The 72089-nt window shown below is 37.2% G+C and overlaps 1 protein-coding gene across 9 annotated transcripts; it reads left to right on the forward strand.

The window, feature by feature from the left end:
- Positions 1 to 32122: 32122 nt before the first annotated feature.
- Positions 32123 to 39004, forward strand: LOC113310089. Of its 9 annotated transcripts, XM_026558652.1 has the most exons (9): positions 32123 to 32305; positions 32500 to 32573; positions 32702 to 33153; positions 33689 to 33727; positions 33996 to 34088; positions 34376 to 34440; positions 35079 to 35232; positions 35308 to 35508; positions 36369 to 39004. In XM_026558652.1, the coding sequence occupies exon 9, from the start codon at positions 36412 to 36414 to the stop codon at positions 38467 to 38469; it is 2058 nt and encodes a 685-aa protein (XP_026414437.1). In that variant the 5' UTR covers positions 32123 to 32305; positions 32500 to 32573; positions 32702 to 33153; positions 33689 to 33727; positions 33996 to 34088; positions 34376 to 34440; positions 35079 to 35232; positions 35308 to 35508; positions 36369 to 36411; the 3' UTR covers positions 38470 to 39004. The 9 variants fall into 9 exon arrangements, with proteins under 9 accessions (XP_026414437.1, XP_026414438.1, XP_026414432.1 ...); XM_026558653.1 differs by having other exon boundaries at positions 33996 to 34440; positions 35079 to 35173; positions 35296 to 35508; XM_026558647.1 differs by having other exon boundaries at positions 34178 to 35232.
- Positions 39005 to 72089: the final 33085 nt, after the last annotated feature.

The raw sequence follows: 72089 nt of genomic DNA on the forward strand, positions 1-72089 counted from the left end.
CAAAGAGAGATAACTTGGACGGTACCAAAGACCAATGTCCAAGGATCAATCAATATCAATCAACAACCAAAGGTTGGATTTCCAATTGATGATCACGAACGCACAACCTGTATTATTTATATTATATAAAATATAATGCGGAAAAGAAATAACACAGACACCAGAAATTTTGTTAACGAGGAAACCGCAAATGCAGAAAAACCCCGGGACCTAGTCCAGATTGAATACATACTGTATTAAGCCGCTACAGGCACTAGCCTACTGCAAACTAACTTCGGACTGATCTATAGTTGAACCCCTGCCAATCTCCCACTGATATAAGGTACAGTTGTACTCCTACGCCTCTGATCCCAGCAGGACACTGCGTACTTGATTCCCTTAGCTGATCTCACCCACAACTAAGAGTTGCTGCAACCCAAAATCACAGACTTGATAATAAACGAATCTGTCTCACATAGAAAAGTCTATCGAAAGGATAAATCTGTCTCCCACAGAAAAACCCTAGGTTTTGTTCCGTCTTTAGATATAAAATCAAGGTAACTGGAACCAATTGATAATCCGGACTTATATTCCCGAAGAACAGCCTAGATTAATCAATCACCTCTCTACAATCCTTCCTGACTACATAAGCGGATTGTCGAGGAATCACAAACAGTGAGATGAAGATGTTTGTGACTTCTTTATCTTGCCTATCGGAGAACTCTCACGATCTCAAGTCAATCAATCGATTGTACTCGTACGATAGAAGATGCAAGATCAAATCACACAACTACGATAAAAGTAGTATCGGTCTGGCTTCACAATCCCAATGAAGTCTTTAAGTCGTTAACTCGAGTTTAGAGAAGAAACTCAAGAGTTAATGGAGATCAACTCTAGCGAGCGCACTAGTAGCACACAGACGTGTGGGGATTAGGTTTGCTCAATGCTAGATGTCTCCTATATATAGCCTTTCAAATCAGGGTTTTGCCTTAGGTACAAAGCAAACTCTATCCACTGTTAAATGAAAACCTGATTTAGATTCAAGCCAATATCTCTCAACCGTTAGATCAAAAGACATAGCTTGTCACACACACTTGGTTACACGTTTACTGGGTTTGAGAAAAACCATGCCCAAACGAGTACACGTATGTTGGTTCAACATGATAACCCAAAAGGTCACCAATATGAGCATCTCATATTAATCATGTTCTTCTTCACCATAACTAGTTCAATTGACTCAAATGAACTAGTTAAGAGTTGTTCAATTGCTATGAGATCTTATGTAACTACACAAAACACAATTGAAACAAAGATGATTCGATTCGATTAGAATCGTCTCATGAACATTATAGCCACGGTTTGCATAAAGCATTCCTTAATAATTAATGTTTCATGTTCAGATCACATCTTTAGATCATAACCTCTTAAGTTCACAAACAAGTTCGCGGACTTAAGTTAATCGGTTGAGTTTTCCAAACTCAGCAGAAATTCTCGGGTCGAGAACTTCCGCCAGTTCGCGGACTTAGCACACAAACGAGTTTTGGAAATCCCAGCAGAAGTTCTCGGTCGATAACTTCCGTCAGTTCGCGGACTGAGTCTGCGGACTGAGTTCGCGGACTTGGCAAGCCAATTCCACAATTCTTACCGATTTCTCTTGATCAACAAAGTTCGAAAACTTTGGTTCAAGGAATACATGGTTATATAATCTAAACTCTTATTTCAATCATTGAAACATTCTCAGAGGGCGATATTCAGTCATAAAGAACAACAGACCTTTCTCGTCAGAGCAATTTCCAAAGTGATTGAAACTTTCATGACTTTCGTCACTAGATGAAGATAAACCTGATCAAAGCGAAACGCTTTACCAACACATGATTTCAAGTAAAAGATAAGCAATGAATACTCAGCTCTAAATATCAAGTGTATAAGATCTAGTCTATATAGCATACGACTTTTGTCTCATAAGAAGTAGGAGAAGAATAGATAGACTTTCGAGTGATAGATAAGTTCAAGTCTTCACATACCTTTTTGTTGATGAAGTTCCACGGTACCTTGGTGTAGATCTTCGTCGTTGTCATTGAATCACCATGAAGTCCTTGAGTTTAACTACACTTTTCCTATTCTAGTCTGAGACTTAGCTAATAGGCTAGAAATCAAGACTTTATAGTTTTGATCACTAACATTGACAAACATGCTTGATATAGCAACGCATGCGAGGTTGACCGAGCTATTCTCTAACAAAATGATTAATGACACATAAAAGATTTTCAGGCCGGGCATCATAATTAATTGCAAATCCCGAGACCGCCCAATAAATTAATCCAGGCCAGGCTGTTATGGCCCATGACGGGCCATAACAGGCTTTGGGCTAGTTCGGGTACAGGCGGGCTCGGGCAGGTACATGCAGGCCGAGTATTTTCGGGTATTATTTACACCCCTAGTTCCATCATACAGACCGAAGGTCGGAGAAGTATAACCTTTCGGAAGAGGGATCCTTTGCGTAGCGGCGGGATATGGAGGCTGGTGACGATGGACATGTGATGTCTTATTCTTTCCACGGTTCTCCAAAAGGCGCTCCAAATCTTCCCGAGTAATGAAATTTGATGATTCCTTTACTGATGGATCGTCTGCAGCTTTGCGGACTTCGTCGTCATCCACTATATGAATAGGAACTACCTCAGGATCAGCATATGAGGATTTCTCCTTTTCCTTTCCCTTTCCTTGAGTTTTCTCTGACATCTTGTCAATGAGAGTCTTCAGGTAATCAAACACCTCCTTCCGTGTAGTAGCCATATCGGTTTGATTCTTTGCAAGAGTCTCTTGCACTTTGATGAGATCAGCAATGGTAGGATGTGGGTTTCCTCTGACTTCCTCAGGATGTCGGGCGAACAGAGGATGACCTTCCGTGTTAGCATGAGGAGGAGTAACATCATCACCGCCAGTGTTAGAGGCCGGAATTGTTTCCGGGATATCCTCGTTGTTGTTGTTTCTAGTGCTAGCATCGTTTGTGTTGGAACTTATAACTAACCCAGACCTAAGACCAGCCATCTTGTGAAATTGTGAGATTGCAATCGAGAGATTAATCTCCCACTGTGGTCGCCAATCTGTAGATGGGGAAAAACGATTCGCTGGTTTTTATGGAATTGAGGAGACGTCCGTGTGGAAACTCCTTGAACCGAGCGAAATGTTGAACCCCACACAGATGCACTGCAAGAAGGGAGTGCTTTAAGTTCGAGAGATCAATCTGTAAGACTCTGGCCTAAACCAAGAACAATGGCTGTTCCAGAGTCAATTAGGTCACAAGAGAGGATGGGTTGATCTGTAGGAGGGAAGCTGAGAAATGTGTGAGATCAATGGTGATCTGAGATTGCATATGTGTTGTGAATTCAGCGTGAGAACGCTCTGAATGATTGAATTTTGCTCAATTGAGAGTGATTGCTCATATGATGAGTTCGTGTAGACGAAAGATTGTCTGTATGAACTTGCCAAGAAATTCCTTGTTTAGACAAATGTTCCAGTATCCGAATCTTGTCCTTTTAATCATGATTCAGAGGTCTTTTTATATTACTAAATTAAAAACACCATGATCCCATGAAGTGTGACAGTTGCTGGAATCAGAGAGTGGGGAAGTGGGAAATCGTGTTAAAACCAGTTGCTCATCGTGCGGAGACTTGGTTAGTTTTCCACCCACTACTTTGCTGACTCTTCCAACTGATTGCACTACTTGCTCATATTCTCGTCGTGGGTGAACACACGTACCGTAGACCGCCAGACCAAAACCCTAGTTAATATCCCCCCATGTGACACGATTGATATCTCGTGATTGTGGAGTCAGTTGCTGACTTTATGGGACGATGAGTCCATGTATTGCTGAGTTGAACATGATTTGCAAATGTTTTGAAACTCGTGAATTAAATATGTCTGCTGAGACGAGGTATTATTATGTTGATTACCTAAGACGAGCAAATTGTGTTGCTGAATTGTTGAATATTGATAGTTGAACCAATATTCTTGAATCTGAGCAAATATTGCTAGTTCGAGTAAATATTGCTAATTCGAGCAAATATTGTCGGTTTGAGCGAATATTGCTCATTTGATGAATTGTTGGTAGCAGGACCAAACAAAATATTAATTTAAGATACTGACTGCTGGGTCGAGTATAATAAATAAAAATGTTGATCATGGAATCAACATAAAATTATCAGTTTTTTAATCTGCTCAGAATCATGTTTTTGCAGAGCCCTGGATTCAAAAACCCTAATTTTAATGAAATGATGATTTATTCAAAATCAATCGCCGAGTGAAGCAGGGACCGGCTACATGGGATGATGACTCCACCATGTAACACCCAGATGCTCGAATGAGCAAAATACCAAAGTCTCTTGAGGACCCTTTGGTGAAAGAATGATTAAATGTTGTTTAATCATTTATTAAAATAATGCTCGTGTGAGCGACAGATAATAAAACCTAGCCATGAAAAGATGAGGGACCGACCAAGATGTCATGGGACCGGATCTTGGTGGCCGTGGGACCAATTGATGGTCGTTTGAGCAAACCCTTAATTGTTTGAAAAGAGTTTGAACCTAATATGAGCAATTGAGCAAATTAGGTTAAAATAGTTAAAACATGTGGGATCGGCCACTTGCAAGCCTCAGGGCCACCCTTGGTCGGTCAAGGGGATGCGCCCGTGTCACCATGGTGTTCGTGTCTCAGTCCTGAGAGTTTTGATATTTTCCGGTGCGCGTTTGAGCAACATTTTGAGAAAATATGCAGAATCCAGGGTTTTGCTGAAACTAGGAAAAATTCATGAGATGATGAAAAATAATAAATAAAACAGGGGATTGCAAGGTGTGGGACCGGCCACGGCTAGGGCATGGCCGGCCGGCTAGCAATCTCGGTCCCACAACACTTTTCCCAGTTTTAAATAATTTTATGTATTTTCTCTGAATTGAGGGAAATTCCATGAAACTGAAGAGTTTTATTAAATTAGTGAACTTCCGTGGGATCAGAGAGATAAAATAATAATAAAATAGAGAATGATGGAGTGTGGGACCGGCAATGGCCAGGGCATGGCCGGCCGGCCAACGGGCACGGTCCCAGGACACTCTTCCCAATTTTATGTAATTTTCATGATTTTAGAGAATTGTCATAAAATCAAAGAGGTTTGTTGAAACCAAGGTATTTTGTTGAAATCATGGAGTTTTCATGGAATGAGGAAAACAAAACAAATAATAATAATAAAATAATAGACGTGTGGGACCAGCTAGGGAATGACCGGTCCCACAAGTTTTCTTAATTTTATAATATTTTTCATGGGTTTAGGGAAAATTCATGAAATCAGGGAATTTTCATGGTTTTAGGGAAAATTCATGAAATTAGGGAATTTTCATGGATTGAGAGAAATAATAAAATAATGAGGACGTGAGGTGTGGGACTAGCCACGGCTAGCGCATGGCCGGCCGGCTGGTGCTCGGTCCCGTGACAGCTTTCCCTAATTTTATTATTTTCTTGACATAAAGAAATATCATGAGATTAGAGAATTTCCTTGAATCGAAGGAGATTTGCTCGAACGAGAGAATTTTCATGAGATCAGGAAAAAATAGTAAAATATGATAAAATGTAAAATTGGGCGTGGGGCTGGTCACGGCATGACCGTCCGGCTAGTGAGCCCAGTCCCTGGCGCCTTTGCTAATATTTTATTATTATTATTATTTTTCCTTCCTATTTTGCATAGGTTCATCGTTCATTCGTATTTTTGAAATGCTTGTTTGCGCATTCAAATGCTGGTCTGTGCATTATTGCTAAGTACACTTGCACCATTTTAATCAGGGCTTATTCGATGCTCAGATGCCTGCACATTTAATGTTTATTACTAACCCATGGAATTCTGTTGGGAAAACCATAAATTGAAGTAACGAAACATTCAAAGAATCGTAGAATATAGTTGAATATTCGGCTACGATTAGAGATAATTAATTGAGGGTTCTATACTAGCAGGGTTCCTATCTAGGAGCATTAATTATCTGAGAGTTGAGCAATATGAACTTGCTGGAGTGTCATATTCCTCCTGTATAGTCAGGGAAAACCTGGTTGCATCACGAAGACGTTGTTATTCTATACTAGCCGGCATACTGTCTAGGAGCCGCCCAATCTTTCGATTCTATACAGAAATAATTACTGAAATTGCTCAGTATTCATGAGATGTGTCGTGGCCTCAGCTGGGAGACTACACATCTACATATACTCTGAGAGACAGCCTTCTCAGTCAGAGGTTTTATGGCACGAGCTTTCACGCTTTAAGTCCCCTGCTTAGTGAGGGACAGTCATGTTCCTTAGTCAGCACTGAATGGTGATTTTCCTGTTACAGACAAAATAAGTAATTGAACTTAATCATAAGATAAGACGTTACCGGATTTCGACTGAATGAGCAAATCATGGTTCGAGCGAAAACCCCAGTGGCATAATAGAGCATCGTCTAAATTGGTGTAGAACCGTTGATTCGATGACGGAACCTTGGTTGATTTAGGATTCACGAGTCCGGGCCCATGAAAAGAAATCCTTGTTTTAGGAATAGACGCTCTTTCGTTCGTTAGTTTAAGGAACAAACAAAATGGACCTGAGTCTAATGATATAAAATTTATCTATGAGCTTTCATGAAAAACAAATTTTTATTTTTTAAATACGTGAGATTTCACAAAGTGGAATAAACTCTCGTTTCAAAGACAGATGCTCGCGCGAGGGAGCAAAAAATATATAGATATATTTTTCAATTTACGTGATTTTCACGTTAAATATATATATTTTGTAAAATCAATGTTTTGATTTTGAACAGCTATTGAAAGTAGACAATCATACATGGTGAAATAATGTCTGTATGTGAGTTTTCACAATTGTAGAATGGACGTCTGTCCAATTTTGAAAACCAATGAATGTTCACATAGTAAAAATTTACGTGGGTTGTTCACGGTTTTATGAAAATCAAGTCATGATTTTGAATAATGAATTTTGTTCGTCTTTGTAGGTTTAAAGGAGCGAACGAATTGTCGAGATTGTAATCACTACAGCTAGTGAAATTGTAAATAGGTAAGAGTTGGATGGTTACCATTTTTGTAGACTTTATTGTGAGCACATTTATTCCATGATTCATTGTTCTGTCGAAGCCTGCGGTTTGTATGAACGATGCGCTGAAGTAGCCACTTTGCGATAATGACTGACTCCCATGATGATACTTCCAAAGATGGTGTTTCCAGAGATAACATCTCTACGGACGAAACTTTAAGAAATTGTACTTCTGGAACCTCTGGGTGATGGTGAGAGATCCTTCATATTTCATTAGCTTTACCATAGGATGATCGTGTAGTGAGATCCTGGATCAATGTAGACTCCACGGAAATGGAAGAAAGTCTACGGGAGCGGAGAACCCAGAAGTAAGGACTACAGGATGTTAGCAAATGACGTGTAGTCCCCAGCCGTTTCTTTGGTGAGTTGTTAGCGCTCCTTGTGTCATGACTTTGCCAGTGCAATTAGGATCATGAGACCAAGGTTTGTTATTTCTTTTCAGACTTTTGCTCCATCGATTGACGGTCATCAACTTGTTCCCGGGCAAACAATTCATGAATCCAGCACTGATGAAAAAGTCGATGTAAGTATCCTTTTTCGTGCAGGTGATCGTGGCATCTCCTTGAATGAAATAATAATAATTGTTGTTGATGAATCCAGGAAGAAATCATTATAGATAAGCATCATGTTGATGAACCGTGCTCTTCTTTGGGATATGGGAATATGGAGAATACCCGAAATCTCGAACCGCATTGAGATAGCGGCGTTGCCAATGGAGATTCCGGCATTGCCGAGCCTTCAAATGATTTAGAGACTCCCCTAGTAAGTATATCTCCTGCAATATCTTCATAGAAGTATGAAATTGCTGATTTGTGAATGAATGAATGAGAATCCATGTGAGTATACGAGTAATTTTGCTGAAATGCGTCACCAGAAAATTTCAGACTTCAGCATTTTAGCAAAAACACCGTAAAATCTTCGTTCAAAGTCGGATTTTCGCGATCTACATATGTATCTTCAAGCCCAGAAAATTTCCAAGCTTCAGTGAAGAATATTTTTGAGTTTTGAGCATGTTTATGGCCTGAAAAAGGCGAAACATTAAACTTCCAGGAGACTTTCGGAACTTTTTCAGATTGTATGTTGTCCAATGTTTCGGCCACATATCCTTGCTCGTTTCTTCAATTGCTTTGAATTTAGGATATATTGTAGAGGACAATCATACGAAGAGAAAGGTATATGACCCATCCCTATATTCGTCACCAATTTCTCCCAGCTCGTCGGTTTGTACAGGATAGTGTAAAATCATCTCAGACGAGCTTGCTGTAAAACACTCATGTTGTGGTTTTAGACCATTTGCTTGTGTCTTAAACGGTTGTTGAAGTATTTAATGTCATTGATTCATTCGAGATCAGGACCCTTTGATTGATACATGAGCATGGTGCTTGCAGTGTCATCTTGTTTCTGTCAGTCGTAGAAACATCACTTCTGAAACCCTAGTCACGGGACCATAACTGAGGTTGCTCTCAAGAGAGGATGATGTAATGACCATGGTGGCATATCCCGGTGGTAGCATTCCTTTTGCAATGATTGACTAGCACTGGAGAGCCCGACACTGCGAGTGTTGGATTGTGAAATTGATCGTCATGATCAGTGGACCCGTCAGTCCCCAGTATTTTGTTGAATCTCTCTCTCTTTCGTTTTCCCTTCTTCTGGCAGGACCTAAATAGAGGATCCGGGTAGAAAAATTGATGTAAAGACCCAGATGGTCGAAGTTGTAGGTACCTTGATGAAGGACTTAGCGAAAAGACCTGGTGAACACCGATCGACTGTGGAAGTTTTGAATCCTGTTTAAGAATTGCTGCTTGCATGTTGTATGCTCAGGAAGCTGTAGGAACCTCATGCGACGTCGAAATCTGATGCTTGAACCCCAACTTTTGAAGCTAAGAGACTGAGTTGTCACATGAGAAAATAATCACTCAATTAGGAGTTGTAGAGGTCAGCCAACGAAGCGTGCACATTTGTGATTTGTAATCCCGTACAGAATTTTCAGATTTCATAAACCTGGCTGTAAAGGCCATATCTTTCAGCTCGTATGTCCGATTAATGCGCCCTTTTGGCATGTTGTAGAAGAGACATAGACGAACATCTTTTGTTGAGGAAGCATTGTCCCATTCCTCAGACATTGTTACGTTTTTTCAAACCCATGGCCTGAAGTGTGTTGTATCTCATTTGTAGAGGTGATGAGAACATCTTGTAGAAGACTTTGGATTATTCTCACCAGTCGTGCCAGCTTTGGGAAGACTTTCATGTGAGCATGTTATTAGGTCTACACATCTTGATATTAATCATTGGTTCTTAGAGAAGTCCGCTTCATGTGTAACACTTCAGAGAATGATTAGTTGACGAAGCCCTGAGGATGTTGCTCCTGAGACCGTTGTTGGTGCTGAAACCATGAATGATTACGCTCCAGAGATCCTTGTCGATGCTGAGATCATGGATGGTGTTCCTCTAGAGATTATTGTTGATGCTGATACCATGGTTGAAGTTGCTCCAAAGACCGAAAAGGATAGAACCATGATTATAGATATAATTTTTGCTCCTTCATCAGTGAGCCTTTTACATTCACGAACTAGTTGATGAGTTGAGCGTCCGTAAGATGAAGGTGTACTGAGAGTTCAACCTGAATGCTCCTGAAAGCATAACTTTACCATGATCTGGCTTTGTCAGTGAGTCGACATTGTTGCGGTAGATAACATCAGCAGTTTTCATATTAGATGTGATTGGTGAAGACAGAAAGTTCCTCAATCATGCAGGGGCTTGTGATGTAAAGAAATCCCGTTGATGAAGTTTCACGGAATCACCTCAGGTTGCCCAGTGTATATTGAAGGAGTTAGCGCCATCCATGTATGAATGATGTTGCATATGTGTTAGAGCATAGCTCGGTCAACCTCGCATGCGTTGCTATCTCAAGCATGTTTGTCAATGTTAGTGATCAAAACTATGAGTCTTGATTTCTAGCCTACATATCTAAGTCTCGGACTAGGATAGGAAAAGTGTAGCTGAGCTCAAGGACTTCATGGCGATTCATCATACAACGACGAAGATCTATACAAGGAACCGTGGAACTTCATCAACAAAAAGGTATGTGGAGACTTGAACTTATCTACCACTCAAAAGTATATCTATTCTATCTCCTACTTCTTATGAGACAAAAGTCGTATGCTATATAGACTAGATCATACATACATGATATTTCGAGCTGAGCATTCATTGCTTATATTTTATCTCAAAATTTTGTGTTGGTAAAGCGTTTCGCTTTGATCAGGTTTATCTTCATCTAGTGACGAAAGTCATGAAAGTTTCAATCACTTTGAGAATTGCTCTGACGTGAATCGGTCTATGAATAACGGCTACATAGCGTCGTATGAAAATGTCTCAATGATTGAAATGAGAGTTTAGATTACATAACCATGTATTCCTTGAACCGAAGTTTTTGAACTTTGTTGATCAAGAGAAATCGGGAGGATTGTGGAATTCGCTTGCCAAGTCCGCGAACCCAGTCCGCGAACTGTCGGAAGTTCTCGACCGAGAATTTCTGCTGGATTTTCCAAAACTCGTTTGTGTGCTAAGTCCGCGAACTCAGTCCGCGAACCCAGTTCGCGAACTGGCGGAAGTTCTCTTTCCGAAAATTTCTGTTGAGTATGGAAAACTTAACCGATTAATATAAGTCCGCGAACTTGTTTGTGAACTTAAGAGGTTATGATCTAAAGATGTGCTATGAACAAGAAACATTAAATTACTAAGGAATGCTTTATGCAAACCATGGATATAATGTTCATGAGCCGATTCAATCGAATCGAATCATCTTTGTTTCAATTGTGTCTTGTGTAGTTACATAAGATCTCATAGCAATTGAACAACTCTTTAACTAGTTCATTTGAGTCAATTGAACTAGTTATGGTGAAGAAGAACAAGGTTAATATGAAATGCTCATATGGTTGACCTTTTGGGTTACTATGTTGAACCAACATGAACGTACACGTTTGGGCATGGTTTTCACGAACCCAGTAAACGTTTACCCAAGTGTGTGGGACAAGCTAAGTTTTCGATCTAACGGTTGAGAAATATTAGCTTGAATCTAAATCAGGTTTTCATCTAACGGTGAATAAGGATTGCTTTACTAAGGCAAAACCCTGATTTGAAGGTTATATAAAGGAGACATCTAGCATTGAGCAAACCTAATCCCCACACGTATGTGTGCTACTAGTGCGCTCGCTAGAATCGATCTCCATTAACCTTTGATTTTCTTCTCTAAAATCAGGTTCACGACTTAAAGACTTCATTGGGATTGTGAAGCCAGACATATACTACTTTATCGTGGTTGTGTGATCTGATCTTGCATCTTCTATCGTACGAGTACAATCGATTGATTGGCTTGAGATCGTGAGAGTTCTCCGATAGGCAAGATAAAGAAGTCACAAACATCTTCGTCTCACTGTTTGTGATTCCTCGACAATTCGCTTGTGTAGTCAGGAAGGATTGTAGAGAGGTGATTGATTAATCTAGGCTGTTCTTCGGGAATATAAGACCGGATTATCAATTGGTTCATGTTCACCTTGATTTATATCTTAAGACGGAACAAAACCTAGGGCTTATCTGTGGGAGACAGATTTATCCTTTGATAGACTTTTCTGTGCGAGACAGATCTGTTTATTATCAAGTCTGTGATTTTGAGTTACAACAACTCTTGGTTGTGGGTGAGATCAGCTAAGGGAATTAAATGCGCAGTATCCTGCTGGGATCAGAGGCGTAGGAGTACAACTGTACCTTGTATCAGTGGGAGATTGATAGGGCTTCAACTATAGTCCAGTCCGAAGTTAGCTTGGAGTAGGCTAGTGTCTGTAGCGGCTTAATACAGTGTGTATTCAATTTGGACTAGGTCCCGGGGTTTTTCTGCATTTGCGGTTTCCTCGTTAACAAAATTTCTGGTGTCTTTATTATTTCTTTTCCGCATTATATTTGTTATATAATTAAAATAATACAGGTTGTGCGTTCGTGATCATCAATTGGAAATCCAACCTTTGGTTGTTGATTGATATTGATTGATCCTTGGACATTGGTCTTTGGTACCGTCCAAGTTATTCCTTGTATTTGATAAAGACTCGCTATTGTTTTTAGCTTGAGTAAAAATCAAATCAAGAGAGAGATATTAACTTCTTGAGATACTTTTATCTAGATTGAGTCTGACTGTCTAGTTGATTCTCTAGCAAAGTATTTCGGAGTTAGTCCATATGAAGGACTTACCGAAAATACCCGGTGAACACCGATTTACTGTGGAAGTTATGAATCCCGTCTAAGAATTGCTGCTTGCATGTTGTATGTTCAGGAAGCTGTAGGAACCTCATGCGACGTCGGAATCTGATGCTGGACCCCAACTTTTGAAGCTAAGAAAATGAGTTGTCACATGAGAAAAGAATCACTCAATTCGGAGTTGTAGAGGTCAGCCAACGAAGCGTGCACATTTGTGATTTGTAATCCCGTACATAATTTTTAGATTTCATAAACCTGGCTGTAAAGGCCATATCTTTAAGATCGTATGTCCGATTAATGCGCCCTTTTGGTATGTTGTAGAAGAGACATATGCGAACATCTTCCGTTGAGGAAGCATTGTCCCATTCCTCACGCATTGGTACGTTTTTGCAAACCCATGGCCTGAAGTGTGTTGTATCTCAGAGGTGATGAGAACATCTTATAGAAGACTTTGGATTATGCCCACCAGTCGTGCCAGCTTTGGTAAGACTTTCATGTGAGCATGTTATTAGGTCTACACATCTTTATATGAATCATTGGTTCTTAGAGAAGTCCGCTTCATGTGTAACACTTCAGAGAATGATTAGTTGATGAAGCCCTGAGGATATTGCTCCTGAGACCGTTGTTGGTGCTGAAACCATGAATGATTACGCTCCATAGATCCTTGTCGATGCTGAGATCATGGATGGTGTTCCTCTAGATATTATTGTTGATGCTGATACCATGGTTGAAGTTGCTCCAAAAACTGAAAAGGCTAGAACCATGATTATAGATATAATTTTTGCTCCTTCATCAGTGAGCCTTTTACATTCACGAACTAGTTGATGAGTTGAGCGTCCGTAAGATGAAGGTGTACTGAGAGTTTAACCTGAATGCTCCTGAAAGCATAACTTTACCATGAACTGGCTTTCTCAGTGAGTCGACATTGTTGTGGTAGATAGCATCAACAGTTTTCATACTGGATGTGATTGGTGAAAAGAGAAAGTTCCTCAATCATGCAGGGGCTTGTGATGTAGAGAAATCCCGTTGATGAAGTTTCACGGAATCACCTCAGGTTGCCCAGTGTATATTGAAGGAGTTAGTGCCATCCATGTATGAATGATGTTGCATATGCTTCAGAAGTCTTATCATGGGATAATGAAGACTTATCGATTGTAGTTTAGTTACACTTTGATCGTGCTGGTGTTGAATCAATGTGTCATCGTCGAGATATTTGTGCTGAAGTTGTACTCTTTGATTGGGAGTACAATTTGATGGCTTTTTAGATGCTTGAGCGTTGAAGCGTATATTCCTTAAGCATCGAATGTCTTAGGGTTTGATCATCTCGGCCCTGGAGTATCTTCTGTTGATTCAGCATCCCTTTCGTTGCAATAGTGAGATTCGACACTTGTGCGGACATCAAGGCTTTCTGATTTTGTGGTACGCAAGGACACTTGTACAAGGCTATGGAGAAACGCCTAAATTTTTCTTTTCTGTGCTTGAACACCATCTCAGTAATGTACGTCTCAGTGAGATGCTCGATTCGTAGAAATGTCAGATTCAACCACTTGGGAAAATATTGTTGAAGTGAGATTACCCACTTATAGTGTCTTGCAATAGCAGAGATGCTAGAATAATTGACTCCCCATGCTAGAATATCATATGAGGAAATAAATGACATAGACATGGGAGGAATGAGACTTGCCTGAGTGCAGGACTTTTGGATGAATGTATATGCACCTTTTGCAGGTTCTTGTTTCAACCTCGCCAAAGTTCGAAATTCCTCCAAGTGCTCTGATGATGGAACGTCCTCCAAATCTTCTGGAACAGAACTTTCTTCTTTGGAGAGATGTGTAACCAAAGGCGCTTTGTAAGTACCCATCTTTTCAGCGTGGATCCACACTCGTCTGAAGGACATGTCATATCCTGGATTTTCCTGACTATGTGAAACTTGGCTTCTGTCCAGGTTGAACTTATGTTCACTTTGAGAGTGATGTAGCCATAAGTATTTCCGAGCGTTCCTTCAAGGTATCTGATTAAGATGAGAGCATGAGTATCTCCTTGTCGAGTGATGCCTGTGGATCCGATGGTTTTCAGTGGAACGTTGTTGCTGGCGGTGCCAGCATCGATCAACGTTCTTCCAAATTCGTTTATTCTGAGATTGACCGTGGTAAGCAGTCCCCAGTCGTACATCTCTTGGTCTGTGGATAGAGGCTCAATAAGTATTTCCGGAATGGACTTCTTGACACGATGTAGTTCAGTGTTGTGAACATGTCTCTCCTTTGTGCCTTCAACAATAGAGCAATCCACGTTCGACCAAGGATTGAACTGCCTCTTTGATAGGTTGTTCAGAAAGTGTAAAGGTTATGATTGGGAGAGCATTCTTGTGTACTCCTTCAGTCCCCAGTTGAAGCTATTGTGGATCAACCGTTTTTTCAAAATGTTGCAGTCACCTGTTAGATGATAAATGAACTTATGAAGGCAACAATACCTGGGATTCTTCATTTCTTCTTCAGTCAGATGCCTCCTGATGAATGTCAGTTTTCTTGCGTTGTGACTTGGCTTTCCGTTTGCTCCCTTATGCAACAAAATTTGTGGAAGCTTGGAGGCTGTATTGCTTGTTAATCAAATGCCTGCTACCTTGAGTATCTCGCGGCTCTTCAGCCTTTGTAGCTTTTGTTCTTTCCAGTAAAGCGGGTGCAGTAGTTGCCGATCTCTTTGCCGCTTCATGAAGCTCTGAGAAGGTATGGAAACAAAGATTTTCCAATAAAGCTCTGTAGACCGGGATCATGTCGTTGATACACAAGTCTACCAGTTGTTGCTCTGTGACGTTTGAATCATGATAGTCCAGGGCCTGGACTCCGAATCTTTTCACGTAGTCATTGGGATGTTCATTGCTCCTCTGAAACATTCTTCCAAGATCGGAGAGAGTAACTTGCTTTGACACAAAGAAGTACTTTATGTATAAGGCGTTAATCATTTCTCCCCAATTGTTGATGGTCCCCGATGCGATGTTGTTGTACCAGGTGTATGCCCTGCCTTTCAAAGATTTTGAGAATTCCTTGAGGCGAACAACATGGTTGTGTTCATGTTCTCCCAAGGCTTCCAGGAAACAAGAGATGTTCTCGAGCATTGCCAGTTCCATCATACAAAGTGAAGGTCGGGGAAGTATAACCTTTCGGAAGAGGGATCCTTTGCGTAGCAGCAGGATATGGAGGCTGGTGACGATGGACATGTGATGTCATATACTTTTCACGGTTCTCCAAAAGGCGCTCCAAATCTTCCCGAGTAATGAAATTTGATGATTCATTTGCTGATGGACCGTCTGCAGCTTTGCGGACTTCGTCTTCATCCACTATATGAATAAGAACTACCTCAGGATCAGCATATGAGGATTTCTCCTTTTCCTTTCCCTTTCCTTGAGTTTTCTCTGACATCTTGTCAATGAGAGTCTTCAGGTAATCAAACAGCTCCTTCTGTGTAGTAGTCATATCGGTTTGATTCTTTGCAAGAGTCTCTTGCACTTTGATGAGGTCAACAATGGTAGGTTGTGGGTTTCCTCTGACTTTCTCAAGGTGTCGGCCGAACAGAGGATGACCTTCCGTGTTAGCATGAGGAGGAGTAACATCATCACCTCCAGTGTTAGAGGCCGGAATTTTTTCCGGGATATCCTCATTGTTGTTGTTGCTAGTGCTAGCGTCGTTTGTGTTGGAACGTGTAACTAACCCAGACCTAAGACCAGCCATCTTGTGAAATTGTGAGATTGCAACCGAGAGATTAATCTCCCACTGTGGTCTCCAAATTGGGGAAAAACGATTCGCTGGTTTTTATGGAATTGAGGAGAAGTCCGTGTGGAGACTCCTTGAACCGAGCGAAATGTTGAACCCCACACAGATGCATTGCAAGAAGGGAGTGCTTTAAGTTCGAGAGATCAATCTGTAAGACTCCGGCCTAAACCAAGAACAATGGTCGTTCCATAGTCAATTCGGTCACAAGAGGGGATCGGTTGATCTGTAGGAGGGAAGATGAGAAATGTGTGAGATCAATGGTGATCTGAGATTGTAGGTGTGTTGTGAATTCAGTGTAAGAATGCTCTGAATGACTGAATTTTGCTCAATTGAGAGTGATTGCTCAGACGATGAGTTCGTGTAGACGAAAGATTGTCTGTATGAACTTGCCGAGAAATTCTTGATTAGACAAATGTTCGAGTATTCGAATCTTGTCCTTTTAATCATAATTCAGAGGTCTTTGTATATTACTAAATTAAAAACACCATGATCCCATGAAGTGTGATAGTTGCTGGAATCAGAGAGTGGGGAAGTGGGAAATTGTGTTAAAAACAGTTGCTCATCGTGCGGAGACTTGGTTAATTTTCCACCTACTACTTTGCTGACTCTTCCAACTGATTGCACAACTTGCTCACATTCTCGTCGTGGGTGAACACACGTGCCGTAGACCGCCAGACCAAAAACCCTAGTTAATATCCCCCCATGTGACGCGATTGATATCTCGTGATTGTGGAGTCAGTTGCTGACTTTATGGGACGATGATTCCATGTATTGTTGAGTTGAACATGATTTGGAAATGTTCTGAAACTCATGAATTAAATATGTCTGCTGAGACGAGGTATTATTATGTTGATTATCTAAGACGAGCAAACTGTGTTGCTGAATTGTTGAATATTCATAGTTGAACCAATATTCTTGAATCTGAGCAAATATTGCTAGTTCGAGCAAATATTGCTCATTCGAGAAATATTGCCGGTTTGAGCGAATATTGCTCATTTGATGAATTGTTGGTAGCAGGACCAAATAAAATATTAATTTAAGATACTGACTGCTGGGTCGAGTATGATAAATAAAAATGTTGATCATGGAATCAACATAAAATTATCAGTTTTTTAATCTGCTCAGAATCATGTTTTTGCAAAGCCCTGGATTCAAAAACCCTAATTTTAATGAAATGATGATTTATTCAAAATCAACCGCCGAGTGAAGCAGGGACCAACTACATGGGATGATGACTCCACCATGTAACGCCCAGATGCTCGAATGAGCAAAATACCAAAGTCTCTTGAGGACCCTTTGGTGAAAGAATGATTAAATGTTGTTTAATCATTTATTAAAATAATGCTCGTGTGAGCGACAGATAATAAAACCTAGCCATGAAAAGATGAGGGACCGACCAAGATGTCATGGGACCGGATCTTGGTGGCCGTGGGACCAATTGATGGTCGTTTGAGCAAACCCTTAATTTTTTGAAAAGAGTTTGAACCTAATATGAGCAATTGAGCAAATTAGGTTAAAATAGTTAAAACATGTGGGACCGGCCACTTGCAAACCTCAGGGCCACCCTTGGTAGGTCAAGGGGATGCGCCCATGTCACCATGGTGTTCGTGTCTCAGTCCTGAGAGTTTTGATATTTTCCGGTGCGCGTTTGAGCAACATTTTGAGAAAATATGCAGAATCCAGGGTTTTGCTGAAACTAGGAAAAATTCATGAGATGATGAAAAATAATAAATAAAACAGGGGATTGCAAGGTGTGGGACCGGCCACGGCTAGGGCATGGCCTGCCGGCTTGCAAGCTCGGTCCCACAACACTTTTCCCAGTTTTAAATAATTTTATGTATTTTCTCTGAATTGAGGGAAATTCCATGAAACTGAAGAGTTTTATTAAATTAGTGAACTTCCGTGGGATCAGAGAGATAAAATAATAATAAAATAGATATGATGGAGTGTGGGACCGGCAATGGCCAGGGCATGGCCGGCCGGCCAACGGGCACGGTCCCAGGACACTCTTCCCAATTTTATGTAATTTTCATGATTTTAGAGAATTGTCATAAAATCAAAGAGGTTTGTTGAAATCAAGGTATTTTGTTGAAATCAGGGAGTTTCATGGAATGAGGAAAACAAAACAAACAATAATAATAAAATAATAGGCGTGTGGGACCGCTAGGGCATGATTGGCCGGCTAGGACCCGGTCCCACAAGTTTTCTTTATTTTATAATATTTTTCATGGATTTAGGAAAAATTCATGAAATTAGGGAATTTTCATGGTTTTAGGGAAAATTCATGAAATCAGGGAATTTTCATGGATTGAGAGAAATAATAAAATAATGAGGACGTGAGGGGTGGGACCGTCCACGGCTAGGGCATGGCCATCCGGCTAGTGCTCGGTCCCGTGACACCTTTCCCTAATTTTATTATTTTCTTAACATAAAGAAATATCATGAGATTAGAGAATTTCCTTGAATCGAAGGAGATTTGCTCGAACGAGAGAATTTTCATGAGATCGGGGAAAAATAGTAAAATATGATAAAATATAAAATTGGGCGTGGGACTGGGACTGGTCACGGCATGACCGGTCGGATGGTTACCCAGTCCCTGGCGCCTTTGCTAATATTTTTTTATTATTATTTTTCCTTTCTATTTTGCATAGGTTGATCATTCATTTGTATTTTTGAAATGCTCGTTTGCGCATTCAAATGCTGGTCTGTGCATTATTTCTAAGTACACTTGCACCATTTTAGTCCGGGATTATTCGACGCTCAGATGCCTGCACGTTGAATGTTTATTACTAACCCATGGAATTCTGATGGGAAAACCATAAATTGAAGTAATGAAACATTCGAAAAATCGTAGAGTATAGTTGAATATTCGGCTACGATTAGAGATAATTAATTGAGGGCTCTATATTAGCAGGGTTCCTATCTAGGAGCATTAATTATCTGAGAGTTGAGCAATATGAACTTGTTGGAGTGTCATATTCCTCCCGCATAGTCAGGGAAAACCTGGTTGCATTCTGAAGACGTTGTTGCTCTATACTAGCAGGCATGCTGTCTAGGAGCCGCCCAATCTTTCGATTCTATACAGAAATAATTACTGAAATTGCTCAGTATTCATGAGATGTGTCGTGGCCTCAGCTGGGAGACTGCACATCTACATATACTCTGAGAGACAGCCTTCTCAGTCAGAGGTTTTATGGCATGAGCTTTCACGCTTTATTGAGAGACATGAGTCTCAATACTCGTCTAGTTGCCGGATCAGGAGTATGTATAATTATGGTCTTCCGATTTTACCCTTGTCGAAAATCCACCAGCTACAACCTCGTATTGTATTCCTTAATACTATGTCTATCTAGCGTTCAAATAAGCTGCGCAGTTATGTTTTCAATATGCATGACTTGAAAGATACATTAGGGAATGAAACAGTTCAAGTCAAATATCACTAACCTCGAGTGGGAAGGATGATTGTTGTTGTTGTAGCTCCTTACTTCTTCACATCTTCAAGTCTTCGCAATACTTGTAATGTCTCATATCCTAATGCTTTCAAGCTAACCTATACGAAGTTGACTCTAGTACATAATCAAGCGACTCTTAACTTGAGTTTCGATTCACTAAAATATGACAACCAAACTTGACATACCAACGCTTGGTGGGTTCAACCGAGCAATGTTCTAACATCTTCATGACCATTATGAGCTGTCAAAGGGATCTCTACTTCAACCAGATTGTCGTTCCCCACACCATTATCCTGATCTTCGACTATCATTACATATCCTTCCACAACAATGATCCAAGACCCTGCAAATCCCACAAATCCTCCATGGCATAACATTGTAATTAATTAAAATCCATGCTTCATCCTCTTGAGACTTATCAAGCACTCTCCTAGGAAGAGAACCCGTAACATTAATCTTGATCAGCATCTTCACTGTTTTGTGATCAGGAGAAAGACACATCAGTTCAGCAAAACCACACAGTTCCCCAGTAGCTGCTGCCATTGCTCTGTAAGTTGCAGTAGTGACAAACTTATTGGGAATTCTACATAGGAAAACTATGAACAACTCATAATCCATATTTACTGCTGCACCAAACGAGAAACTTTGACTCGGAATTTCTATAAGAACTACCAAATAACCATCCAAAACCCATGGACCATCATCTTTAATTCTCATAATATCAATTTGGGATCCAAATCTATAGAGATGAACATTAACCCTTGCACCAAATTTCTTGATTGAAACTTCTTTAAACATCGGCCAAAAGTCTCTCACCAAATTCCTGACTCTGCTAGTAGATATAGTTACATGACAACATATCCTACCTAGCATACAAAAAGTGAAATCTTTTTTTTCTTTCTCTAATACCATATGTTTATCTAGATACACAACCGGTTCGATTTCACTTTCAATATTTGAATTTTTTTTCATATCAACAGCTAGATTGTTAACAATATCAGTGGATATAACAGAGTTGTTGATAGAGGTGTTTGAGGAAGTAGCCATAAGAAAATAAGTTCCCCTTGTAATTTGATTTCCTTTGAATCTAAATTTATACTTGAAAAACTTTCTACTTCTGTCAATTAGGATACCAACTAATTTCAGAGTCACCCATTGACATATGATCAGGATTAGGTGAAGTATGGTGATATATCTCAAATCTAAACAAGTAAGGTAAGGCATGAAGGAGATCAAAAAGATCAGAGAAGGGAATAAAAAGAGTAAAGATGAAAAAGATGTTGAAAAGAAACGAATCTAGTTAAGAGGGAACTAGAAAGAACATAGAGAGAACACAAAAGCAAGAAAATTGATTGAAGAACAATCAAACAGGTTAAGGAACCAATAAGAAAGAACAACCCAAATGGCGATTCAATGAAGAATTAGAGCAAAACCTGTAGAACACCCAACCAACAACTCTACCAAACCAGTAAGGTGAAATAAAATTAGAAAGCTCAGATTTTAGATCATTTACCTGACCGAGATGATGACTTCTACCAATCAACAACCACGCAGGAACACACCAAAATCTAAGAAATACTCAATAATCTCACGGATAAAAGCTGGAATCTCTAAAGAAGAACACAGAAACTGAACATACCTTTTCTCTTTCTTCTCAATCACTAAATAAAAAAACAACCATGAAAAAGCTAAGAAGAGAACTACAATGATTATGCCTCCTCAAATCATTTTTTAGTCGTTAGGAGAAAAATGACTGAGATCATTAAAATTATGCATGACTTTCTAATTTGTGTAGCCATGAAAGTCTGGATGATTAAGACTGTTCTGAACAGTCATAGAATGGGAAACTAGGGTTATTTAACTCGTACTCTAGCAGTGTTCCTAATAGTCTTAATTAGTACGATTACATTTTCTATTTTTAGACTTACGATTTTGTATAAATGTCTTTAATCAATAATTTTCAATTAATCCATGCTATGACATATTTTGCAAGATTTTCAATAATGTAATCTTGCATAACAAAGACTTAAAGATTAATTGTCGATTAACTCGTTTATGTGCCATAAATCATTAGTACAAAACAAAGCTAGGACAAGTTAGTATGTGTTAGTGGTGGTCAGGATTTGTCCAGACAAAGATAAATCAAGGGTTGTGGTTCTCCTGACCACCCCCTACAACTCGCACGCATGACATTAATTCCAATATTATGAATGAAAAATGAATACTCAAGTCAAGATATGGATTTTCGAAAATTATAACGGGGAGGTTCGAACTCATGACCTATTGTGTCATAAGAGTGGCCTCTAACCAGTGTTCCACCTTGGTTGGAATTAATAGAAAAAATAAATCAACGATGGTGGTTTGTTCAACTTAAATATCATAATTATTTTATTAATTAGTGTTTAACTAATTGCACATAATAAATAATCTATTCATTATAAAGTGTTTTATTAATATGTGTTTCACTAATTGCTCATAATAATTGACTAATCATTTTTAATTATAAATATTTTCTTAATTAATTATAATATGTATTTCTATTAATAAGTAATTTTGATAAATAATATCAATAGACATTTTGGCGACAATGAGTAGTAGAAGAGGTGGAGACTGAAAGATTAGTGGTGGTTAAGGGCGGCGCCAAGCACAATTATATTTATTTTTGTTCTTTTATCATAAAATGGGATACGAAGTCCATTTTTCACATGTATCCAACTTGCCAAGAGTTTTTTCTCTCTCTTTCCTCAAAATCCTGGATTCGCCCCTAGTTTGTGGTGGAAGAAGTAGTGACGGTGAGTGCTGGTGAGTAGTGATGGACAATATTAATTTTATGTTGTCGTTACAACATCGATAACATCGTAGTGTGGAAGATGTGGTTGGTTGTTTTTAAGACTTTTGATAAAGGAAGGTACCATATATTTCCGGGATGATATCATACAAGATAATATTTTCGTGATCGTAGTTAGATCACCTAAATGGTACCCCTGTTATTTTCGGTACTATATCGTATAAATCATGATTTTTTAATGTTAAAATAAAATTGATTATGTTAAAATAAAATTGATTATAATACAAAAAAGAATATATACACGAAAAAAAATAATGAAACCGATCAATTGACGACATTTTGTTCAATCTAAACCTCATACATGGCATTTGTGATTGAAAATTAGAATTGCGTCCAACAACCTACATGGGGTGGACGGCAGTGATGGTAGCAGTGGTGGAGTCAAAAATTGACATTGAGGAGGCCTACTTTTAAAAAAAAAAATTATGTAAACTTTGGTGGACTAAACCATAAATATATATGGACAAAATACTATTTATAAATAAACTAAAAAATTCATGTAGTTATTAAAAATTTAAGGGGTTAGAGCCAGGTTGGTCAACCCTTGGCTCTGCCACTAGGTGGTGGTGGATAAAAAAAATGGATTCATATGGTTTTATGGTGGTGGCGGGTATTGGTGAACAAAAACATATTATGCTAATTTTGTAATGCCACAAAATATGTAACGTTATATTATAAAGTATAAAACGTGGTTGATCATTCTAATGTTAAAATAAACTCGATAAAACACATGTCCGTTTTAAAAAATTGGTGCAATCAATTGCCATGTTATGTAATAATTAAACGAACGACACGAATCAAGATCAGAACATATGATATTATTTATTATCGATTTGTCTATGTAAAGAGTGGTCAGGATTTGTCCTTGAAAAAGATAAATTTATCATTGGGGTTTGTTTAACTTAACCATTTTTAAATATTTTATTAATTAGTGTCTCATTGATTTTTCATAATGATTAATTAAATTTCTATTATAAATGTCCCTTTAATAATCTAACATAAATACATAATTTTATTAATAAAATAATTATACTAAAAGCTATATTAATTCTAATGGTGGTAGTGGAAGTAGGGTTAGTATAAACAGTGGCGGGTGTTTGTGAATGGTGGAGGCGGTAACATTACTATTGGTGGAAGAAATAGTGGCAGTGGATGGTTTTTATGGTGGTGGGTGTTGGTAATAGTAGTGGATAATAATAGTTTTTTTGCAGTATAATCATTGGGAAAAGCAAAAGAGGCAAGGAAGAGAAGGATTTCTGTTGATTAAAGATCTTAGGTTACATGGATATATTACATGTATATACATGGAGATGGGAAAACCAAAAGACATCTGTTTTGGGACGCACACCTATGGTCTCTAAGCTCTACAACACTCCCCCTTGTGCGGTCCAATAAAACTCGGATACAGTGCTTCATATAAAGTGCTTCGAATATAGTTCTTCAAATGTTTTCCTCTCCTTGATGACTTGTGCTGAAATAAATCGCCTCATTAAGACTTTGACAAGGAAAAAACCCAGTGGGATAAAACCTTGGTAAAACTCTTTACATGTAGTACTTCACATGTTATCTCGTACTTTACATGTAGTTCATCACATGCAATACGATCTTCAAAGACCGACAAGTCTAAGTTAATGGCCTCGTTAAAACTTCGTCAGGAAAAACCCAGAGGGACAGAACCTGAACTAAAGAAAAAGAGTACAATATAAAGTAAACTTATAACATAATTGGATGTGTATACGTTGCCTCATTAAAACCTTGACAAGGAAAACCTAGTGGGACAAAACCTTTGACGAAGGGAAAAGAGTGAAACGTGACAGATGCAAGTAAAGGTGATCTGTTGCAGATGATCATTTTGCTCCGTTGAAGTCGACTAGTTGCTTCACAACTCCCAAGGCAGAAAATCCTCGTGGGAAAGATAATAGCCTTAGCTAGAAAATCACATTCCCGGTGTTTGTTGTTGTCTCATTAAAAACGTTGTTGAGTAACAAAACCCTGAAGGAAAAAGCAACCTCGGTGAAGGAAAATAGTTCAACACACTATTAGATGCTCCCCCTGATGTCCGAAAATTTTCATTAGTCTAATGCAGTGAGAAGAAGTTTATCACACTTTACTTTGGTGACTTGAATGTTTAGACCTTGTTGTTGATTCTGGAAGTTACGTCGCTTAACAGACTATCGCGTTTCATTTCTTTGATTCAGATATTTCAGTAATATCAACGCGATCTTTATGTCTTCAACGTTCAAAATAGTTGATGCTTTTAGTGTTGTCTCGCTAAAAACCTTCTCGAGTAACAAAACCCTTTGGGAAAAACTATTCTCGATCGAAGGGAAAAAGAGTACAACACAGCTTCAATTTCGAAGTGAAATATGTCGACATCATATCCTTGGATCCTCCCCCTGATGTCGGCATCTTCCCCTGATTACTTTCAGAGTTGTTCCAGACAGTTCATTTAGTCATGTACTTTTCGAAACTGGATATCGGTAATGACTTAGAAAATAGTATACCATATCTCCCCCTGATTACTTTCGCTGGAGAAGAGATTATTATTCCTTCATAATCAACAATTTTTGGACTGCACTTTCGTTAGCATTCCTTTTTTATGTCTTTGCATGGATAAACTAAATTATGTCAATGGTTACTTTTAAGCATTCCAATGACGTTGTGTTGGCGCTGAGCTATATCTAGCTAACAAGTTCATTGAGGATGTAACATTTGGTCGAGTACATTATGCTAAGTATAATAATGCCTCTATTATACTTAGATAAGGAAATTTCATCTCTCGACCCAACTTCATCATCTTCCTTTAGACGAATTGGTTATTTACGTACATTTGAAACTCGACTAATCATGGGAGTGCTAGCAGCATGCACGTCGTTGTTAAATTTCCTGACAATGGACATATGCAAACTGGTGGAATAATATACCACAAGCTCGGTCTTCTAGTTTAGAACATATATAAGATCGAGATTTCCCAGGATTTTCATCAAAATTCAGATTTTAAATAGCTTGTAAGATCTCTTATTCCATTAAGAGTACTTATCATGTCTATACCGTCGACATAGATAGCTATAATTCTGAATCAGGAACTTATTTAATACGCATGGCACGAAACCTTACTTGTTTATCCCTTCCCAATCAAATAGTCACTTAGACGGGTATACCACATCCGCCTGATTGCTTCAATCTATAAGTGAACGTTCCATCTAATTGTAAACGCACTCTGTGGTTTACAATTACTTGATTCGGGAAACAAAAGTATAACAAGTAATTTTGCAAATATCTTATATCTCTTGATTCTTTCAAAGATACGTAACAACCACATACATATGCTGCATTTCAAGTCCTTTTGAAATTACCAAGCTAATTAAGTAGCGGAACTCTATAACGTTCATTACAAGTGAACAATTCCAGAATTTTGTGAGAAACCTCGCACCACAAGGCAAATCTTTGTACTCGACTACTTTCTTCTCATTATGCTTTATGACAAATTAATTATGTATGTCCAATAGGCTTTACACTTGGTTGGTTAGCACTACCACACTAAGTACCTGTATATTTGCCAAAGAACTAAGTTCTACCTGGATTGTGTAGGCCAAATATGCTATTTATTTGAAATTAATCAAAATAAAGCATCGTTCGATCTCATTGTGCTCTACTTCTGGAGCAACTATTTATGGATTATATCATCATTATGCACGCATGATCCTTTCATTGACTCATGTGCATTCTCATAATCTGTCGGGATTTCATTGTTCTCTAGAATCATTTAAAACTTCGGAGCATCCTCCAGTTTGATTCATGGACATATTCAGAGACAATCAAATGAGATGATTTCATTAATGATACAAACTAGGTTGTGCCTTACTCATCTACTTCCATTCTAGGTGAGCATTGATCGAATCTGGTGGTCTCTCCATCTTCCTTTATGGAGCCATGGCCTCAACCACACTTCCACTAAGTGTAGTTGCAACACCTTAGTCTATGGTGTATATCCCTTATTGGGGATTCGTAACCTTGCAGGTAGGTTTGCAGCTGGTATGTGTGATCTCATCAGTTTAGCGACATCAGTGTACATTCTGAAATTTGATTATTCTTTGTCACTTCACATTTACATTTTTGGAGTACAAGAATCAATATGAGACACAGTGGGAACACACCACGACAATTCCTGTCGTTCCCTAAGAAAATACTTTTTCTTATCTCCCCCTAACGACGGGAAGACTGTCTCATTAAAATGACAACCAATAAATCTAGTGGTAAGAGATCTCCTGCCAAAGGTTTTAAAATGCGGATAATTGTTGGAAATTCTTGTCCAACATAATCACTTAATCATTTTGATGACCCATCATAGTACGATGTGAAGTCGTAAGGGCACATATATAGTGCAACCAAAAATGCGTAAGAACACAAAATGTCAGACTTATATCCAGTTACCAACTGGTACGCATGAAAGGTTGACTAATATTGGGTTCTAAAATGAATTAAGTAAAGAAGCGTCAATATTGCATATTCCCCAAGCAATTAAAGGTAGGTTTGTACGCATAACCATGCCTTAGGAACCATCTGTAACCTTTGATGATAGCCTTTGCGAGACCATGGGGTATAGGATGCTCTGCACTGATCCTATTAAACATGCAATAACCATCAAGTCCTTTTGATGTACATTCACTCGCATTTACAAGGGGTGATGAGCCCTTACATGTAAAATATGTGCTAATAGTTTTCCAAACGCAAATTTCTTAGGAACTGTAACTAGTCCAAAATGTCAAAACATTCACTAGAGCCATAAGTCACTTTTATGGTCCGCATTCTGCATGAATATTTTTCTAAATTTTACCTTGTTTTCTTTGTAATATGGAATTTTTTACCATTTTCATCTTAGGATGGTCTCGATCCTGTTTTACTGAAGACTTTGTAAAAATGAGTGATATGCTTTCTTACCTAAAAGCATAATGGGAAGGGGGGTTGTGCATCTAGTAATTTAGAAAACACTTATTGAGAGATATGCCGTCACTTTGCATTCTGTCAATCTTTTTCTCATTTTCGTTCACTCAAACAAAGTGATATTTGTATGACTTCTTTCAAAACAATCATCATGTCACAACCAAAGTTTCTTTATGGTTATACCCAAAGCCTGTATGAGTCAGTTTCCAACATTTCATCGTCAGAGTCAATATGGATTCAATAATCCAAATATTATAGTGAATTATATTGCACTAGATTGACTCATTCATTTCTCTAAAATATATTTCCTTCCAAATATATTAGAGACTATAAAAGATGTAATCAATTACATTCTCATCATTTTGATGTTCCACATGATATCCATTTGCATGGATTACTTGGGAATTTAACAAGGTGTGATTATCTCTTGGTACATCTAGAGATTTTGCGACGTCTTTGTTCTATCTTGAAAAAAATGAGCAGTGCTGCGCTCGATAAGATAGTCAATTGGCCAGGCAAAATTATTGTTGCCATTAAAGTTGATGTGAAAATTGGTTGCTACTATGATACATGTACATATTACATTGTATATACCAACAGCTATGACCAGGTGCATTTCCAACTCTTTTATTTATGATGGGAGCTAGCATTACATTTTAGCTGATCCCATGTTCAATTGATACCTATACTATGGTGTCATTACTGCTGGGAAAAAAAATACATTTTTGTCTCATGATATATAAGTCCCTTTTCACACGCTTTATATGAGTCATTACGTCTAACCCTTATTACTTCGGGGTACTTTTCATTTTCAATTTTGCTACATTTAACTTTATTTGAGAAATTTCTTTATCTCAATAGGCCAAGAGAATCCTCTTCCTCGACCGGGATTTAAACTCAGCAGACCATAGTCATATGTTGTGCAAGCTTTGCAATAGCAAACGTGACATGATCCGCGTGAAAATTTTACTGTACTTCTATAACAAGGTAAACTACGACATACTCAAATTTCATCATATTCCAACGGTTGAATTTAAAGATATCATTATAATCAAATCATGCAATTTCTTACCAAGATCTTTTGAACCAAAAATTAGGGTTTTGACAGAGAGAGAGTACCCACAAAAAAAACCTATACACACAATCAAAATAAACAATCATGGAGATCAAAGATATGAAAACCAATCAAAATAGTACACAAATCAAACTATTATAAACAATCATGGAGATCAAAGAAGAAAAAAAACATACCTGGAAAAAAACGTTTCCTCTTCTTTCTCCTATGGTTTTCTACGCACCAAACTCCTTCCCAAATCTCTACTCTTTTGAGAGATTTGTTCTGAGACCAAAATACACTAAAAACTCCTTCGAACTCCCCAAAACAACCAACTCCCTAGTATTGTAGGGTTTTATGACTAACAGGGAGTTCAAGAGCTTTTTTTAAACTCCCCAGCGACTAACAGGTGTCTTCTAGAGAGTTTAGGAGACTCCTCTAAACTCCCCCACGACTAACGGAGATTTGGAGAGACTCTCTCAAACTCCCTCAGGACTAACAGGAGAAAACCTAAATACATTAAAATCTCTTGAACTCTCCCACGACTAACCCCCTGTACGACGGAGCTTTTCCAAAAAATAAATAAATCACTCTTTGACGATGATCAAAACAAACAAATAAAAAATTCTCTATTTTGTGGCAGGATTAGAGCTCGTGCATGATAACGTTTTGCGGTATAATCATTGGAAAAAGCAAAGAGGCAAGGAAGAGAAGGATTTCTATTGATTAGAGATCTTAGGTTACATGGATATATTACATGTATATACATGGAGATGGGAAAACCAAAAGACATCTGTTTTGGGCCGCACACCTATGGGCTCTAAGCTCTACAACAAGTTTTTGCTTTTTAGTGAGTTTTATTGACCGAGTAAAAAAAAATCTTCACAAAACATGCAACATTGTATTGTGAAAGATGTAATTGGTTGTTTTTAGCACCATTGATAAGGACAAAAATCAAATATTTTGAGGATGATACCAGAACGTATAAGAGAATATGATCATGACTGTTGGATCACCGAAACGATATCTGTATTATATAAAGGCAATTGGTGTGCCCGCGTAAGAGAACATTATCGCTCTCTCAAGTACTATTACATTTTTTTTCCTGAAAGACCATCAATGTCGAGTTGTTTCGCGACAACTACCTACAAAGACAATTGTTTGAAAATATTTTATTGTTCATCAAAATCATCATAAAAAACTCTAAATCATAAATCTAAATTTCTCCTCCGATGTTTATAGAATATTTTTTATATTTTACATTCTCAAATCATGCGACCTCTTGATTACAAATCAACAATATCAAATTACGAATCAATATGTATAGGTTTCATTCACTGGGTTAGAAGGTAGAGTAGATACAGATGGGTAGATCACACAAAGCAGAACATGACTGAAAATACTTCAATAATTTGGTCAAGAAATAAGGTCAAAAATTTAAGATTAACTTTTTATAGGACTAATTAGATCGACTTCGATAGGAGCCGACTAGAATGTGGATTAATAATAATTTCCACGTAAGACAATTTCAAAACATAGTTTGGCTAACTCTGCCTATGTAAAGAGTGGTCAAGATTTGTCCTTCCTCAATTGATATGTTATGTGAGAAGAAGGTGATATCTAAGATTGAGGTACAATTCAAATCCATTAGATTCATACCATTTACAGCTGGACGCCTTAAAAAAATTGACGTGTTGTTATTATTATTACAGGTAAGGGATACATTGACCACACTTGCGCAAATAGCTCACTTCGCAAATGATTGGTGTTGCATGTACTGTCTAGAATGCAACAATGAATTTGAGGAAACAAGGCACCAGAAGCAGTGTCCGGAGTCTTTTGGATATAATAACTTAGACCCGATGAAATACTTATGTTTTTTTTTTTTTAGTTTTTCCACAATCTATTTATTTAAGAAAAATGAACATTGCAAATACGTAACATCAACAAAAATTAGACAGATTGCGTTTGATAATAATGGCTACCGATGGTCCGGAAACGGCGAAAGAAAGGAATTGCTGTAGAAGAATTGTTGGGATATACGATGGATTACTTGATACGAATGAAATAGGTATAACTATTTCGATTCTGAAATCAGAAATCACATAAAGTTCACAGTAGAAGATGACATCAAGTTTAAAGTTAGTAACAAACGTAATATGGCTAACTAAAATGTTAAAAATAAACAAGATATATAAACTTAGAAAGTCGTGGGACTTGAAGAGACCAATTTTGAAAACTACAATCTTAGAAAGCAACGATCCACAATACCATATTTTTTTTTTATAAATATTCAATGTAGAAGATGTCAGCTTTTGGTAAAGGATCTATTGACAACCTATAAATTTAAAATAGGATCAGGGAGTATAATATGTGTTCAAGGTTCTTTATGAGGTAATGTGTCACCAGATTGTATTCCAAGTGAAGGTAGGAACATATGGAAGTGACAAAATGTCCAAGACTTTTGAAGTTACCAAAGCCTTCGTTAAGACGAACTGTTGGGCACAATACTTTGTTGAAGATTTAATGGCAGAGGTTTACATATATACAATCCCTTCGAAAAGGTAATTGGTACACATTTTAAACATTGTCATCTGATGAGTGTTGAAAAATTACAGGGAAATCATGTCACATTGGAGAGTTTGTATCATCCGTTCGATGCAAAAAAATATTATTCTCTGCTTATTTGGAGGATCGACAACATGACCATGATAAATGAGTCAGCTGGAGCGAAATATGAGCATGGGGAGACTTTTATGGACGATGTTGATTAGTTGATTTCACTGAGATGAGCGCTGCTGACGACATATTTCCAAAAAATATTTAAACTTCCATGTTCATGTAGAGCATTATCTCATTATAAGCAATGAACCTAAATAAAAAATTGTCTGGAAGTTAAGATTATATTTCTTTTGTTTGAGCAAATCTCCAGCGGTAAAATATCAAAGGAAAAAAACAAGAAAAAAAGAGAGGAAAATCCTGACTATTTTTATGACAAACCCATATTAAATCATAAGGAGTTGATAAGTATTTGAGACACAAATTATACGATATATTAAAAATGAACCAACATCATGGCCCGTGCCGTTACGGCACGGATTAAGGGCTAGTTAAATGATAAACAATAAAGAAAAATCAAACTCAGAATTTTTAACTTGATGGGTTTTTAATTAATGATAAGAAAAAAGTTAGTGAAGAAAGAAAAAAATAAAAATGATAATAATTATATTCAGAGTTGATTTGATTTTTATAGGTAGTAAATAGAAAAAATCAGAATTAAAAAGTGTATTGATTTTAGAGATTGTGAAAGGGTTAGGAATTGTGGAAATAGGAAATAGGGAAAACCAAAATAAATGTTTGCGTTGTTAACTTTATTTCCCTTGAACAAAAGTTTTTTTTATCCAAGTTGGCAAGTCAGGACTCCTGATCGACCTTTTCCCTTGAACAAAAGTTTCTTTATCCAAATTGGCGAGTCAGGACTCCAGACCGACCTTATAAGACAGAATAAATTAATTATTAATTAATAATATGATTTCGGGTGAATTTCCTCTGCTATGGTTGAAAGCTCAACAAGCTCTATTCTTAGAGCTTCTGGCCCAATCGGGGTATATTTCAGCCAATAGAATCGTCCTGTTATTTCACCCCACCAATTTTCGGTGTTTTCACCCCACTTTTCTCTCTTTTTGACACACTTGCGACTCTCTCTGTTTTAATCCATAATAATTATCTTTTCTCTTTTTCCTCTTCATGCTTCTTTTTCTTTGTAAACCCTAATTATCAAGTTGTGATTGCTATTGATTTCTTTCTCTTCGTTGTTGATATTGCAGGTAACAATACATGGATGTGCAGAGATATGCGAGAAACTATCGAAGAGAAAATATAAAGCTTTCAGGTAACAATACAATGGATATATTTAGCGTTTTTTTTTTTCTTTCAGTTCTCCTATCCTGCGTTTTTTTTTTTTTTTCTCCATTCTGTCTGTGTTGATTTTCGATTTTTTACATGCGCCATTTAACACCAAAACCTAAACGTTGATAACCTCCATTGCTTATGCAGTCGCACTTTTATGGTCGTATGATTTTGCAGATAAAGGGTTTATCAGAGGACAATAATAGCTTTTGATTGATTCTTTTCTCTGCTGTGATTAACTAGCATACCAGGTCAAATCAGTTTTCTTTTTTCACGTTTTATTTGAAATTACAAAAACAGAAATTAGGATTCGCTCTTTTTGATTGATTCTTTTTTTGTGTTGATTTTCGAATTTTACGGTTGTATTTTGATTTTGCAGACAAAGGGTTTATCAGTTCAAAAAAGGTACGAACTAACAAATATTTTCATACTAATAACACCAATAGCCCTTGATTAATTCTTTTCCATGATGTGATTCACAAGCACACTAGGTAAAATCGTTTTCATTTTTATGCTATATTTAAAGTTATAAAAATATAAATTAGGGTTTGCTATTGATAAAGTACGTAATCTCTTCTTTGATTTACAACTCTCTTCTCATGTTGCATAAGCTTTGAGTATTTTGATATCCTGATCTTAATCTATATGCTTCATGAGTTTTGATTTTGAATGCTTTCATTTATTTCTTTGTTAAGTAAATAAGAAGTGAGCTTTGTCAAAAATGTGTTTCATTTAATTTATTGGCTTTGTGAGGTTCGGATTGTTTAGCACAGTTACTGAAAAAGGACTCCTAAGGATATTCAGATACTCAATGAGTTTATTCATAAGGAGGTAAAAGTTTTGCCTTGATTCCATTTTGCCGTACCATTTTTCTAGCATTGGGTATTGTTTAATACAAACATAGTAAGTCATAATAGCTTCCCAATCATAATTACAGCCACATACTACCAAGTGGATAGCATTGTTGTAGAACTAGACATTTTTTTCTGAAGAATTTGAACAAATAAATCTGCATCAAATGGTGAACTTAACCCCTTTGATTTTAGATGGGATATATTATATTTGTTACATTTATTATAGTTTCTTATGTTTTCTTTTGAATAGATATGCTCCGGAGGACAATGAGGCACCATATGTACCTTCCTTGAGTTCTATTGCTTTTTAAATGGCAATAGAACTCCGCTTATTATCCACGGATCATATACTTTGATATAGAGTCATGGCTTTTAGATCTGTAACTGAAGCATAAAATTCACCAAGAAACTGAAATTAGGGTTTGCTTATTATTTTCTTATTATCATTAATTGCTCTAAAAAATGCTCAATGAAACTGCAATTTGTATAAATTGTGTCTTTTGATTTTGCAGGTGAAGGGGGAACTGTTTAAGCAGACTCCATTGATGTTGGTAATTTGTGAATCGTTTTCTAAATGTCATTAATTGCTCTTGAACTGTTTTCTTCTCCTCCCTCGAACTACCTCCATTCATGTATAATTCCCAAAAGTTTATCGATATATCATTCAAGTATTATCATTTATTTTGATTCTATTGTTCCTTTCAGTTCAATCATTTTTTTTAAAAGTATGTGTGGCTGATTTTGCTACTTACTTTTACGTCTGTAAATAAGATTGAGTTTTAATTGGTTTGATAATGACTATAAGATGGATTTGCACAGGGAAACAGTTCGAGAAGCAATTGGAGCAACGGGTGCACCATTGCATAAAGGAGCTCGAGATGAAGCTTCTAATATTTATGGATATAGGGTCAGGTTATGTAGAACAGAAATTTTGATATTAATTTGGGTTATTTTTTTAATATAGTTGTGCTAGATGAGCTAACTAATAATCTATGTAGCAGGTAATTTCTGCTGAGCATTGTAAAGGGGATTCCTAAACTACATTATATGCAGCTGATTTTGATAATCCAGAATCCAGATTACGAAAGAGATCCATCTTCATTGGTGTTTTTGCGGCTAACTTTATTTCTCTCTTTTGATTTAATATATCCTAACCACCTCTTTTGCTTTTCTTTTAATTTGGGTTGAATGGTATTCAGAGGGTGAAATTTTATCTAGCAAGGTTGTGGTGGAAGCAACTATCTGGAAGGTTGTCAAGAATATGGTATCATTCATGCTCCTTCAAATGGTTTTGATCTATTAATATCGGTTACGACTCAACAACATAATGGGTCTCTTTATTTAGTATATGTAGAATGGTGTACAATCCTGTCAATTAAATGCAGCAAAGTTGGTAACAAATCCTAATTAACTTAAAGTTTTGTTTTCAAAATGTGGACTTTTGATAACGACGATTGGTAAATCTATATCTGCTAGCTATTCATCAACAAAGAAAGAATTTCTGAACTGGATATTAGATTAACCACAGATCTGTGGCGCAATGGTAGCGCGTCTGACTCTAAGTCAGAAGGTTACATGTTCGATTCACGTCAGGTCTATGTTATTATACAGATACTATCGGTTAAAATTATTTAGTGACCTTTGGTTTCATGCTCCATCCCTGCATTTTGTTGTCAATTGGCTAGCTGAACAGCAAGAAGAGATGTGTTTAATGTCCAGAGATAATCTCATATGCTTTGCCTATTCTGTTAATGGTGGTGAAATGTCCTATTTATTGTAGTGCAATCATTAGAAATTTTAGTTTGAGGTTTGCACATCTTTATTCCCTAAACTTACTCAAGTTATTTTACTATATTCCAAAGTTGACTAAATCCTTTTTGTTGTAAAACAAAATTTCCTAAGCTATCAGCAAACATGGAGTAGGTCTGCATATTTATCAACCGCGAAAAGTTCCGGATATATTGTGGGCAGAATGAAGGCATTTCCTCTTACATCCAGTGAGTTACTGAGCTTTATTATCAAGGGAAGAGGCAATGCAAATAAATAATTTACAAAGGTTCGTTTTGTTTTGCTTAATATTTGAATTTCAAAAGATTTCAAAGCATGTTAAAATATGCAGTTCGTGATACAGAGGAAAAGAACATGGAATCAAAGAGAAGGGTAAGCCAAATACATATTTTCTCCAAATATCTGGGCCCGTGCAGAGCACGGGCGTCATGCCTAGTTGCTATAATAATAAGACGGTTTAATTTGGATCCGGGCATTCTCATCACGGCGCCTCCGCTTTCTTTTCTTCTCCCTGGTTTTCGTAAAAGATTTTGTTCGTCTGAAGGTAATACTTTAGTGGTGTTTTGAATCCATCGATCTTCTGATTTATTTAATTATTATTTGTTTTTGTCTGGATTTCGAAATTTATTTTTTAGGGTTTTGAGTGTTCCTTCAATCTAGATTTGTAGGCTTTAGGTATCTGATCTTCATTTTTAAGTCATTTATCTTGTCGTCAATTGTATGATGGAGAAAATATTACATGTACGTCTTGGATTCTGGTTCATATGATATGGCAATCTAATTGTTGTTTTTTAACCACCTCATGTCTTTTGATTCTTTCTAGTTACTTTTCATTATTCTATTTATATTCTTTCTAGTTACTTTTCATTGTTCAATTTACATTCTAAACCTGTTAAGTATTTGCAATTAGTATTATGAATCACCAATTATTTGTTTTCAATCGATGATTGTAGAGTAAGTATGAATTTGGTTTTTATTTTCCTCAGATCAATCTATTTATATTTTACGAAGAAACTGTGTATGTTACTCAGTTCATCTAGATATATTGCCTGGTATATATATGTTTAGATTACTTCATATCACTGCGCTTATACATGTCTTTTCATCTCTTTTAATGTATTTTATTGTTCAACTTTTACCCGTGAATCTGAGTTATCTCTTTGTAATTCAGAAACAAGAAAATACATGGTTCTTGTCTTATTAATGTCTTGATTGTACTGGTTTGGTGGTGGAATTCACGTTTTTTCTTCTTTCTGTAATAGGATTTGTTGATTTTAGAGTACAATTTTCATGATCTGGCTGTTGCTTTTTTCACACTGTTCATGCTAAAGTTATTTTGTATAGCAGTTGAGAAGTAGTTCCTGGGCTAATTGGACGGTATGTGCTTAAATTTATTTCTTGCAGGGAGCATTGCTCGTTAGAAAAAAGGTGTAATTAGAAAGAAGAGATGACTAGTCGGCCACGACAATACTACCCCACCTCTTATGAAAGTCCTACTTTGCGCAAGACCATTGGAAAACCTATGTCGGTAAAAACACACGATGGTTTCTCTATTTGTGGTGGAGATCTCTCAGGTCTTCGTTATGCTCCTACTACCAGTGATCCAGATGCTTATACTGAAGATAATGGAGGGTTATTTTTTAGTGAATCTAAAAGTGAGAGAGTAACACACTCCTTGCACTCGACAAACAGAAACAGCAAGAGAAAAAACATGTACCTGCTGCAGGAAAACCAAAATCCTAATGCATCAGTTTCTTGCAGGAAAATTGCCAAGAAACAGCAGCAAGACCTGTGTTTCGTGAACGAGAATAGGCGTCCGTTAAACCCATTAGACCTTAATGTTCTAACTTCTCATGTGACTTCAAAGACGAGCAACAACGAAAAGACCAAGAAGAAGTCGCCCTCCGCTGAGCCTGGTTGTATAAGTGTGGAGGCTTGTCATAGCTCCAATTCAGATGCTGATACTGTAGATTCTGAATATAATAGAGGGTTATGTCTGCAGCAGGAAAACCAAAATCCTAATACCCCAGTTTCTCGCAGGAAAAATGCCAAGAAACAGCAGCAGAACTTGTATTACAAGAACGAGAATAAGCGCCTATCAAACCATAATGTTCTAACTTCTCATCTGACTTCAAAGACGAGCAACAACGTAAAGACCAAGAAGAAGTCACCCTCTGAAGAACCTGGCCGTATAACTGTTGAGGCTTGTCATAGCTCCGGTTTAGATGTTGATCCTGTAGATTCTGAAGATAATAGAGGGTTATGTCTGCAGCAGGAAAACCAAAATCCTAATGCCTTGTGTTCTTGCAGGAAAAATGCCAATAAGCAGCAGCAGAACCTGTATTACGAGAATGAGAATAAGCGCCTACCAAATCGTAATGTTCTAACTTCTCATATGACTTCAAAGACGAGCAACAACGAAAAGACTAAGAAGTCACCCTCTGAAGAATCTGGCCGTATAACTGTTGAGGCTTGTCATAGCTCCGATTTAGATGTTGATCCTGTAGATTCTGAAGATAATAGAGGGTTATGTCTGCAGCAGGAAAACCAAAATCCTAATACCCCAGTTTCTCGCAGAAAAAATGCCAAGAAACAGCAGCAGGACCTGTATTTCGTGAACGAGAATAGGCGTCCGTTAAACCCATTAGACCTTAATGTTCCAACTTCTCATATGACTTCAAAGACGAGCAACAAGGAAAAGACCAAGAAGAAGAAGCCACTCTCTGAAGAGCCTGGTTGTATAACTGTCAAGGCTTGTCATAGCTCTGATTCAGATGTTGATTATGTTTGTCGTAGCTCTGATTCAGATGATTCTGTAGATTCTGAAGATAACAGAGGGTTATGTTCGCCAGAAACGAAAAGTGAGAAGGTGAGTAAAGGTCCTGCACGTTTGAGCTCCTTACTTTCCTTACTGGCCACAAGCAAGAACAAGAACAAGGATATGCAACAGCAGAAAGCCAAGTTTAGTAACATCCCTCGTGGCCCCTCGAGCATTGATGGCTGTCTTTCTTTTATGACTTCAAAGATGAAAATCAACGAGGAGACCAAGAGGCACCAGCTGGATAAGGAACAATGGGAAGCTTCCTGGTATCAAGGAATTGGGAAGCCAAACTCAAAGTATGGCCCTCATGAGATGACATACTGGGTAACTGTAGATGGTTACTTCAGAAAGGAAAGAGGAGGTGGATGTGGAGCTATTATTCGTGACGAACTTGGTAAACCTATTGTTGCCTTTTCTGGGATTTCTAGAGTGCCAGTTTCATTCCTTCATCACCAGTTCGAGGGTATGATAGAAGGGCTGGGACTCGCATTGAAGTATCAGCTTCTAGATATTGTGCTTGGATGCAATTCAAAGCGTGCCGTTAACATTGTCAGCAGGGTTCTTGGTACAATAAATGGATGCCGTTCTCATGGCATTGGAGATAGTTCTTTTAATGTTGTTTGTGGAAGATGTGTGAAGCAACTTACCACTTTTGATGAGTATCCCACTGTGTTTCCTCTCTAGAGGAAAATTGCGAAGATGTCTGATAAGTTTCCTTTCACGGTGGAATTCTTCAGTTTCTCAAGAGAACTCAACAGATCAGCTGATTTTCTGGCTAAGCTTGATGTGCATGTCAGGGAGATCAATCCATGCCAATTCCCCGAGGACTTGAAAAAAATTCTTGCTGAAGATTTTTGTGGCTCTCATAAGCACGGGTTGCCTTTTATTCCGTAGAGTTTCTGCTTTCACTTTTCAGTTTTGTCTGGATCTATTGGCTAATACACCTATCACTTCTGTTGATTATGCTGCGGGTATCCCTCCCGGTATGAAGAGGCCAACTTTGCAGGCTTCTTTCAGGTGCTGGAGATAAAATAGAAGTCATCAGTAGCAGCAGCAGATTATCTGGCTAAGCTTTGCGGACCGGCCATCGTACTTATGATTAGTCTTTAGCTTTGTTATCTGGTGAGCTGAAACTACTTTTAGTATTTTTTGATGTCTGATGTAGAGATGGAATGATTCTGAGTTAATCTTACAGTCTGTGCAGTAAATTCAAGCCCCCCATCGTATGTGACACTCCATACTACAGATTTCTCTGCTCATCTGCATGTATGGTTTTTCAACTGTGTTTCTCGGACTTGTAAGCACGACAACACTTAGGCTTAAAGCTTTCATAGGACTCAGAAAATTTATACCAAGTGATATTTTTGCAGTGTCACTCGTCCTTCAGTTTAAATTTATCGGAAATGATTTATATCTCACGGGTGAGAGAGAGAGTGGTGGGATCCACATTAAACCCACTCCTTGCTAAACCGCCGAGTCAGGGACCATCCCATTCTCTCTCACTCAGCACACACCGCGACCTGACTGTATAACTTCGGTAAATTTATATGGAGAACGTCAGTACCAACCAATGTAGTTAATCTCGGCCGAGATAGCCGAAATATCGCCGATAATATCGGTTTCGGTGTTTCACCGAGATGCCGATATTGATCGATATTTCGCCAATATTGGCGAAATATCGGTCGAGTATTGGCCGAAATTTCGTGTCTCGATACTCGACCGATATTCACCGAAATGCGATATTGACTATATCGGTCCCAACAAAGTTTGAACTGTTTATTTTAGATTTTTTTCGTCACTTTTTCTAATTTTTGTCCCATAATGATATAACTGGAAAAATAAAATATTAAAAATAGGGTCAGGAGTCAGGATTATATAACGAAATCGGCGAAACATTTTGACAAGCAGAAATTATTATTTGGTCTTTTTTTAAGTGATCCCAAATCTGTTTGGTCCAATGGGAAAAGGTGTCCATAGTTACGAGAAAAGGAGTACACAATGGACAAAAATACTCTATAATAGTTATTTGAGTTCATGCTTTCTAATGAACTCTAAATTTCCTACTTATATTTTTTTTTTATAGGAGTTCATTATGTTTGATGAACTATCAGGTGTTTGGTAATGCTTTTTTTTAGAATCGAGCTCATTCTTAAAAATGAACACACAACAAAAAAAATCATTATTATGAATAAAAAATCAGAATTCAATTTTTTAAATGAACACTCAATCAAAGTATAGAATCCTAATGATTGGACGGCTCTTAGACGTGTTGCATGCTAGTATAGAGCGCTAATGTCTTCAGGATGTCACACTGTTCCCTGACTATGCATAATCAATATTCAGAACGAGTATGACGTCTCTACCATCTCATACCTCGATTCTCAACTAAAATGCTCATAGACATATTGCAACATTCATCACTTGAATTACTAGAATAATTTATTTCATCTCATTACCCTGTTTCATGGCTTATCCTCAGCTGGATTCCATGAATTAGTAATAGATATTCATCTCATTACTTCGTTCCATGGCTTATTCTCAGCTGAATTCCATGGATTAGTAATGGATATTCACTTTTCGGGGCATTTGGGATACCATCGAGTAAGCCCCGAGAAAATGGTGCAAGTGTACTTAAGAATAATGCACGAATGAGCACCTAAACGCATAAACGAGCATTTGAAAATATGGACGAACGAGCAAACCTATGTGAAACAGGAAAGAAAATAGTAAAAAAATAAATAAAAGAGAGGCGTACGGGACCGGGCCCGCCAGCCGGTCGTGCCGACGTGGTCGGTCCACGCCTCTCCCCTTTTATTTTCCTCATCTCATGAAAACTCCCTCGTTTGAGCAAAACTCTTAGTTTCTCCATATTTCTTCACACAAGGATAAAATAATAATATAAAATAAAAAAAAGCGTCATGGGACCGGGACCACCGGCCGGCCGTGGCCAGTCCCACGCTTTCCTAAATTCTTATTTTATTATATTTCTTCCCTCATTTCATGAAATCCCCCCTTTGAGCAAAAAAACTGATTTTTTTTCATATTTCTCAAATATTGCTCAAACTACCAAAAGGCCAAAAAGTCAAATGGTCACATGACCATCTGGGCTTCTCACGACAAATATTAAAATATCATTATTTTAATATTGGTCGCACGACCAAGGTTCTACTTGCTCATTCGAGCAAAATCGAGAGTTTCAGTCAAGATCAAACTCTTATGAAAATCCAAAATATTGCTCGAACGCACACCAGAAAATAACAAAATTCTCAGAATTGAGTCTAGGAAAACATGGTCACAAAGGCATGCTACTGATAGACACATTTTTGTGTTTAATTTGATCTCAATACTATATATTGTTGGCACTCAATTTGTACTAATTTTGGTGTTTTATGTGTTTGTAGGCACCTTTGGAAAATAAACATTTTTTTGGAAAATTCGGCTCGAAAAGTTGGTAAAAGCCCCGGAGGACACGTGTTATTCGGACTCTCACCGTTGGATAAGGGGCACCTCAATTACTAAGGGGCACCCCAGGTCACCCCAGGTCACCCCAAAGGCAGCTGCTATTCGCACCCCAGTTCTGGTTAGGGGGGAGGACATCTTCTTCCCAAATTCAAAAACCAAAAATTGGCGGGAAAAAAATACTATCAACTGGCAGATGTTTTGTTGGAATTTTTGAACGTGTTCTAGGGCGATTCAATGGCTGATTTTTGGTAGGAAGTTGTGATATGTCCTAGCAAACAAGTTTTGGGCTTTTGGTTCGATCAAATTTGGCCAGAATTAGCTGGATAATTCACGGAATGCAAAACAGGGAAACACGGGATGGACACGGGATTCGAGAAGATTTGAGCGTGTTCTGCTCATGCATGAGGGCTCTAGCAACATTGTGGGTCGTGTGTAAACATTTCTAGAGTGACCAGGATGGAAATCTACGCGTGAGAAGCTAAATCAGGGAAGAAAATATTCCCAGAATATTTTTTCATCAAACCGAGTTAAGAGAGAATTATCTCGAGTTATAGCGAGACTTCTTGATCCTGTGGAGTATATATAGAGTGCTGGAGACTCATATAAGAGGTGTCGAGAGTTTGGGGTCGATAGGAGAGCTCAGGAGCGAGAAATCAAGAGTTGATGAAACTCTGTTTCTGCTGCTGCTGATGATGAAGAACACCAAGAACACGAAGAACAGACTCGCAGGGACAGTCGTTTATCAACAGTGAAACAGACTCACAGGCGTGGGTCGTAGGTGTGGGTCTTAGAACCACAGCGGCAATAGCACTTCTCTTTTATCGTTCTTTTGTGACGCTTCCTGTGGGTCGCACATTAGCTGTTTACACCATTTTCTCTTCTTCTCTTCATTGTAAACACCATTTGAGCAATAAATAAATATTTTGAGCGTGTTTTTATCATGATGAGCTAAACCCAACACGGATAAATTTATTATATTCTTTTTTATGACTTTTGCATTAATTTAAAATTGAAATATGATTTGAATTAATTGGTTGTTATTTAATTTGATGATGTATGCTTAGCTTAGGTGTTTTGATACATCATGCTTAGGACTTACAATCGATGTTTTGAGAATCTATCTTGGCAAAATCAGAGTCCATGTTAATTTTATTGAGTTTTAAATTGTCAAAGAATATATGAATGAACCCTGTGTAGTGAATTCGGCCAAATCCTTAGTCCCAGTACCTCTCGCCCATTGTTAATATTTTTTGTATATATATTTTAATTTTTAAATCTAAAAATTCCATTAGTCTGAAACGAATCCTATTTACTACAATCACAATCAAAAATATTAATCATTTTGGCGCCGCCGACGCGGATTTGTGCTTAGGTAGAATTTTTAGGTTTTTATTATTTTTTATTATTCCATTTGTTCTTTTTACGTCTCTCTGGTTGTGTCTTTGTATTACAGGTTTGAAGTTGGATACTAAAGACCTTGGAATCAAAGCTTAAAGCTAAAAGAGAAGGAAAAAAAAGACAAAGCAAAAACATAAAGAAAAAAGAGAGGAAATAAAAAAGAGAGAGAATTATTATTTTTTTATTTTTTTTAAGAGACTTTCCATTTTTTTTTTGTAATTATTATTATATTTTTTTGTATTTCTTTTCATTGGACTGGACTTTGGACAATTTATTTTAATTTTAAACCCTACGGAAGGGTTATATAAAAAAAAATTTAAATATAAACTATTTGCAGGGAAGGACGACGATTACAATATCGTCTCGGCCCCTCGGGTTCGCACACTGACACCGGAGTCAGTGGCTCGAGTTGACTACAACGGTTCTTCGCCCGTCTGGTACGGGAGGTAAACTTCTAAACACCCGCGAATCTCCTGTCAGCGGGTTTACTGTCTGCCTTAAGGTGATTATATGTTGAGGACTGAACCGGCTGCTTTAATTTCCTAGTAAAGGGTAAGAACTGGCCATATAAGATAAGGGTTCGGATTTCATCACCGTTCCCTTCTTGCCCACCTTAGGTAAACAAAACCTAACGCGAACCCAAGCTTAAAATTTGATTAGAACGAGACCGATAGGGTAACGAGCTTAGTAGGAAAGTCGTTCAAAAAATATTGGTTATTCTTTTAGCATACTTCGAAGTTCATGATGGTTTCTGTGAGTTGAATGCGTGACTGCGCCGCCTTGTGATAGCGGTGAGGCCTTGGGTATCAAATCTCCACCGAGCTTCCCTCTCCTCAATTCAACTTACTTTGACTCGGATTGATTCCAGAGGGGTTTGCTTAAATTGTAACGAATTCCCTTTCGAAGGATTAGAAGCTGGTCTAGAAACAATCTAAGTGGAGTCATCATGCTTTTTGTTTGCTAGAAATCAGTAGGTTTGATTTGGTCGAGTCAGCCTTGTTTGTGATTGTGTAGAATTCCCTTGCAATTAAGAATGTCGAACTGGTACGACAGAAGCCAATACAATGAGTATCGATCTGAATTAGAATATGGACATCATCATTTTTATGACCATGGTGGGAATAGTAGTTGGTAACGCCAACCTTTTCAAGGTTATGGTTCATACCATGGTGAGCCCAATTACTATCCACACGCGAATTGGTCTTACGAGCAAGAAAATCAGGAACACTGTAGTACTGGTTACTCGTTTTTGGAAACTAGTCCTGATTATGATATTTCTGAACCTGTTCCATCTCTAGAAGAGACCCAACAACGGATTGAAAGGACGTATAAACGTTTAGTTGCAATTAATAGTTCAAAAGAAGAGTGTACACGATATTCAGAGATGATAAACGAGAGTGGTAAACGTATAAGTTTTATGCTCAGTGAAATTCAGGCACGTCTAGAGGCAGAAAATGAACAGTTGGCTAATGCTGCTCGAAATAATCTAAATTTCCAAAATAGGGTTTCTAATTCTACCCTTGATATCAATAGTGAATACTTGCCTAATTTAGAGGACGAGGCTAGAATAAAAGACACTACTTATTTAGATAAGGTTCAATCATCTTTGTACTATTATGATGATGAGGATAGTAGTAATGAAGAATCTGAAATATATAGGCATAGTAATCAGGAATCTATTAATCCAATTGAGCTTTATAATGATTCTATTATTTCTAGTTCAAATCCAAATAATTTTTATGATTATTCACCTATTCAAAAGGACGAGGATTTGATTAGGGATACCACCGTTTTAGACGATGTAGTTTTTTCTTTTGATTACGAAGCCGATAATGCTTTAGAGGAACGGGTTTATTCCGAAAATGCTGTTTTAGAGTCTAGCGACTTAGAAACAATAGTCTTAGACGAAGAAAATGAACTCGTAGAGCTATTAAATATGAGTAAGGATGCGTAACTTGAGTATAACCTCGAAGAAGCAATTGACTATTTTCAGGATTCCAATGATCTAGAAATTAAGGAAATTGTAGCTAGTCTATCTAGAGATACCCAAAAATCTAAGTTTGGGGGTGATTATCATTCTCCTTGTGCCATACCTTTAGCTCTTACAGAGATCCCTCATTTTGGACTTGATATCTCTGCCTCGACCATTTTACAAGATTACCTTCATACTCGTTTCCCGAACCTAATGATGTCCAGGAAGAAGTTCAGTCGTTAGAAACCCATCCTCTGGTTGATGTGGTTTGCCCAGGCTATGATACCCAGATTGACTTTGTTTTCCCACCAAATAGTTTTCTTCCAAATGTGGGAACGTTTATATTTCAAATGTGTCGAATATTAAGTTGTGAGACTAAACCTAAATGCTTTAGGAAATTAGAATCGACACATTTGCTTAAGAGTGACCACTACTCTCATTGTGGTCAATTTTGTAAGTCAAATCTTATTGACTTAGAGGATCCTCAGTTATTTAGGTTATTATGTGCGCTTCTAAGATCATATTTGAGTTTTTCCAGACTCTAGGACCTAATGATTCGGATCCCACCTATGAAGAAACGCAACCAATGAAAATATTTTATTTAGACCCTTTCTTAGAACCTGAACCACAATTAGATATAAATATCTTAATCAGGAAACTAGATAAGGGCATGCTATCCTTGTTCACTTTCTTGGGTTATTGTAGTTTCCTTTGGTCAGCTCTTTTTGGTTTTGAAGACCCACAGTTATTTCGGCTGTTACTTTTTGATTCTATGAGGTGACTAATTCCTTCCGATGTCTGGCTGAAGACTTTAAACTTAGCACTTCTTGGGAGGTAACCCAATCTCATGCGACACGGTAATATCTTTCCTTAACTCTTTTGCTTCAAATGGTAACAGTTTCTCCTTGTTCATATGCTTTTAATTTTATCTTTAGAACATTGAGGACAATGTTAGATTTAAGTTTGGGGGTATGGGAGAAACTTTTTAGTTGCACTTTTGAAACTTCTAGCGTCACATGGTATCCGGTTAGCTAAGTTTACATACTGTTTCTCACCGAAAAGATAGAAATTGGAATGCTAGAGATAACAACTTATTGAGACATTAGAGAAAAAACATTGAGATCCTTGAAATTCAGGAGAGAACTTGTTCCTTTTAGAGGGTAACCGTGATGGACCTAACCATACATGATGGAAAGGCAAGTAGGTCAGGGAAATGCCAGAAAGACAAAGCAACCTCACAATGTAGTCTTAGTTACTGGATTGCGACTCTCTCTCAGTAGAAACTTATCATCATCAACAAGCGGAGCGACATCAAAATCTATGAAGAAAGTTGAAGACGTTTTAGGTTTAGAAGCAACAATAGAAGAGAATAATTCAAAAATCAAAGTTGAAGTTATAAGAGCAAAATATAAGTTGTTAGAATCCATGATACCAAGACATCACAAGTTGCGAAGATCCAAGTTTTGAAAGTCCTTCTCTCATGGCCATGTAAATTTTTGTCTTGTAATTTTTTGTTTTCAAAAAAAAAAAAAATGAAAATGAAAATGAAAATGAAAAAAAAAAAAAATAAAATGAAACATCATTACGTTCTTTTTGTTCAATAAGGCCATAGGGAAGAAGAAATTTATAAGTCAAGCAAGAAATCGAAGAGAAGTTAATTGTCAAGGTTCTATGAGGTTCGAGAGTTTATCATCAACAGTTGAAGACCGAAGAAGACGTTTTCTACTGAGCACTGTGAGAGAGTCGAAGAAAGATGCATTTTGGTTGCTTTGTTAGTCTGCTTTCAATCTGGCACAAATCTTTCTAGCACTGGTTTAACTCATCACACGTAATTAGTCCAGCTGTGTAGCAGATGTCCCTCTCATTTTTATCTCTCTCCTAATCTTATCCAGCTGTAACAGCGGACGCATCTTACAATGTTTATCTAGCTGTGTAGCGGATATCTCTTTATCTAGCAGTGGTGCGGATGTGTCTCCCCTTTTCTTCAGTCAGCTTTAGAGCTGACACCTTTAATTTCTCTGGCATTCTACTTACTTGGAGATAGGTTGAGAATATGTATGTCCTCATAGCTCTTTGGATACTTGTGACCAATTAGGAGAAAGGTTTTGTGGGTACACCTCTGGTAAACCCTCCGGAGACAACACTCCGCCGCTAGGGCCACCTAGCGGTTTAACGGCCTGCTGCACGTGCTAAGTGTAGTCTTTTTATCTTTTCAAAAATAAATTTTGCTCGAGGACTAGCAAATAATAAGTTTGGGGGTATTTGATAGACACATTTTTGTGTTTAATTTGATCTCAATACTATATATTGTTGGCACTCGAGTTTGTACTAATTTTGGTGTTTTATGTGTTTGTAGGCACCTTTGGAAAATAAACATTTTTTGGAAAATTCGGCTCGAAAAGTTGGTAAAAGCCCCGGAGGACACGTGTTATTCGGACTCTCACCGTTGGATAAGGGGCACCTCAATTACTAAGGGGCACCCCAGGTCACCCCAAAGGCACTGCTATTCGCACCCCAGTTCTGGTTAGGGGGAGGACATCTTCTTCCCAAATTCAAAAACCAAAAATTGGCGGGAAAAAAATACTATCAACTGGCAGATGTTTTGTTGGAATTTTTGAACGTGTTCTAGGGCGATTCAATGGCTGATTTTTGGTAGGAAGTTGTGATATGTCCTAGCAAACACGTTTTGGGCTTTTGGTTCGATCAAATTTGGCCAGAATTAGCTGGATAATTCACGGAATGCAAAACAGGGAAACACGGGTTGGACACGGGATTGGAGAAGATTTGAGCGTGTTCTGCTCATGCATGAGGGCTCTAGCAACATTGTGGGTCGTGTGTAAACATTTCTAGAGTGACCAGGATGGAAATCTACGCGTGAGAAGCTAAATCAGGGAAGAAAATATTCCCAGAATATTTTTTCATCAAACCGAGTTAAGAGAGAATTATCTCGAGTTATAGCGAGACTTCTTGATCCTGTGGAGTATATATAGAGTGTGGGGACTCATAGAAGAGGTGTCGAGAGTTTGGGGTCGATAGGAGAGCTCAGGAGCAGAAATCAAGAGTTGATGAAACTCTGTTTCTGCTGCTGCTGATGATGAAGAACACCAAGAACACGAAGAACAGACTCGCAGGGACAGTCGTTTATCAACAGTGAAACAGACTCAGCCGGGTCGTAGGTGTGGGTCTTAGAACCACATCGACAATAGCACTTCTCTTTTATCGTTCTTTTGTGACGCTTCCTGTGGTTCGCACATTAGCTGTTTACACCATTTTCTCTTCTTCTCTTCATTGTAAACACCATTTGAGCAATAAATAAATATTTTGAGCGTGTTTTTTATCATAATGAGCTAAACCCAACACTTGGACGCTGGAGGAGGGTGAATTTCATACACGGGTAAATTTATTATATTCTTTTTTATGACTTTTGCATTAATTTAAAATTGAAATATGATTTGAATTAATTGGTTGTTATTTAATTTGATGATGTATGCTTATCTTAGGTGTTTTGATACATCATGCTTAGGACTTACAATCGATGTTTTGAGAATCTATCTTGGAAAAATCAGAGTCCATGTTAATTTTATTGAGTTTTAAATTGTCAAAGAATATATGAATGAACCATGTGTAGTGAATTCGGCCAAATCCTTAGTCCCAGTACCTCTCGCCCATTGTTAATATTTTTTGTATATATATTTTAATTTTTAAATCTAAAAATTCCATTTCCTTCACAAGTCTGAAACGAATCCTATTTACTACAATCACAATCAAAAATATCAATCAGCTACCTTGACCAATCAAGGTCGACCCTTTGGCTTGCAAACCGGTCTTACACCCTTTTATGATTTTGACCTAATTAACATACTCTCTTTCCAAACAACTTGGAATTTGATCGAGCGACCATCATCTGGTCCCATGACCACTAAAGGCCGGTTTCATACCCCTTGGTCGGTACCCCATCTCTCTATAATTAGGTTTTACCACCTAATGCTCAGACGAGCACTATTTTAATAATGATTAAACGAGCACTTAATCATCTTTTCACCAACTGGTCTACGAAGGACTGTGGTGCATGCTCATTCGAGCACCTGGGCGCTACATGGTTGGACATCATCCCATGTGGCCGGTCCCTCTCACACTCATTGGTTGATTTTCAGTAAATCATCAGTTGATCAACAATCAATCAAAATTAGGTTTTCAAACCAAGTTCTCCGCAAATCATAATTCTGAGCAAGTTCAAACACTAATAATTTTATGTTGATCCAGCAATCAACATCCTAATTAATTATACAATATTCGGTCCAGCAGCCAGTATTTTTAATTAATATTTTATTTGGTCCCGCTACCAATAATTCGTGAATCGAGTAATATTGCTCAAATGAGCAAAATTTGCATAAACTTGCAATATTTATTTTGCTCATCTATCAACAAGAAATTGCTTAAGTTAGCAAAATACACGATCAACTGGGTTCAGAACTCATTGATTCAACTATCAATTGATCGACCGAGCAATGATCCTCATGTTGGTTCAACTATCAATTGCTCGACCGAGCAATGTTCCTCATGTTGGTTCAATTGTCAGCATTCGAGAATTCCATTGATCAAGCAATCAATATTCTAGTTTAATGTTTGGTCCTGCTACCAACATTTTTGCTCGACTAAGCAACATGGTTCAAACGGACGACATTCCAATATTTCTGATTCCTATAATTCGATCGTTCATGATATATTACATCAGAAATGAGCAATCTGCAATATCTTTGATTTTCTGTCGAGATAAATCCCTGATCGAGGAATCTCATTGGATGCTTGATCTGAATTATCAAAATATCATTGTTACCTCGACTGGTAAAATGATATATCACAATCCATCAGGATTCAACGTCTTTCCATTGTTCTGTCTCAGCAGACACCTTATGCTCAATCCATGAGTCTCACATCCGTTCATTATGCTCGACTCATCAGGGCTAAAACTCATCGTCTAGTCAAGTCAACAACTGACTAAGTAAATACACGTCTGCCTTGCAAACTCCACGTTCTTGATACATCAATCACATCACATGGGGGATATTCACTAGGGTTTTGGTCTGGTGGCTTACGACATATGTGTACACCCAGGATGAGAAATGTGAGTAAGTCATGCAAGCAGTTGAGGAAGTTAACAAAGTAGTGGATGGACAATCAACTAAGTCTCCACACGACATGGAGCTCGTTTAACCTCGATTTCCACTTTCACACTCTTTCACTCCAGCAACCAACGCACTTACTGGGATCATGTGTCTATTATTCTTTCAATATAAATAAGTTTCTGAATCCACGATTGAACATCAATAATTTCGACCAATAAGAAATCATCACTCAATCGATCAGAACTTATCTCATCCGAACTCAACAGTTCAAAAACTTGCAGAAACCTTTAACACATACACAATCCTTGATCATCATCGATCTCACACACCCTTCTCAGCTTCCCTCCTACATATCGAACCTCATCCCTCTTTGTGATGGAATTGACTCTGGAATGACCATGTCTTGGTTTAGGTTGGAGTCCTACATATTGATCTCTCGAACTCAAAGCACTCCCGTGCAGTGCATCTGTTTGAAAAAGGTTTGGGCAATTTTCTTGGTCGAGGAGTCTCTACCCGTACACTCGAGTCTCAACTTTCCTAAAAAAACTAGCAAACCATTTTCTCCCATCAACAAAGAGTTATGTACATGTCCAAATATGTCGATATCTAGAAGTTTCTTAGCAAACCCTAATTCCAAGCTTCACACAAAACTTACAGAGATATGTGAATATTGGAAACTCGGTTTTTCTTGGGATCGCTTCTACCAACCTCACAATGTAAGTTGTGATCGGTTTTACCATGTTTCCCAAACCAGGTTGTGACCGGTTACACTTTGCTTCCCATAGGCAGCTTGAAATCGATTACACCTTACTTCCTAAGTTAGCTTGTGATTGGTTACACCTTGCTTCCCAAAGGTAACTTGTGATTGATTACAACTTGCATTCCCATATAACTTGTGGTCGGTTACAAGGATTTATAATAAAGCTAATGACTGTTTGCAACAAGCTATATTATATAGGCTATGGCCGGTTATACCATAAATATCAACAAGTTAAGATAGGTTCCACCAAAGTTATCTTCCACTGGTCATCCAAAAGATATTCAAAGAATAACAAGACCAGTCATGATTTCCTTTCGATTATGAAACAAGTTCATAAATGTACTTCCTTTAAACAAATGTTATAAAACATGGTTTTATATGGTGAAATCATTCCTACATAATGCACACATAACCAAATAACTATATACAATAGATTACCTTTATGTCAACTTACGAAGTTCCAAAAGATAGGCCTTCATACTTTGTAATATGTTTTTCTTGACACTTTGATGATACTATAATGATCAAGTCACATCATTAAAGTATTATATACAATATATACAGCTTCACATCTTATGTTTTCAATATAGCACGACTTGGAAGATACATTAGGAATGGAAACAAGATCAAGTCAATGTTACTAACCTTAATTGGAAGGATGATGTCGTCGTTGTAGTCGTTACTTCTTGTCATACTTCAGGTCTTCGGAGTAATACCTGTATGTCTCAACATTCCTATACTTTCTAGTCTAACCTAAACGAAGTTGACTCTAGTAGTTAATCAAGCGACTCTAGATGAGTTTTGATACTAAAATATGACAACCAAACTTTACATACCAACACTTGGTGAGTTCAACCGAGCTATGCTATAACATGTACACATACCCGGTACATGTACCATGACAAATATAGTCACGAACTAGGCTGAAGTACACGTACCTGGTACACGTACTTTCCAAGTAGAATATTTTCAGTGCACATAAATTATTTCTGTGAGATAACTAGTATTTGAATAAATATCTAAGAACACTATATAGACATGATTGACCATATTATAACTTATGATTGTGATTCAAACTTAAAGTCTTAAGTGTTTATGAAAATGATTAAGCTTATGGTTCAATCGTCTAGTTTTGGCTAACCGTATATGAACAATGTCTTTGTACACGGTTCGGTTACGGTTCATTCTAACCAGAGTGTAGATCTTGATACGTCAATCACATTTCAAAGGTTCATCTAACGATGGATATTATTTGCTTGGTTCCAAAGATATCTTAGCTTAAACCTAAAACAACCTACGCTTTGAAGGTTTATAAAAGGGGAACCTCAAACAACTAGGATTGAATCCCGATACTACTTTTGTCTGTCTTAGTTGTAAACTTGATTCGTCCTATTCCTAAAACCCTTTTAGAGTTTGAGCGATTACAAAGACTTCATATGGATTCGTGAAGCCAGGTCCAGCTATTGTTTATCTTGATAGCTCGAGTATCTTGATCTTGTATGATTGTTGAGCTTGCCTTATCAATCAAGAAAAGTTCTCTTCGTTTCAGACTTTGTTGATTCCACAAGTTTAATACATGTGAGGTGAATAATAATCTAGGCTACTCTTCGGAAGCATACGTCTGAATTTCGAGGTTAGATAGACTTTGTCTGTTGCTATTGACATTCAGTCTCACCTTGATCTACGATCAAAAAGGAAACCACACAAACAAGCTTATCTTTGGGAGGCAGATTGGTTTAAAGTCTTCAATTGAGTTGAAGCAACTCTTAGGCTGTAAAAGACGTCAGCTAAGGGAATCAATTGCGCGGAGTCCTGCTGGGATTCAAGAGGCGTAAGGAGAGCGACTTTAACTGAATTACTGTGAGGGTTTAATTCGGTCTAAACTACACTCCAGTCCGAATCTAATTGGTCCTAGGCTAGTGTCTGTAGCGGCTTAATACAGTTTGGTGTTCAATCTAGACTAGGTGTTGGGGTTTTCCTGCATTTGCGGTTTCCTCGTTAATAATGTTTCTGGTGTCTCTGTTATATTTCTTTTTCTGCATTATATTGTTTATATTTATAATTGAAGTATCATAGATTGTCCGTTAATCAATCAAAGTAGATACATCCATCCTTGTTTATTGGATACCACTTGATTGATTCTTGGATATTGATTTTTGAGATCGTCCAAAAACTCTCACTCATAAATCAGGTTCACGGATTTTGTTATGTAAACTTTCTGATTGTGAGAGAAAGAGATATAACTCTGAATATTATTTTGTGATTGAGATCATTAAGTTGAACTCTCGGAATTGTATTCAAGTTTGTCCATACAAGTTGCCTAAGAAAAAGTTGGTGGTGTATTTTGGTACCCCCACATTTTCATGTACGCATCCAAAAATAAATTTATATTGAGCACAACACATCTCCTCTATGGACAGTTGAAAGATTTATAAGTGTTTTTTTTAGGTCAACCTATTAATCTTATTCTTCATAAAAAACACTAACATACTTTTAAATGGTTTTGTAAGAGCAATATGCAAACATAAAATACGCCGAGGATACCGGTAGAGATTTCAAGTTTTGTGAAAGTTACGTAATCATGGAGGAAAATTTCTCAAAACTTAACACAATACAACCATCACGTAATCCTCCTTAAGATGGAGACGAAGATTAACACAACTGGATTAACATTACTGATTTTGTAGGCATACCTCTTGTAACCCCTCCCGAGACACCACTCTGCCGTTAGGGTCTCCTGGCGGTTTAAAGTCTTGTTGCACATGCTAATTGGCGCCGTGATGCCTGCGAAAGTGAGTTAGGTTTAAATTTTAGTAGTCAATCGATGTACCATCTTGTGTCGCATTCTGAAATTAATAAAACCATTTAAACATCTTAGTTAAGCTCGCTGACATTGATTTTCCTCGTTGAACCTTTAAATCTCGACCACAATACCAACATTAGCAACAAAGCATGGGTTAGAACATAATGTGTAAACGAAGTATAGTATAAAAAGATCAAACAAATATTTAAAACATGATCCAGATGATTAGGCGTTCCAACATGATCCAGATAATGTGTAAACGAAGTATAGTATAAAAAGATCAACAAAGCATGGATGACGTTGAATAACATGTTGTCTGACGACTAATAGTTAGGCGTCTCTTCGAAAGAATATTTTCCTAGGCGCCTGTCCATTTGACGTATTCGAAAATTTTCGCGATGCCAAACCATTTGGCTCCCCTGTGTTGATTCCATATCCCACCCAGTAAAATCATTGGACACTTCTTAGGTTTGAGAGTTTAGACCATGCCATCTGCTTTGAATCATGATTGTTAGATGTCCATAGCACTAGTTTAAGCAAGTGACTTCATGGACTATGTGCTGGACGACTCGTTTTACACCTCTGGTTGATGTTGGGCGGCTGCATAGTCTAATCTACCAAAGAAACAAAAATCAAATCTATATACACAAATATTTTGTTTTGGGTCACTGACTGAACCTAATTTTGTTCTGGGTCACTGACTGAACCTAATCTTGTCACATTGTTTGCAACTCCCATTTAAGTTTTGCAGTCTACTCACTTACTTTTTTTTATTTGATAGCTTGGTACAGTGGGTCTACTTACCTACTAGAAAATCCAAAACTTCGACATAAACTCAAGAAACATATGTTTTTCATTCTTGCTAGAACCACCAAAAAATTTGCATCATGAATGTACCGAGGGAAATCGTACAGATCCAGGACAGTGTTCAATACATTGAGATAGGGGTGGGGTAGAAATGACCCCAACCATCCTCTCACATCCTCTCTGGGCAAGAATGCGGTGCAAATTCTTCCGTGATATGTTTTTCTACACAAATTCATCAGAAAATCCGAAAAAATTCATGAAGAAAAATAAAAAAACGAAAATGGTTTTCTGCGTCCTATTCCTCACCACACTTTGCGCCCAATCGTACGTGTGATATATGTGGCCCTCTTAGATGATAAAAATGAACGGTCCCACCAGGGACGGATCCAAGAAGTTCTAATTTTTTTCTCAGTCTGGGCTAATAGCCTTGGCCCAATATAACATTTCAATTTTTAGGTAGTTGGGCTGTGACGACTACCTGGGCTAAAGCCCGGGTTAACCCAGCTGTGGGTACGTCAGTGGGTCCCACATAATTAAATCACGTGATTTTCTCTTCTTCAGTTTTTCTGTCTTTCTTCTTTGTCGTCTTTAAGCCGTTCGTTGTTGATTAAATGAAAGGGAAAATCCAAGAACCAATCTTTGATCGAAAATTAAAACGAAGCTTGAGTTTACAATATCAGGTGCAAAATTTTCCAGTAGCCAGTAATGATTATGGCAGGCACGGAGCTAGTAAGGGTCTCGTGGGGACAGCAGTCCCACTGAGTTTTAGGATATTACGTGTATAGGTTTACAAAATCGGGAATTCTAGTGCAAAAGGGATCAGGAATTCTAGTGCAAAGGGGACAATTCTGTGAGGCCAAATTTGGAAATGGACCAGAGATCTGTTTTAGTATTTACCCTGACACTTTCTCTAAATCTCCGTAGTAGTAAACAAACGAATATGATTCTTCTTGAAACTTGAAAGGGATGTCTGCTATTGATATACAATCTGTCTGATATTGATATGCAACTAAAAGATGGTTTCACTAAGATATGTACTGGCTTTCTTCTTTGTGTAGCTTGTTTGAATCTGAGTGATTCATTTTCTGCGTTTGACAAGGACAGATTGGTGCATCTCGCACAATTTTATCCTAGAGACTTTGCAGCATTTAATCTTTTACTACTTGATGATCAGCTCAAATATTACTTCATATATATGAGAAAGTTCTCAGGATTAAATGGATAACAGATCTTGCAAGAATAATGTTCAAGACAAAGTTTGCCAACTGGTTTATTTACTTTTAACTTTTGCATTGATCTTCCAGTTGTAATGTCTTCAGTTGAAAGGCTATTTTTAACTATGAAATTTTTGAAAATCGATTGCCTAATGGAAGGGCGATGAACGGATGAATGAATGACTATTTGCTTGCAGATGCTGAAAAACATATTCTCAGCAGCCTTGTTGAGGATGAAGAAAGTTATATTACATGCTACATTTACTCTTTGTAATTTATACTTCATTATGTATTTGTCAAAAAAAAAAAAATTTGTCCCCCCAAACTTCAATTCCTGGCTCCGTCCCTGAATTATGGTGAAAGTTACATTAGAATTCAATAAGCCCCACCCGTTATTTCATGTAATCAAATTTGTCCCCCCAAACTTCAATTCATGGCTCCGTCCCCGAATCATGTAATCAACTGGTTCTACATAAAATGTTCAAAACCCCACCCGTTATTTCATTCATTACAACAAACCCATGTTTGATTTGAAAAATCTTTCAATTAGGTCTTTTCTTGAATTTTAACTAGAATTTTTTGTTTTTTATTCTTGAAAGGACGAAGAAAAGAGAGATGAGAGAGAAATTTATTATTGATATCATGATCACGAGGATCTGTTTGAGTTTTGTAGAAAGGTCAAACTGAAGGAAATAGAAAACCCTAATAACATATGAATGTTGATGCTTCCTCCCTTTCTTATTTCTCGATTTATTTTTTAATTTTTTTTCTTTGGTGCTTTTTTCTTCGTCTGCTGAATTAATTGACAAAATAATCCAGGGGTAGTCCATGAGTAAGTTGGGGGAGTTTAATGTATTTCAGAACTTTGGGATTTTGAGGGAGTGTGAGAGAATATAGGGAGTTTGAGAGATTTTGGTGTTTTGAGTCTATGGAGTTTGAGAGAGTCCCCCAAAATCTCTGCTTTTTTGAGAGATTTGGAGTGAGACAAAAATACACTGTAAACTCCCAAGAACTCCCTAGAACACCCCCCAAAAAACCAACTCCGTAGCATTATAGTTTTTACCACTAACAGGGAGTTTAAGGGTTTCTTTCAAACTTCCCCACGACTAACGGGTTTTTTTAGGGAGTTTGTGAGACTCTTCTAAACTCTCTCACGACTAACTCTCACGACTAACGGGGATTTTGAGAGACTCCTTCAGGCTTCCGTACGACTAACGGGAGAAAACCCAACTACACCCAACTCCTCCAACTCACTTGAGGACTAACATCCTGATCGAGTGTTCTTAAAAAAAATGAAGAGGAATCTTTTTACTGATTTGTTGATATGATAGAGATTGATGATGATAATCATAGAGGAAAAAAGATAATCTGAAACACTGAACTTTTTATTTCTTTTTCTTTTCCAGATTGATGACGAGTCATGGATGATCAATCAATTTACAGTGTTGGCTGAGAAAAATTGAAAAGAGAGGAAAGAAGAGAAATATAGTTTCCTTTTCTTCAGTCGTTGCAAACAAAGAAAAATATAGAAAAGAGAGAAGAAGATAATCACGTGATTTATGACAGCTAAGCTTGCCAGATCAGTTTGGACGCAGACTAGGGCGGAAAGTGGGGTGCAGAATAGCATGAGTAAGATCGTAGGGACTGCAGAGGAGACTCCTTACCTACTAAGTTACTCTTTAACTTAATATATCTCTAGGTGAAACTGTTAACCATTTATTATTTGATTGTCTTGTTTCAAAAAATCTGTGGGCAGCTGTTAATCCAAATCATGTAGGTCTAATTAATAGTAAGCAGCTAAATGAATTGCTATCTGATTGGTTAAATAGTAATAACAATGGCAGTTCAAATATCACCACTTATATCAGGTTTGTCAGTTTTACTCTATGGCATATTTGGAAAATTAGATGTGATGTAGTTTTTGATAAGGCTAGTGTTAATATTGTGAGCACTGTGATACTCATCAATAAAGACATCTCTGATTGGGTGAGTAGTACTCGGAATCTTGGATATGTTCATCATAATACAGTTACTGATGCAAATAGAATTCGTTGGCAATTTCCAGATGAAAGGTTTGTTAAAGTTAATTTTGATGGTTCATATGTCAAGGAAAGTAATCATATGGGTATTGGTCTGACTATGTGTTAGAGCATTGCTCGGTTGAACCTACCAAGCGCTGGTATGTCAAGTTTGGTTGTCATATTTTAGTGAATCAGAACTCATGTTAAGAGTCGCTTGATTATGTACTTGAGTCAACTTCGTATAGGTTAGCTTGAAAGTATTAGGACATGAGACATTACAAGTATTGCGAAGTCTTGAATATGTGAAGAAGCAAGGAGCTACAACGACAACAATCATCCTTCCACTTTAGGTTAGTGATATTTGACTTGAACAGTTTCATTCCCTAACGTATCTTTCAAGTTGTGCATATTGAAGACATAACTGCGAAGCATATTTGAACTCTAGATAGACATAGTATTAAGGAATACAATACGAGGTTTCTTGCTTAACCATTAAAGTTTGTAGATAAGACATTTCCATAATCATTTAAATGCTATTGTGAGAATATATGGGTATGAGGTGAGGATTTCATCCTAGGGAACAATGTTTACATGTGTTCTAAAGAAGTAAGTTCATAAACTTGTTTGTGAACCGAAAAGGAAATTTCCAGGTGTTATTGGTTTTGTTATTCATTGCATATCTTATGAACAACCAATATGTGTGATTGAGTAACCTAATTAGGAGAAATCCCTTACGGCCGCTCAGTTTAAAGTCTTCTTTGGGATTGAGAAGCTCTAGCGTGTACCGTTGGTGGGAAACTAGATAACTGGGGTTTATCTTTTGTTTTCGATTGATTTTATTGACTAACGGTGGTTGGAATCTGATTGCACCTAGTTTGTTTATTCTTGAGGATCTTCTCTTCTGATATAAGATTCACTCAAACTAGTTCAGAGTTTTGACGGGGATCTTTAAGACTGTTGTTAGTTCTAAAGACGATCTTGTGATAATCCATTGTTATCAGACTCCGTTCTGTGCATGATTGATCACAAGAGATTCAAGTGATTGTGTGCAGGTTTTTATTGAATATTTAAGAAGACTTGAAGACAAAGAAGATATTGAAGATCTGACTTGGGTTTATAATCTTTGGTGTGCACAATACTTGATTTGGTAAACGAGGATCCAATTAATAATCGTTTTATCCTTGTGGTAGATTGGATTGATTAATTGAGTAGATCGGCATCAATACATTTCTTTGGATCAAGAGTGTTGTTGTCTTAATCTTAAACGATTACTTCGGTAATTGAACATAAGATAGATCTAAGGACCTGAAGAAGGAGTTTATGTTAAGATAAACGGAAGAGCCTTTGTTAAACTCATATCACTTGGTTGAAGAGAGTTCATACCAAATAAATTTGTTGTTCCTTTACTGTTTTGAATATGAACCAAAGGAATTGTTCCAAGTACGTGACTTATTTATAAGTTGGAGGCGTGGGAATACAGACGGAACTAGGTGAACTATAAGTTTAGTTGCTTGGTCTCAACTATACGAAGTTAGGTGTAATTTTGTGTAGCGGCTTAATCCTGAGAGTATTCAATTCTTGACAAGGTCCCGGGGTTTTTCTGCATTTGCGGTTTCCTCGTTAACAAAATTTGCCGTGTCATTTATTTTATATTTCTGCATTATAATTATTTTATTATAATTAAAGTAAATTACACAAACGTTAATTCCTATTTACTTGATAAACAATCCTATTGTGTTTGGTTAAGTCTGAACCTTTAAATCAAGTAAACATACTTCGGTGTTGTATTATCTCGATATTGTATCCATAGACGGTCACTCGAAGTGTGAACCGATTAGTTGTAGTGTCTCGACTCAGTCCATAGACAATCACTTTCGAAGAAAGGACTTATAGGTAGGAAAAGTTTTAGTTTGAGGTATATTTGGGTACCCTCGCCTTTTCACTATGTTCTCTGCAACAGGGTCACGTGGAGTTGCAGTTTCAACAGCTGGGGTAGCCAGAGATGAAGCACATGCAGCCCTTGCTGCGCTGGAAGGCATCAAGTTGGCGCAAGGTGCTAATGTCCAATGTCTACACTTGGAAGGGGATTGTTCAAATGTGGTGAAAACTATCAATGGGGCTAATGGCTCTGTAAGATGGAAAAAAATAATATTATCCACGATTGCAAAACTCTGTTAAGGAATTTTCAGTCTTGGAAGTGAGGTAGCTAATTGTCTTCCCAAAAAAGCCAAAACAACTAGAATTTCCTTAAGTAATTTTTCTTTTTCCCCAATTGGTTTAAAACTCTTGTCAGAGAAGAGTTGGATATTCAGATTTAAAGCTTAAATAAAATTTATCTTTTCTATTAAAAAAAATAACTTATTATATCTCTTGAATCCAATTTCAGTTCATAAACAACTTCGAATTTCAATTCATAAACTCTAAATTTGCAGTAATACAAAGTACATATCTATCTGATGGAGAAAATTTATCTGTATTGATTTTGATGGTTTTCAAATAGTGATTGTAGTAGTGGTAAAAACAGGTCTTTTCAGACTTGTGAAGAAAGCAATTTTTAGATTTAAATTAAACTAGATAATTAAATAAAGTTGTTCAAAGTTATAGAGAAAAACACCAAGACTAGGATTCCACCAATGACCATTTTAATAGTAAACTCTAAATAGTTCTTATGCAATTTTATCTTTAAAATCAATTCTAATATTTACCTCAAATAAGTTTTTGAAGTAATAATTGTAATTAAAAAGTATAAAACATCAAAAGTTACTAAAACCCAGCATGCTTCATCAAGTCAATTCACAATTACTCAATAAAAACTATTAATTCAATTTTAATTCGTGCAAATAATCAAATAATAATATTGCAAATAAATATAAAAATTAGAATTATACCAATAAATTTTGTACCAATGGCTTCCTCCGTCGTCTCGGATAATGGGTTTAGCTCCTCATCCCAAAAACACACTCACAAGATAAATTCATGGCTAAAATAGGTGTTTTTATTGATGATTATATGATGAAATAGGAATTAGCAACGCTGTAAAAGTGTTCAGCGTCACTGTTACAAAGGGGTAAGTGCTGAAAATTAAACGATACTTTTCTGTTGCTGTAGAACAACGACACAGTTTCTGGTTTTAAGACTGATGAAGAACGACTGCCTTAGCAGGTCTGTTCTTCGTCTTCTTCTTCCTCCTCGAACAGCAGCAGCAGCAGCAACAATAACTCTCTGTAATCGCTTCTCCTCGGCTCTCCTGGACTCTAAACTCTCTCCTCAGGGTTTCTAACCTTTCTTTGATGTAAACCAACACTTATATAGCCTTCAGATTCCCTAGAAACTCGATCAAATTCGAGAATAAATCTCTTATTCTTCACGTGCAGTTTGAACAATAATTCCATCTGTCGATATTTGTATGCGTCTGTGAGCTATTCTATTGCTCCCAAAATCTTCTCTGACTTGAACTCAACTGTTTTGAAGTATATCCCACGCAAGAATCTCTCCCAAATCTTTCAAACCAATTCAAAACCCTAAACAGGGACCGTGTGCACTGTCTTGACTTTGTGTGGATTTTCTGACTTATCCAGCCCAATTAGATGGGTCTAATCGCTTCTAAAAGGTCCCTTATGTCTTGTAGAGTCCGTGGGTACCAAATTTGCCCATTGAATCGCCTGCTAGGTCGCTCAAATCCTTGATCCAAAACTGTTGACGCTGCTGCCTTTTTTCCCGCCAAAATTTTCTTTTAAATTTGAGAAGTTGACCTCCCCTTATCTGTGGCTGGTCTCCCTTTAGCAGATGCCTGGAAATGGGCCACCCCTTAGTAATTAGGTTACCCCTTATCCAAAATCAAGGGTCCATATAGCAAGTGTCCTCTGGGGCATTTTCCGCATTTTTTTCGGGGTTCCTCCGGGGTATTTCTGGGATACTTCCGGTACACTTCTGAGGCGCTTCCGGTACGTTATCAACGGAGGTCCAAATGCCACATTTTTAGCCAAATTCGCCCCAAGAGATTATTTTCCAAAAACACCTACAAATACATAAAATAACCAAATAAGTACAATATCGAGTACTAACAATATATATAATTGAGATAAATTAGACACATAAATGCGTCTATCAATTTTACAGAGAGAAACCGTTTTTATGATCTGGGTTTTGTTGATTACTAAGTTTTACAATCTGGGTGCTTTGAATTATTGAATTAGTTGATCCGGGTTGTGTTAATTTTGTGATTTTGAGTAAAAAAGGTGAAGTTTTTAGTTTGATCACCAAGTTATTGGTGTTGACTTGAATTGACAAGGATGAAGGAAGAGCTAGGGTTTTGTTTGTTTATCTTGATTTTGGGAATTAGTTATTGTCTTGGTAAATTTGTGGTAGAAAAGAACAGTTTAAGAGTGACTTCACCTGATTCATTGAAAAATGTTTATGAATGTGCAATTGGAAATTTTGGGGTTCCTCAATATGGAGGAACTTTAGTTGGTACAGTGGTTTACCCCTAAGCAAATCAAAAGGCATGCAAGGATTTTAATGAGGTTGACTTATCATTCAAATCCAAACCAGGAGGACTTCCTACTTTTCTAGTTGACTGAGGAGGTTAGTTTGTTAAATTTATCTTTTTTTTTTATGTTATCAGCTTCATTTGCAATTATCAATTTGAATTTTGGTGTGTAAGTTTGATTTTTGGTGCTTAAGAGCTTATCACTATTTGGCCGATCAATATATACATTAGTGTGTCACTGTTTATTCTCTAGATACACCATGGATTTGGTGGGAGTATGTAACTGATTTTGCAATTTGCTGTCCAATGAAAGAACAAAATACACCAAGGAATGTGCAGATCAAGTTATCCAGTCATTGGGACGAAATCGTAGGTTTTAATTATATCAATTTTCAAATTAACCCTCGGTTTTGTTTATAACATTTTTTTACGCGGAGAGCAGAACCCCATTGTGGAAAACTAAAGAGGAGCTCCACTATATAATCATACACTTATGTATGAATTGTAAAACGTGGGTGGAGCGGGTGGGCAAAAATACATATTTTGACCCATGCGATATACGCCTATACCATGCACCAAGTCCCTTTCCTACACGGATTTATTTTTGGGAGAATATTTTCTTTAGGAATTTAATTCCAAAATTATTTTTTAAGAGTTTTATTTGTGGGAAATTCCTTTTACGAGTTTTACTTGTTTTTGAAGAAAACAAAAAACCTAACTTGATTTGCAAGTATCTCATCCTATAAATATGACTCGAAATTCTGTTTTAAAAACACACAAGCAACGACTATCTCTAGGTCTACTTTTCTTCTTCTTCTTATATTTTGTGCGGCGTTTTGCTTCCATCCCTGTTGCTGAGTTCAAGAGTGGGTAACTTGCGTTGTGCTAACTCAAGTTATATCGGGCAGTCTTATCCTGGACACATCTTCGCACGTTGGGGTTTAGCATTACTTCAGAGTATACCCGCGAACTAATGTGTTAAGGACAGCTTGTTGAACCTGTGATTCTGCCCTCATCAATTTGTTCGTGGTAGAGTTGTTTGTTATATACTGTTCTTTATATTTATTGTTTGATACATCTAACGTTTCTTCTATTGTTGCAAGATTCCAACATATGATGGGAAAGATGTAGTCGTGCAAAATTTACAGCAGATTTGCTTGCGTAAAGTTTCTAATGAAGTTGGGAAACCATGGATTTGGTGGGAGTATGTAACTGATTTTGCAATTTGCTGTCCAATGAAAGAACAAAATACACCAAGGAATGTGCAGATCAAGTTATCCAGTCATTGGGACGAAACCGTAGGTTTTAATTATATCAATTTTCAAATTAACCCTCGGTTTTGTTTATAACATTTTTTTACGCGGAGAGCAGAACCCCATTGTGGAAAACTAAAGAGGAGCTCCACTATATAATCATACACTTATGTATGAATTGTAAAACGTGGGTGGAGCGGGTGGGCAAAAATACATATTTTGACCCATGCGATATACGCCTATACCATGCACCAAGTCCCTTTCCTACACGGATTTATTTTTGGGAGAATTTTTTCTTTAGGAATTTAATTCCAAAATTATTTTTTAAGAGTTTTATTTGTGGGAAATTCCTTTTACGAGTTTTACTTGTTTTTGAAGAAAACAAAAAACCTAACTTGATTTGCAAGTATCTCATCCTATAAATATGACTCGAAATTCTGTTTTAAAAACACACAAGCAGCGACTATCTCTAGGTCTACTTTTCTTCTTCTTCTTCTTATATTTTGTGCGGCGTTTTGCTTCCATCCCTGTTGCTGAGTTCAAGAGTGGGTAACTTGCGTTGTGCTAACTAAGGTTATATCGGGCAGTCTTATCCTGGACACATCTTCGCACGTTGGGGTTTAGCATTACTTCAGAGTATACCCGCGAATTAATGTGTTAAGGACAGCTTGTTGAACCTGTGATTCTGCCCTCATCAATTTGTTCGTGGTAGAGTTGTTTGATACTGTTCTTTATATTTATTGTTTGATACATCTGACGTTTCTTCAATTGTTGCAAGATTCCAACATATGATGGGAAAGATGTAGTCGTGCAAAATTTACAGCAGATTTGCTTGCGTAAAGTTTCTAATGAAGTTGGGAAACCATGGATTTGGTGGGAGTATGTAACTGATTTTGCAATTTGCTGTCCAATGAAAGAACAAAATACACCAAGGAATGTGCAAATCAAGTTATCCAGTCATTGGGACGAAACCGTAGGTTTTAATTATATCAATTTTCAAATTAACCCTCGGTTTTGTTTATAACATTTTTTTACGCGGAGAGCAGAACCCCATTGTGGAAAACTAAAGAGGAGCTCCACTATATAATCATACACTTATGTATGAATTGTAAAACGTGGGTGGAGCGGGTGGGCAAAAATACATATTTTGACCCATGCGATATACGCCTATACCATGCACCAAGTCCCTTTCCTACACGGATTTATTTTTGGGAGAATTTTTTCTTTAGGAATTTAATTCCAAAATTATTTTTTAAGAGTTTTATTTGTGGGAAATTCCTTTTACGAGTTTTACTTGTTTTTGAAGAAAACAAAAAACCTAACTTGATTTGCAAGTATCTCATCCTATAAATATGACTCGAAATTCTGTTTTAAAAACACACAAGCAGCGACTATCTCTAGGTCTACTTTTCTTCTTCTTATATTTTGTGCGGCGTTTTGCTTCCATCCCTGTTGCTGAGTTCAAGAGTGGGTAACTTGCGTTGTGCTAACTCAAGTTATATCGGGCAGTCTTATCCTGGGCAAAAAATACATATTTTGACCCATGCGATATACGCGTATACCATGCACCAAGTCCCTTTCCTACACGGATTTATTTTTGGGAGAATTTTTTCTTTAGGAATTTAATTCCAAAATTATTTTTTAAGAGTTTTATTTGTGGGAAATTCCTTTTACGAGTTTTACTTGTTTTTGAAGAAAACAAAAAACCTAACTTGATTTGCAAGTATCTCATCCTATAAATATGACTCGAAATTCTGTTTTAAAAACACACAAGCAGCGACTATCTCTAGGTCTACTTTTCTTCTTCTTATATTTTGTGCGGCGTTTTGCTTCCATCCCTGTTGCTGAGTTCAAGAGTGGGTAACTTGCGTTGTGCTGACTCAAGTTATATCGGGCAGTCTTATCCTGGGAAAAAATACATATTTTGACCCATGCGATATACGCGTATACCATGCACCAAGTCCCTTTCCTACACGGATTTATTTTTGGGAGAATTTTTTCTTTAGGAATTTAATTCCAAAATTATTTTTTAAGAGTTTTATTTGTGGGAAATTCCTTTTACGAGTTTTACTTGTTTTTGAAGAAAACAAAAAACCTAACTTGATTTGCAAGTATCTCATCCTATAAATATGACTCGAAATTCTGTTTTAAAAACACACAAGCAGCGACTATCTCTAGGTCTACTTTTCTTCTTCTTATATTTTGTGCGGCGTTTTGCTTCCATCCCTGTTGCTGAGTTCAAGAGTGGGTAACTCAGTCTTATCCTAGGCAAAAATACATATTTTGACCCATGCGATATACGTGTATACCATGCACCAAGTCCCTTTCCTACACGGATTTATTTTTGGGAGAATTTTTTCTTTAGGAATTTAATTCCAAAATTATTTTTTAAGAGTTTTATTTGTGGGAAATTCCTTTTACGAGTTTTACTTGTTTTTGAAGAAAACAAAAAACCTAACTTGATTTGCAAGTATCTCATCCTATAAATATGACTCGAAATTCTGTTTTAAAAACACACAAGCAGCGACTATCTCTAGGTCTACTTTTCTTCTTCTTATATTTTGTGCGGCGTTTTGCTTCCATCCCTGTTGCTGAGTTCAAGAGTGGGTAACTTGCGTTGTGCTAACTCAAGTTATATTGGGCAGTCTTATCCTGGGCAAAAATACATATTTTGACCCATGCGATATACGCGTATACAATGCACCAAGTCCCTTTCCTACACGGATTTATTTTTGGGAGAATTTTTTCTTTAGGAATTTAATTCCAAAATTATTTTTTAAGAGTTTTATTTGTGGGAAATTCCTTTTACGAGTTTTACTTGTTTTTGAAGAAAACAAAAAACCTAACTTGATTTGCAAGTATCTCATCCTATAAATATGACTCGAAATTCTGTTTTAAAAACACACAAGCAGCGACTATCTCTAGGTCTATTTTTCTTCTTCTTCTTATATTTTGTGCGGTGTTTTACTTCCATCCCCGCTGCTGAGTTCAAGAGTGGGTAACTTGCGTTGTGCTAACTCAAGTTATATCGGGCAGTCTTATCCTGGACACATCTTCGCACGTTGGGGTTTAGGATTACTTCAGAGTATACCATGCGATATACATATTTTGACCCATGCGATATGCGGGTATACCATGCACCAATTCCCTTTGCTACACGGATTTATTTTTGGGAGAATTTTTTCTTTAGGAATTTAATTCCAAAATTATTTTTTAAGATTTTTATTTGTGGGAAATTCCTTTTACGAGTTTTACTTGTTTTTGAAGAAAACAAAAAACCTAACTTGATTTGCAAGTATCTCATCCTATAAATATGACTCGAAATTATGTTTTAAAAACACACAAGCAGCGACTATCTCTAGGTCTATTTTTCTTCTTCTTCTTATATTTTGTGCGGCGTTTTACTTCCATCCCTGTTGCTGAGTTCAAGAGTGGGTAACTTGCGTTGTGCTAACTCAAGTTATATCGGGCAGTTTTATCCTGGACACATCTTCGCACGTTGGGGTTTAGCATTACTTCAGAGTATACCATGCGATATACGTATTTTGACCCATGCGATATGCGCGTATACCATGCACCAAGTCCCTTTGCTACACGGATTTATTTTTGGGAGAATTTTTTCTTTAGGAATTTAATTCCAAAATTATTTTTTAAGAGTTTTATTTGTGGGAAATTCCTTTTACGAGTTTTACTTGTTTTTGAAGAAAACAAAAAACCTAACTTGATTTGCAAGTATCTCATCCTATAAATATGACTCGAAATTATGTTTTAAAAACACACAAGCAGCGACTATCTCTAGGTCTATTTTTCTTCTTCTTCTTCTTCTTATATTTTGTGCAGCGTTTTACTTCCATCCCTGTTGCTGAGTTGAAGAGTGGGTAACTTGCGTTGTGCTAACTCAAGTTATATCGGGAAGTCTTATCCTGGACACATCTTCGCACGTTGGGGTTTAGCATTACTTCAGAGTATACCATGCGATATACATATTTTGACCCATGCGATATGCGCGTATACCATGCACCAAGTCCCTTTGCTACACGGATTTATTTTTGGGAGAATTTTTTCTTTAGGAATTTAATTCCAAAATTATTTTTTAAGAGTTTTATTTGTGGGAAATTCCTTTTACGAGTTTTACTTGTTTTTGAAGAAAACAAAAAACCTAACTTGATTTGCAAGTATCTCATCCTATAAATATGACTCGAAATTCTGTTTTAAAAACACACAAGCAGCGACTATCTCTAGGTCTATTTTTCTTCTTCTTCTTCTTCTTCTTATATTTTGTGCGGCGTTTTAATTCCATCCCTGTTGCTGAGTTCAAGAGTGGGTAACTTGCGTTGTGCTAACTCAAGTTATATCGGGCAGTCTTATCCTGGACACATCTTCGCACGTTGGGGTTTAGCATTACTTCAGAGTATACCATGCGATATACATATTTTGACCCATGCGATATGCGCGTATACCATGCACCAAGTCCCTTTGCTACACGGATTTATTTTTGGGAGAATTTTTTCTTTAGGAATTTAATTCCAAAATTATTTTTTAAGAGTTTTATTTGTGGGAAATTCCTTTTACGAGTTTTACTTGTTTTTGAAGAAAACAAAAAACCTAACTTGATTTGCAAGTATCTCATCCTATAAATATGACTCGAAATTCTGTTTTAAAAACACACAAGCAGCGACTATCTCTAGGTCTACTTTTCTTCTTCTTCTTATATTTTGTGCGGCGTTTTGCTTCCATCCCTGTTGCTGAGTTCAAGAGTGGGTAACTTGCGTTGTGCTAACTCAAGTTATATCGGGCAGTCTTATCCTGGACACATCTTCGCACGTTGGGGTTTAGCATTACTTCAGAGTATACCCGCGAACTAATGTGTTAAGGACAGCTTGTTGAACCTGTGATTCTGCCCTCATCAATTTGTTCGTGGTAGAGTTGTTTGTTATATACTGTTCTTTATATTTATTGTTTGATACATCTGACGTTTCTTCAATTGTTGCAAGATTCCAACATATGATGGGAAAGATGTAGTCGTGCAAAATTTACAGCAGATTTGCTTGCGTAAAGTTTCTAATGAAGTTGGGAAACCATGGATTTGGTGGGAGTATGTAACTGATTTTGCAATTTGCTGTCCAATGAAAGAACAAAATACACCAAGGAATGTGCAGATCAAGTTATCCAGTCATTGGGACGAAACCGTAGGTTTTAATTATATCAATTTTCAAATTAACCCTCGGCTTTGTTTATAACATTTTTTTACGCGGAGAGCAGAACCCCATTGTGGAAAACTAAAGAGGAGCTCCACTATATAATCATACACTTATGTATGAATTGTAAAACGTGGGTGGAGCGGGTGGGCAAAAATACATATTTTGACCCATGCGATATACGCCTATACCATGCACCAAGTCCCTTTCCTACACGGATTTATTTTTGGGAGAATTTTTTCTTTAGGAATTTAATTCCAAAATTATTTTTTAAGAGTTTTATTTGTGGGAAATTCCTTTTACGAGTTTTACTTGTTTTTGAAGAAAACAAAAAACCTAACTTGATTTGCAAGTATCTCATCCTATAAATATGACTCGAAATTCTGTTTTAAAAACACACAAGCAGCGACTATCTCTAGGTCTACTTTTCTTCTTCTTCTTATATTTTGTGCGGCGTTTTGCTTCCATCCCTGTTGCTGAGTTCAAGAGTGGGTAACTTGCGTTGTGCTAACTCAAGTTATATCGGGCAGTCTTATCCTGGACACATCTTCGCACGTTGGGGTTTAGCATTACTTCAGAGTATACCCGCGAACTAATGTGTTAAGGACAGCTTGTTGAACCTGTGATTCTGCCCTCATCAATTTGTTCGTGGTAGATTTGTTTGTTATATACTGTTCTTTATATTTATTGTTTGATACATCTGACGTTTCTTCAATTGTTGCAAGATTCCAACATATGATGGGAAAGATGTAGTCGTGCAAAATTTACAGCAGATTTGCTTGCGTAAAGTTTCTAATGAAGTTGGGAAACCATGGATTTGGTGGGAGTATGTAACTGATTTTGCAATTTGCTGTCCAATGAAAGAACAAAATACACCAAGGAATGTGCAGATCAAGTTATCCAGTCATTGGGACGAAACCGTAGGTTTTAATTATATCAATTTTCAAATTAACCCTCGGTTTTGTTTATAACATTTTTTTACGCGGAGAGCAGAACCCCATTGTGGAAAACTAAAGAGGAGCTCCACTATATAATCATACACTTATGTATGAATTGTAAAACGTGGGTGGAGCGGGTGGGCAAAAATACATATTTTGACCCATGCGATATACGCCTATACCATGCACCAAGTCCCTTTCCTACACGGATTTATTTTTGGGAGAATTTTTTCTTTAGGAATTTAATTCCAAAATTATTTTTTAAGAGTTTTATTTGTGGGAAATTCCTTTTACGAGTTTTACTTGTTTTTGAAGAAAACAAAAAACCTAACTTGATTTGCAAGTATCTCATCCTATAAATATGACTCGAAATTCTGTTTTAAAAACACACAAGCAACGACTATCTCTAGGTCTACTTTTCTTCTTCTTCTTATATTTTGTGCGGCGTTTTGCTTCCATCCCTGTTGCTGAGTTCAAGAGTGGGTAACTTGCGTTGTGCTAACTCAAGTTATATCGGGAAGTCTTATCCTGGACACATCTTCGCACGTTGGGGTTTAGCATTACTTCAGAGTATACCCGCGAACTAATGTGTTAAGGACAGCTTGTTGAACATGTGATTCTGCGCTCATCAATTTGTTCGTGGTAGAGTTGTTTGATACTGTTCTTTATATTTATTGTTTGATACATCTGACGTTTCTTCAATTGTTGCAAGATTCCAACATATGATGGGAAAGATGTAGTCGTGCAAAATTTACAGCAGATTTGCTTGCGTAAAGTTTCTAATGAAGTTGGGAAACCATGGATTTGGTGGGAGTATGTAACTGATTTTGCAATTTGCTGTCCAATGAAAGAACAAAATACACCAAGGAATGTGCAGATCAAGTTATCCAGTCATTGGGACGAAACCGTAGGTTTTAATTATATCAATTTTCAAATTAACCCTCGGTTTTGTTTATAACATTTTTTTACGCGGAGAGCAGAACCCCATTGTGGAAAACTAAAGAGGAGCTCCACTATATAATCATACACTTATGTATGAATTGTAAAACGTGGGTGGAGCGGGTGGGCAAAAATACATATTTTGACCCATGCGATATACGCCTATACCATGCACCAAGTCCCTTTCCTACACAGATTTATTTTTGGGAGAATTTTTTCTTTAGGAATTTAATTCCAAAATTATTTTTTAAGAGTTTTATTTGTGGGAAATTCCTTTTACGAGTTTTACTTGTTTTTGAAGAAAACAAAAAACCTAACTTGATTTGCAAGTATCTCATCCTATAAATATGACTCGAAATTCTGTTTTAAAAACACACAAGCAGCGACTATCTCTAGGTCTACTTTTCTTCTTCTTCTTATATTTTGTGCGGCGTTTTGCTTCCATCCCTGTTGTTGAGTTCAAGAGTGGGTAACTTGCGTTGTGCTAACTCAAGTTATATCGGGCAGTCTTATCCTGGACACATCTTCGCACGTTGGGGTTTAGCATTACTTCAGAGTATACCCGCGAACTAATGTGTTAAGGACAGCTTGTTGAACCTGTGATTCTGCCCTCATCAATTTGTTCGTGGTAGAGTTGTTTGATACTGTTCTTTATATTTATTGTTTGATACATCTAACGTTTCTTCAATTGTTGCAAGATTCCAAGATATGATGGGAAAGATGTAGTCGTGCAAAATTTACAGCAGATTTGCTTGCGTAAAGTTTCTAATGAAGTTCGGAAACCATGGATTTGGTGGGAGTATGTAACTGATTTTGCAATTTGCTGTCCAATGAAAGAACAAAATACACCAAGGAATGTGCAGATCAAGTTATCCAGTCATTGGGACGAAACCGTAGGTTTTAATTATATCAATTTTCAAATTAACCCTCGGTTTTGTTTATAACATTTTTTTACGCGGAGAGCAGAACCCCATTGTGGAAAACTAAAGAGGAGCTCCACTATATAATCATACACTTATGTATGAATTGTAAAACGTGGGTGGAGCGGGTGGGCAAAAATACATATTTTGACCCATGCGATAGACGCCTATACCATGCACCAAGTCCCTTTCCTACACGGATTTATTTTTGGGAGAATTTTTTCTTTAGGAATTTAATTCCAAAATTATTTTTTAAGAGTTTTATTTGTGGGAAATTCCTTTTACGAGTTTTACTTGTTTTTGAAGAAAACAAAAAACCTAACTTGATTTGCAAGTATCTCATCCTATAAATATGACTCTAAATTCTGTTTTAAAAACACACAAGCAGCGACTATCTCTAGGTCTACTTTTCTTATTCTTCTTATATTTTGTGCGGCGTTTTGCTTCCATCCCTGTTGCTGAGTTCAAGAGTGGGTAACTTGCATTGTGCTAACTCAAGTTATATCGGGAAGTCTTATCCTGGACACATCTTCGCACGTTGGGGTTTAGCATTACTTCAGAGTATACCCGCGAACTAATGTGTTAAGGACAGCTTGTTGAACCTGTGATTCTGCCCTCATCAATTTATTCGTGGTAGAGTTGTTTGATACTGTTCTTTATATTTATTGTTTGATACATCTGACGTTTCTTCAATTGTTGCAATATTCCAACATATGATGGGAAAGATGTAGTCGTGCAAAATTTGCAGCAGATTTGCTTGCGTAAAGTTTCTAATGAAGTTGGGAAACCATGGATTTGGTGGGAGTATGTAACTGATTTTGCAATTTGTTGTCCAATGAAAGAACAAAATACACCAAGGAATGTGCAGATCAAGTTATCCAGTCATTGGTACGAAACCGTAGGTTTTAATTATATCAATTTTCAAATTAACCCTCGGTTTTGTTTATAACATTTTTTTACGCGGAGAGCAGAACCCCATTGTGGAAAACTAAAGAGGAGCTCCA

This window comes from Papaver somniferum, chromosome 9 (assembly GCF_003573695.1).
Source record: "Papaver somniferum cultivar HN1 chromosome 9, ASM357369v1, whole genome shotgun sequence".
Classification (NCBI taxonomy): domain Eukaryota; kingdom Viridiplantae; phylum Streptophyta; class Magnoliopsida; order Ranunculales; family Papaveraceae; genus Papaver; species Papaver somniferum.

Coding starts and splice junctions, on each gene's coding strand:
- LOC113310089 (XM_026558649.1), top strand. CDS start 36,412: ATGACTAGTCGGCCACGACAATACTACCCCACCTCTTATGAAAGTCCT.